At 45.7% G+C, this 72089-nt stretch overlaps 1 protein-coding gene across 1 annotated transcript; it reads right to left on the bottom strand.

Annotated features, from left to right (window-relative positions):
* Window positions 1–12376: 12376 nt before the first annotated feature.
* On the bottom strand, window positions 12377–71348 carry LOC115462545 (zinc finger protein 850-like). Its single transcript, XM_030192543.1, has 6 exons — window positions 71319–71348; window positions 45278–47774; window positions 44770–44939; window positions 39966–39973; window positions 38387–38642; window positions 12377–13559 (listed from the first exon to the last, which is right to left on the bottom strand). The coding sequence occupies exons 1-6, from the start codon at window positions 71326–71328 to the stop codon at window positions 12487–12489; spliced, it is 4014 nt and encodes a 1337-aa protein (XP_030048403.1). The 5' UTR covers window positions 71329–71348; the 3' UTR covers window positions 12377–12486.
* Between the last annotated feature and the right edge of the window lie 741 nt (window positions 71349–72089).

The raw sequence follows: 72089 nt of genomic DNA, 5'->3' as shown, positions 1-72089 counted from the left end.
CTAGCTTCTTCAGATCTTTTTCATGTTTTCCACTCCTTCCGGGGTGTCCACTCTGTTGCAAATCTTGGTGTCATCTGCAAAAAGGCAAACTTTACCTCGTAACCCTTCGGCAATGTCACTCACAAATATATTGAACAGAATCGGCCCCAGCACAGATCCCTGAGGCACTCCACTACTCACCTTTCCCTCCTCCGAGCAAACTCCATTCACCACCACCCTCTGGCGTCTGCACGTCAACCAGTTCCTAATCCAGTTCACCACTTCGGGTCCTATCTTCAGCCCATCTAGTTTATTCAAGAGCCTCCTGTGGGGAACCGTGTCGAAAGCTTTGCTGAAATCTAAATAGATTACGTCCATAGCACGTCCTTGATTTAATTCTCCTGTCACCCAGTCAAAGAATTCAATGAGATTCGTTTGGCACGATTTCCCTTTGGTGAAACCATGTTGTCTCGGATCTTGCAACTTATTTGCTTCCAGGAAATTCACTATCCTTTCCTTCAGCATCGCTTCCATTACTTTACCAATAACTGAAGTGAGGCTTACCGGCCTGTAGTTTCCAGCCTCTTCCCTATCACTTTTGTGAAGAGGGACCACCTCCGCCGTTCTCCAGTCCCTCGGAACCTCTCCAGTCTCCAAGGATTTATTAAACAAATCTTTAAGAGGACCCGCCAGAACCTCTCTGAGCTCCCTCAATATCCTGGGGTGGATCCCGTCCGGTCCCATGGCTTTGTCCACCTTTAGCTTTCCAAGTTGTTGATAAACACTCTCTTCCGTGAACGGTGCTCTATCTGCTCTATTCTCAGGTGTACTTTTGCCAGTCCCTAGCGGTCCTTCTCCAGGATTTTCTTCTGTGAAAACAGAGCAAAAGTATCTATTTAGCAAATTGGCTTTTTCTTCATCATTTTCTACATAGCGTTTTGTTGTATCTTTTAGTCTCACAATTCCGTTTTTAGTCTTTCTCCTTTCACTAATATACCTGAAGAAGTTTTTGTCTCCCCTTCTTACATTTCTAGCCATTTGTTCTTTCGCTTGCACCTTCGCCAGACGTACCTCTCTCTTGGCTTCTTTCAGTTTCATCCGGTATTCCTCCCCGTGTTCCTGTTCTTGAGATTTTCTATATTTCTGGAACGCCAACTCTTTAGCCTTTATTTTCTCAGCCACTTGCTTGGAGAACCATATCGGTTTCCTTTTTCTTTTGCTTTTAGTTACTCTCCTTACATAAAGGTCTGTGGCCCTGTTTATTACTTCTTTCAGCCTGGACCACTGTCCTTCCACTTCTCGTACGTCCTCCCAGCCCATCAGCTCCTTTCTCAGGTATTCGCCCATTTTACTAAAGTCAGCATGCTTGAAATCCAGGACTTTGAGTTTAGAGTGTCCGCCCTGCACTTCAGCCGTCATATCAAACCAAACCGTTTGATGGTCACTGCTTTTCAGGTGTGCACCCACTCTGACATTTGACACACTATTCCCATTTGTGAGCACCAGATCCAACGTTGCTCCCTCCCTCGTGGGTTCCGTCACCATTTGTCTGAGCAGAAGCACTTTGGAAAGCATCCACAATCTGTCTACTTCTTTCAGATTTGGCAGATGGAACCTTCCAATCTACATCTGGCAGATTAAAATCTCCCAACAACAGCACCTCTCTTTTCTTCGCCAACTTATGAATATCAGCGATCAGATCTTTATCTAGTTCCTCCAATTTTTTTCGGGGGTCTGTAGACAACGCCCACGTGGACAGAGGTTCCATCCTCTCTTTTTACGGTGATCCATATCGCTTCTTCCTTTCCCCAGTTCCCTGTCATTTCAGTCGCTGCGATATCATTTCTCACATACAGAGCTACTCCTCCACCTTTACACCCCTCTCTGTCCTTCCTAAAAAGATTATAGCCTGGTATGTTTACATCCCATTCATGGAAACCATTGAGCCATGTCTCTGTGAGTGCAACTATGTCCAAGTCTGCCTCCAACATCAGGGCTTGAAGGTCATGAATTTTATTGCTTAGACTATGAGCATTTGTGGTCATCGCTTTCCATCTACATTTCCTAGTACGTGTTTTGGTTTTAGTGATTTGGGGGTGTCTTTTCTCTTTGGGTACCTTCTTATCTTTTTGTTCCACCTTCCTTGGTTTTTGTTCTGCCTCAGTTTTATTTTCAGGAACATCGCAATGCTGTAGTGGAGCAAAAGAATTTTGTAGTGGCAACACTTGTGCTGGTGGATGCTTTTGTGTCACATGACGAAGTCTGCCTGAGCCTACTGTGAACCATCTGTTCTTATGTGGTTTTATTCTTTGAGGCAGTGGTGAGAAGTTTTTATTGTGTGCAGTCCTAGAAGCTGCTTTAATTGCATCCAATTCTTGCATTACTTTACTGAGCTCTTGTTTTAAAGTAGATAGCTGAAGACAGATAGGACAAGCTTAAAGTCTCCAGATGATTGGCCTTGAAACTAAAGCACCACAATTATTGCAGAGAATAAAAGTCATCCTGATTGTTTGAAATGGGTATGAACAGGTGTACTATGTTGGAGTTAACAGGCTGCAAGACTGCCTGTGTATGATTGAGGAGTAAAGTTAATGAGGTTTGGTTTGGCTATAAATGAGTGGAAAACCCTGGGGTGGGTGGGATTATAAGTCCTCAAGTGTCAGCTAACTGCTGTTTTATCAAGGGAATTCTCTAGCTGGGTGGGACCAGGACCAAAGAATTTCCAATTGAATTAACCTTTAAAATTGTCTAAGAATTATAACTTTTTAATCTAAATATTCCCAATAATTACAGCTGTGTAAAATGTTACTTTTGAGTCTCAAATGAATTCAATGCTGTGCCTCCAATCGGTTCAAAACTCTGCTGCCCGTCTCGTCTTCCGCCAGGGTCGCTTTACTCATACTACCCCTCTCCTCAAGTCGCTTCACTGGCTCCCTATCCGTTTTCGCATCCTGTTCAAACTTCTTCTACTAACCTATAAATGTATTCACTCTGCTGCTCCCCAGTACCTCTCCACACTCGTCCTTCCCTACACCCCTTCCCGTGCACTCCGCTCCATGGATAAATCCTTCTTATCTGTTCCCTTCTCCACTACTGTCAACTCCAGACTTCGCGCCTTCTGTCTCGCTGCACCCTACGCCTGGAATAAACTTCCTGAGCCCCTACGTCTTGCCCCATCCTTGGCCACCTTTAAATCTAGACTGAAAGCCCACCTCTTTAACATTGCTTTTGACTCGTAACCACTTGTAACCACTCGCCTCCACCTACCCTCCTCCTTCCTGTACACAATAATTGCTTTGATTTGCTTACTTTATTTTTTGTCTATTAGATTGTAAGCTCTTTGAGCAGGGACTGTCTTTCTTCTATGTTTGTGAAGCGCTGCGTATGCCTTGTAGCGCTATAGAAATGCTAAATAGTAGTAGTAGTGTTTACCTGTTAGACTACATCAAAATTCCCCTAAAACAGCTGGGGCTATAAACCATTTTCTAATGAAATCATATTTCGGTTCCCTAGCAAACTGCTTGCAATCTACATTTCACTTCCTTGTTAGCTACGTGTTGCAAGGTTCTTAAAAGAATCTGTCACATATGCCATTCCAGTAAATGTGTCATTGTAAGCACTTTGCTGTTTGTCCTTTTAACCTCTTGAGGCCTAGCTCAACACACAATCATACAGACTATTGTTCAGCCTGCGCTATGGTTCTATGGTCATGTCCAGCATGTCCCATATGTTCCATATTTACATGTCTGACATCAGGGAGAAGGGGCACAGGCATAGGACAAGAGCAGAGGAAGGAGGAACCGGAAGATCAATAGGAGAGAAGCAAGGGAAGCCAGGCAGAGGAAGAGCAGACCCAGGTGGGTAGAAGCAAAGCAATCAAGGAGCCTGGAAGCCAGGCAGAGAGAGAGCAGACCCAAGTGCATGGAAGCAAAGCAACCAAGGAGCCTGCAGCCAGAGACGAACTACACACACATGGCTCAGGGCTGTGCCAGTCAAGTGTGTGTGTCGACGGGAACTTGCGCAGCTCGAGGACGCCGCTTGCATTGAGGTAGGGGACATGACATGTGGATTGTGAATTCTGAAGAACCTTAGGAAACTGAAAGACTAGGCATCCAAATGGCAGATGAAATTTAATGTAGATAAACACAAAGTGATACACATTGCAAAGAATATCCTGTACCAGCTGCTCCATAAAGCAGTCCTTGATTTCATTAAGGAATTTTACATCCCTAGCGTCCCCGATCCTACATGTACCCAGTCAATATCGGGGTAATTGAAATCACCCATTATAATTGTGTTGCCCAGTTTGTTTGCGTCCCTAATTTCCTTTAACATTTCTGCATCTGTCTGTTCATCCTGGCCAGGCGGACAGTAGTACACTCCTATCACTATCCTTTTCCCCTTTACACATGGAAGTTCAATCCACAGTGATTCCAAGAAGCGTTTTGTTTCCTGCAGAATTTTCAATCTATTTGATTCAAGGCTCTCCTTAATATACAATGCTAATCCCCCCCACCAATTCGATCCACCCTATCACTACGATATAATTTGTACCCCAGTATGACAGTGTCCCACTGGTTAGCCTCCTTCCACCAGGTCTCAGAGATGCCTATTATATCTCATTTTTCATTTAGTGCAATATAGTCTAACTCGCCTATCTTATTTCTTAGGTTCCTGGCATTCACATATAGACATTTCAAACTATGTTTGTTGTTCCTATTTACATTATGCTCAGTACTTGACAGTATTAATTTGCAATATTTTGTCTGATTTTTATTTCAGGACACCTGATCTACTATGATCTCTTTTGCAACCTCACTATCAGGATACCTTATCTTCCCTGTTTTGGTGATATCTTTGAAAGATACCTTATCCAGAACCACGAGATTTTGAACGACTGTCGGCCTTCCCCGTTTCTAGTTTAAAAGCTGCTCTATCTCCTTTTTAAATGCCGATGCCAGCAGCCTGGTCCCACCCTGGTTAAGGTGGAGCCCATCCTTTCGGAATAGGCTCCCTCTCCCCCAGAATGTTGCCCAGTTCCTAACAAATCTAAAACCCTCCTCCCTCCACCATCTTCTCATCCACGCATTTAGACTCCGGAGCTCTGCCTGTCTCTTGGGCCCTGCGCATGGAACGGGTAGCATTTCAGAGAATGCTACCCTAGAGGTTCTGGATTTGAGCTTTCTACCTAAGAGCCGAAATTTGGCTTCCAGAACCTCTCTCATTTTCCTATGTCATTGGTACCCACATGTACCAAGACAGCTGGCTCCTCCCCAGCACTATCTAAAATCCTATCTAGGTGACGCGTGAGGTCCGCCACCTTCGCACCAGGCAGGCAAGTCACCAGGCGATCCTCACGTCCACCAGCCACCCAGCTATCTATATGCCTAATGATCGAATCACCAACTACAACAGCTGTCCTAACCTTTCCCTCCCGGGCAGCACTTGGAGACATATCCTTGGTGCGAGAGGATAGTACACATCTCATTGGGCAGGTCCTGGCTACAGGAGTACTTCCTACTTCACCAGGGTGATGTTCTCCTTCTAGGAGACCTCCCTCCTCCAAGGTAGCACAGGGGCTACCAGACTGGAGGTGGGACTTCTCTACAACATCCCTGTAGGTCTCCTCTATGTACCTCTCTGTCTCCCTCAGCTCCACCAAGTCTGCTACTCTAGCCTCAAGAAAACGGACACGTTCTCTGAGAGCTAGGAGCTCTTTGCATCGGGCACACACATATGACATCTCACCAACTGGGAGATAATCATACATGTGACACTCAATGCAAAAGACTGGATAGCACCCTTCTCGCTTTTGGACTACTGACTCCATCTAAGTGTTTTTGAGTTTATCAATAATTTAAAACTTGCTACAGTATTAAGGATATTAGTTTAATATAAAAGTGTCCTTTTTATATAGTATATTGTATGATTTATTTAATGTTTCCTTCTTAGATGGTAATGAAATGTATTTAAAACTCTGTAAGAGCACTCCTTGATTGTTACCCTAATTACAATAACTGACTATAAATGAAGAGTTGTCCTAGGGGTGCGCGGGTGTTGGCGAGGGTGGGTGGGAAGACTAAACTAGATCCTGCAGTGCCTGCTAGATTCTGTTAATGCTGTGGTACAAAGTTTTTAAAACTAAGAGGAAAAGACTATAGAGATTAGTTGAACAAATTTGCTTTTTGTATTTTTATTTTGCCTATCACTAACTTACAATTCCTCCATTAAACCCCAATCTTTAAGTTCCAAAAGCACAAAGCAAAATAGTGTTCACTTACCAGAGAAATGTCCTCATTTCGCAGAACTTCTCAGAGTGGAGAAATGCTGGACACGGATGGAGGGGAGGGAAGACAGAGGAAGTAGATGCACTTGGATGGAGGGGAGGGGAGGAGAGTAAGGAGAAATGCTGGACGCGGATGGAGGGCAGGGAAGACAGAGGAAGTAGATGCACTTGGATGGAGGGGAGGAGAGTAAGGAGAAATGCCGGATATGGATGGAGGGAAACTGCTGAAGGGGTGGATTGGGACATTGACGGCAGATGCTAAAACTGGAGGGACAGGGCTACAGATGGTAGACAGGACGCATAAGGACACAGAAGGATGGTGGACATGGTGAGAGAAAAAATATCAAATGGAAAGAAGACACTGGGACCAAAGCGAATAGAAAAACTAGACAACAAAGATAGAAAAAAGTATTTTATTCAGAATTTATTCCATCCCTCCTCTCCTCACCTCTCCCAATCTCTTTTCCTTTTGATTATCTTTTCCTTTGTTTGCCTCTACATGTTCAACTTTTTTATCCTGAAAACCCCACTTCACTGCTTATAATATTCTCCTTCAAGACTTTGTAATTGTAATTATATTTACTATGTAAGCCGCATTGAGCCTGCAATGTGTGGGAAAGTGCGGGGTACAAATGTAATAAATAATAATAATAATAATAATTTATTAATTGGAATATGTCAGCTTTTGGAAATGTGCATCTGTGATATTTTGCATGTAAGTTTCAATTTCTCTAGTATTGCTGCATGCCGAGTCTGACTTCTTGAGGTAACTTTCCAGTTCAGTATTTCGCCTTGATATTTTTTGATTTCTAGTTCCTTGTGTCATGTGTTTCTGTTGTGTCATGTGTTTTTCATGTGTGATCAAAGTGCAGCATTCTGCTAGCGTGTAGTATTTGCAGCCCTTTTTGTTTTGTTTTTTTCTTGTCACTAGTTAGTGTACTGGTGTTTTAGAGCCCAGTGTAATTACAGTGCTGCCTTTCCACGCATAAGGTTGCAGCTCGTCCTGTCCTTGGAATTAGTGCTGTTATGGTTTGGTAAGGTTATGAGTGTGTTTTTGCACAAGTTTGTGTATAGTGTTTTGCAGTGGAGAGATTGTGTGTTGGCCTTACTGAGGTGGCACCAAAACATGAGAAAGGGTTTCAGAGCCTACATCATGACACACTATCTCTTGAAGGATCTACATATACAGCCTATGCATTTCTAAGGTCAACACTGGCATGGTATGGGAAAGAGGGTAGGGAAATACTACTGGAGAGGAAGAGGTAGTGCTCGGTAAGGAGGAAAGAAGGGAGAAAGAGCTGGCTTTTTTGGGAATAACCATATTCCCAAAAAAGCCAGCTCTTTCTCCCTGCCTTCCTTCCTTCCTCCATATTAGCATATTCATTTGCATATATATATATATATTGTGATAAAGTCACCGCCAGGATAGTTGGGTTAAGGCAGTTTCAGTCTGAAATACAAGTCCCAGAAGGCATTGCAGGCAAGGAGCCAGAGGGGGAGACGAAGAACCCGGACTGGACTCTTAGCTGCAGTTGGGGAAGACATGGGTGTAAGTTAATAGGAGGTGTAGATTGGCTGCCACTAGGGGGAAAGAGATAGGAAACCCTGTGTGCAGGAGCTCCTCATTAGGCTCATGCTCAACTCAGCTGGTATGGGTGTGTAGAGAAGCTAATGAGTGGAGAATGATTGGTTGTGAAGGCAGAAACCAGGGATTGATTAGGCAGGGGGGAAGGAGTCTCGTCAGTTCAGTTCAGGAGAGAGAAGCAGTTGCAGGCTGAAAACCCTTGGGCAGGGAGGTCCCTAAAGTATTTGCAGGCTGAAAACCCTTGGGCAGGGAGGTCCCTAAAGTACTGAAGCAGGCTGAAATTCCTTGGGTGAGAGGAAGTCCCAAAAGTATTGAATTCACTGTGAAGCTGATGCAGGGGAAAACCCTTGGGTAGAAGGAGTCCCTAAAATATTGAACTCTCCTGAAGGTAAAGAGGATAGAAGGTAGAAAATGCTGCTTAGTGACTGGACTGTGATGATGAACTGAAAGAACTGCTTGTCTGGGGAACTGAATTACTGTTTACTGTGCACTGGATAAAGAGCCCAGACTGGAGCCTGTAAGCCTGTATTGAATCCTGGTATGTGCTATGCTGCTGTTGGAACTGTGTACTAGAAACCTGCATGGAATAAAAGTTCTTAAGATTGAAGTTACTGGTGGACATCTATTTCTTCATTGTACCGGGAGCCTGTGGCTGGAGGAGATTGTTCTATCCTTGGCTGCACAAGAGAGGCGCCTGGTTACAATATACACACACACACAAACAAATATGCTAATAAGCCCCGCCCCACCCTTTGCCCCCCCAAATGAAACAGTCAAACTACACCCATGGTGAGGCGAACATACGAGAAGTGGAAGGGCAGTGGTCCAGGCTAAAAGAAGCTATAAATATGGCCACAAACCTTTATGTAAGGAGAGTAAATTAAAGCAAGAGAAAAAGGAAACCGATATGGTTCTCCAAGAAAGTGGCTGAGAAAATAAATGCTAAAGAGTTGGCGTTCATGAAATACAGAAAAAGTCAAGAAGAGGAACACGGGAAGGAATACTGTATGAAACTGAAAGAAGCCAAGAGAGAGATACGTCTGGTGAAAGCGCAAGCGGAAGAACAAATGGCTAGAAAAGTAAGGAGGGGCGACATAAATTTCTTCAGGTATATTAGTGAAAGGAGGAAGACTAAAAATGGAATTGTGAGACTGAAAGATGATTCGAACTGCTATGTGGATAATGATCAAGAAAAAGCAAATTTGCTAAACAAATACTTTTGTTCTGTTTTCACTGAAGAAAATCCTGGAGAAGGACCACGATTGACTGGCAAAAGTACATATGAGAATGGAGTGGATAGAGCACCGTTCACGGAAGAGAGTGTGTATCAACAACTTGAAAATATAAAGGTGGACAACACCATGGCACCGGACGGCATCCACCCCAGGATATTGAGGGAGCTTAAAGAGGTTCTAGCGGATCTTCTTAAAGATTTAATAAACCCTTAGAGATGGGGGAGGTTCTGTGGGATTGGAGAAAAGCAGATGTGGTCCCTCTTCACAAAAGTGGTGTTAGGGAAGAAGCTGGAAACTACAGGCCGGTAAGCCTCACTTTGGTTATTGTAAAAGTAATGGAAGTGATGCTGAAAGAAAAGGATAGTAAATTTCCTGGAAGCCAATAAGTTTAAAGATCCAAGACAACATGGTTTTACCAAAGGTAAATCATGCCAAACGAATGAATCTCATTGAATTCTTTAACTGGGTGACCAGAGAATTGAATCAAGGACTTGCTACTTAGATTTCAGGAAAGCTTTTGACACGGTTCCTCATAGGAGGCTCTTGAATAAACTTGACAGGCTGAAGATAGGACCCGACGTGGTGAACTGTATTAGGAACTGGTTGACGGACAGACGCCAGAGGGTGGTGGTTAATGGAATTCATTCGGATGAGGGAAAAGTGAGTAGTGGAGTGCCTCAGGGATCGGTGCTGGGTCCAATTCTGTTCAATATATTTGTGAGTGACATTGCCAAAGGGTTAGAAGTTAAAGTTTGCCTTTTTGTGGATGATACCAAGATTTGTAACCGAGTGGACACCCCAGAGGGAGTGAAAAACAAAAAGGATCTGCAGAAGTTAGAAGAATGGTCTAATGTTTGGCAAATAAAATTCAATGCAAAGAAATGCAAAGTGATACACTTAGGGAGTAGAAATCCACGGGAGATGTACAGTGGGGGAAATAAGTATTTGATCCCTTGCTGATTTTGTAAGTTTGCCCACTGACAAAGACATGAGCAGCCCATAATTGAAGGGTAGGTTATTGGTAACAGTGAGAGATAGCACATCACAAATTAAATCCGGAAAATCACATTGTGGAAAGTATATGAATTTATTTGCATTCTGCAGAGGGAAATAAGTATTTAATCCCTCTGGCAAACAAGACCTAATACTTGGTGGCAAAACCCTTGTTGGCAAGCACAGCGGTCAGACGTCTTCTGTAGTTGATGATGAGGTTTGCACACATGTCAGGAGGAATTTTGGTCCACTCCTCTTTGCAGATCATCTCTAAATCATTAAGAGTTCTGGGCTGTCGCTTGGCAACTCGCAGCTTCAGCTCCCTCCATAAGTTTTCAATGGGATTAAGGTCTGGTGACTGGCTAGGCCACTCCATGACCCTAATGTGCTTCTTCCTGAGCCACTCATTTGTTGCCTTGGCTGTATGTTTTGGGTCATTGTCGTGCTGGAAGACCCAGCCACGACCCATTTTTAAGGCCCTGGCGGAGGGAAGGAGGTTGTCACTCAGAATTGTACGGTACATGGCCCCATCCATTCTCCCATTGATGCGGTGAAGTAGTCCTGTGCCCTTAGCAGAGAAACACCCCCAAAACATAACATTTCCACCTCCATGCTTGACAGTGGGGACGGTGTTCTTTGGGTCATAGGCAGCATTTCTCTTCCTCCAAACACGGCGAGTTGAGTTCATGCCAAAGAGCTCAATTTTTGTCTCATCTGACCACAGCACCTTCTCCCAATCACTCTCGGCATCATCCAGGTGTTCACTGGCAAACTTCAGACGGGCCGTCACATGTGCCTTCCGGAGCAGGGGGACCTTGCGGGCACTGCAGGATTGCAATCCGTTATGTCGTAATGTGTTACCAATGGTTTTCGTGGTGACAGTGGTCCCAGCTGCCTTGAGATCATTGACAAGTTCCCCCCTTGTAGTTGTAGGCTGATTTCTAACCTTCCTCATGATCAAGGATACCCCACGAGGTGAGATTTTGCGTGGAGCCCCAGATCTTTGTCGATTGACAGTCATTTTGTACTTCTTCCATTTTCTTACTATGGCACCAACAGTTGTCTCCTTCTCGCCCAGCGTCTTACTGATGGTTTTGTAGCCCATTCCAGCCTTGTGCAGGTGTATGATCTTGTCCCTGACATCCTTAGACAGCTCCTTGCTCTTGGCCATTTTGTAGAGGTTAGAGTCTGACTGATTCACTGAGTCTGTGGACAGGTGTCTTTCATACAGGTGACCATTGCCGACAGCTGTCTGTCATGCAGGTAACGAGTTGATTTGGAGCATCTACCTGGTCTGTAGGGGCCAGATCTCTTACTGGTTGGTGGGGGATCAAATACTTATTTCCCTCTGCAGAATGCAAATAAATTCATATACTTTCCACAATGTGATTTTCCGGATTTAATTTGTGATGTGCTATCTCTCACTGTTACCAATAACCTACCCTTCAATTATGGGCTGCTCATGTCTTTGTCAGTGGGCAAACTTACAAAATCAGCAAGGGATCAAATACTTATTTCCCCCACTGTATATGTTAGGCGGTAAGAGTCTGATATGTATGAACAGGGAGAGGGATCTTGGGGTGATAGTATCAGAGGATCTGAAGTCGAAACTGTGTGACAAGGCAATGGCCGTAGCCAGAATGATGCTAGGCTCTATAGAGAGGTGTGACCAGCAGAAGAAAGGTGGTGTTGATGCCCCTGTACAAGTCGTTGGTGAGGCCCCACCTGGAGTATTGTGTTCAGTTTTGGAGGCTTTATCTAGCTAAGGATGTAAAACTAATTGAAGCGGTGCAAAGAAAAGCTACAAAAATAGTTGGGATTTGCATTGCAAGACGTATGAGGAGAGACTTGCTGACCTGAACATGTATACCCTGGAGGAAAGGAGAAAAAGAGGAGATATGATACAGACGTTCAAATATTTGAACGGTATTAATCCGCAAACAAACTTTTTCCGGAGACGGAAAGGTGGTAGAACTAGAGGACATAAAATGAGTTTGAAGGGGGGCAGACTCAAGAATGTCAGGAAGTATTTTTTCTCAGAGAGAGTGGTGGATACTTGGAATGCCCTCCCACGGGAGGTGGTGGAGATGAAAACGGTAATGGAATTCAAAAAAGCGTGGGATAAACATAAAGGAATCCTGTTCAGAAGGAATGGCTCCTCAGAAGCGTAGCAGAGATTAGGTGGCAGCACCGGTGGTTGGGAGGCGAGGCTAGTGCTGGGCAGACTTCTACGGTCTGTGCCCTAAAAATGGCAGATACAAATCAAGGTCAGGTATACATATAAAGTAGTATATATGAGTTTATCGTGTTGGGCAGACTGGATGGACCGTTTCAGTCCGGTGTGGGTTTTCTGGTGTGTGGTCAGTGTTTGTTTCCTACTAAAGCTTTTGCAACTCACAAAATAGAAATCACTTCACTCCTATGTGGATTCTCTGGTGCTGGGTCAGTGCTCCCTTCGCAATAAAGCTTTTACCACACTCAGGACATGAAAATGGCTTTTCTCCTGTGTGGATTCTCTGATGTATGGTCAGTCTTCTCTTCTCAGTAAAGCTTTTACCACACTCACTACATGTAAACGGCTTCTCACCTGTATGGATTTTCTGATGTGTGATCAGTGTTCCCTTTTTATTAAAGCTTTTACCACACTCAGTACATGCAAATGGCTTCTCTCCTGAGTGAATTCTCTGGTGTATGGTCAGACTTCCCATTACGCTAAAGCTTTTACCACACTGATTACATATAAATGGCTTCTCTCCTGTGTGGATTCTCTGGTGTTTGGTCAGTGTTTTCTTCTCAGTAAAGCTTTTACCACACTCACTACATGTAAACAGATTCACCCCTGTGTGGATTCTCTGATGTATGGTCAGTGTTTCCTTTAAGCTAAAGCTTTTACCACACTCACTACATGTAAACGGCTTCTCACCTGTGTGTCTTCTCTGGTGTACGATCCAATTTCCCATTACACTAAAGCTTTTACCACACTGATTACATATAAATGGCTTCCCTCCTGTGTGGATTTTCTGGTGTGTGATCAGTGTTTCCTTTTTACTAAAGCTTTTACTACACTCAGTACATGTAAATGGCTTTTCTCCTGTGTGGATTCTCTGATGTATGGTCAGTGTATTCTTCTGAGTAAAGCTTTTACCACACTCAGTACATGTAAATGGCTTTTCTCCTGTGTGGATTCTCTGATGTATGGTCAGTATATTCTTCTGAGTAAAGCTTTTACCACAGTCAGTACATGTAAATGGCTTCTCTCCTGTGTGGATTCTCTGGTGTCTGATCAGTGTTCCCTTTTTATTAAAGCTTTTACCACACTCATTACATGTAAACAGATTCTCCCCTGTGTGGATTCTCTGGTGTATGATCAGACTTCCCATTACGCTAAAGCTTTTATCACACTGATTACATATAAATGGCTTCTCTCCTGTATGGATTTTCTGGTGTCTGGTCAGTGTTTTCTTCTCAGTAAAGCTTTTACCACACTCAATACATGTAAATGGCTTCTCTCCTCTGTGGATTTTCTGATGTTTGGTCAGTGTTTTCTTCTCAGTAAAGCTTTTACCACACTCAGTACATGTAAATGGCTTCTCTCCTGTATGGATTCTCTGGTGTATGGTAAGTGCTCCCTTGCTACTAAAGCTTTTACCACACTCAGTACATGTAAATGGCTTCTCTCCTACGTGGATTCTCTGGTGTACGGTCAGATTTCCATTCGCATTAAAGCTTTTACCACACTCAGTACATGTAAATGGCTTCTCTCCTGTGTGGATTCTCTGGTGTCTTATCAGTTTTCCCTTCGTACTTAAGCTTTTACCACACTCACTACCTGGAAATCGCTCAATGCTGTGGATTCTCTTGTGTTTTGTGAGGTGTTCTTTCTGACTAAAGCTTGTATTACAGTCAGTACAGGTAAATGGGTTCATTCCAGTGTCAGATTTCGGGTGGTCTCCGAGACTGTCTGTAGTGAAGCTTTTACCACACATAGTAAACGTAAATGGTTTCAATACTGAATGAAGTCTCTTGCGCATTTTGAGGTTTCCTTTCCAACAAGCACTTATACCACTGTCAGCAGAAGTATATAATCTCTCATTTTTCTTGATTTCCTGGTATTTTGAGAGTGTTGCCTTCCTGCAAAATATTTGTTCAGATTTAGTAGAAGTGTCTGGTTCCCCAGCAGTTTGAGCTTTTTGATGATCTATGACTGCTTCCTCTTGACTAAAGCTTTTCTGACATTCAGCACTTGAAACTGAGCTCTGTCCTTGGTGGAAATTTTCTTCCTTGTTGGAGCTTTTCTCACATCCAGGACATGAAGACATTCTCGCATCAGTGATGTTTTTTTTATGTTTTATAATGTCTGCTTTGTTCATAAAGCTTTTCCCATGTTCTGTACTTGTACACATTGTAGTTCCTTTATTAGTTTTCTTGGGTTGCATTAGCTCTTTCTTCCTACTGAAACCTTTCCCACATTCAGAACATGTAAAAGGTTTCTCTTTTATGACTGTTTTCTGTTGTCCCTGTAGTTCTGTCTTTTGACTGACGTTTTCCCCATTGTCCGTACATGTAGATGGTCTGTCTTCAGTATCAGATCTAAGAAGTGATTTTAGAACAAAATAATTGCTGAGGAATATCTCACAAATATCACAGGGACAGCTTTGATCTCTCATCTGGTTTCTCTCCTCTTCTCCTGTCTGTTTGAGATTACTGGTACTGTTTTCACACAGAGCTGAGCCTCCTGGTGAAGGTTTTTGTTTATTTTGATTCTTTTCCTTTTCTCCCCAGTCAGAACTGGAAGAAGTTTCCTCTTTCTCTCTTTCTGATAACATCTTTTCTTCTTCAGGCTTCTCACTGAGCTTCCAGTGATGTGTCTCTGAATTACTGTTTTTAGGATCCTCTTGTTCTAAATAAAAGAAAGAGAATTGAGTATTATTGTAGGACACAAAAAACAGGAGGTCGAAAATGCTGCCATCAAAATGTATCACAAGGAAAAAGCAGCAATGATGAGCCAGTAATTATGAAATCGTTAAATGGACAAACAATCCACCTAAAGCCACCTAGATAAACATTTTTAATATATTTTTAAGGGAGGGGTCTGTGGGGTGCTATGTGTTTTTTTATATAGTTTACAATATTTATAATCAAGTACAAACTCTTGAAGGAAAGTGATACGATTAAAGAAAAATCTCTCTATATAAAACGCACCTCCAACGTTCTAATGAAGCCTCTCTTAGCAAAGTGAAGGGGGTGAGATCGCATTGTGTCTGCCCCGCCCACGTGTCAAACGTCATGACGTCGAGGGCGGAGCAATGACACAACCAATCGCTCGGCAGCGAAGCGTCAGGGAAGGAGGTGGCGCTCTCGACGTCTAGCCTTCCCTTCGCTGTGTTCCGCCTTCTTCTGACGTCAAAGATGATGTCAAAAGAAGGCGGAACACAGCGAAGGGAAACCTAGACGTCGAGAGCGCCGCCTCCTTCCCTGACGCTTCGCTGCCGGAACCGCCACGGAGGTAAATTTTACAAGAAGAAAAAAAAAAAAAAACCGCATGTTGGGGGGACAGAAGAGGGTGGCCAGTAAAGTACAACAATGGGAGCGGGAGGGCAGGGGAGAAACGACAGCATGGATGCCAAGGGGGGGGGGGGGAAGAAGAGGGCGGGCCAGGCTGTGACATGGGAGAGAGAGGAGCATGGATGTGAGGGGGGGTCATGGAAGGGAGAGAGAGGACTTGCTGGAAAAGGATGAATGGAGGCGGCAGGGGACAGAGGAGCGTGGATGGCCATGGATTGGGAGGGGAGGGCTCAGGGAGAGAGGGGAATTGCTGGAAAGGGATGAATGGAGGGGGCAGGGGACAGAGGAGCATGGATGGGCATGGATTGGGAGGGCAGGGCTCAGGGAGAGAGGGGAATTGCTGGAAAGGGATGAATGGAGGGGGCAGGGGACAGAGGAGCATGGATGGGCATGGATTGGGAGGGCAGGGCTCAGGGAGAGAGGGGAATTGCTGGAAAGGGATGAATGGAGGGGGCAGGGGACAGAGGAGCATGGATGGGCATGGATTGGGAGGGCAGGGCTCAGGGAGAGAGGGGAATTGCTGGAAAGGGATGAATGGAGGGGACAGATGGGCATGGATGGATAAGGATTGCAGGGCAGGCCTCAAGGAGAGAGGGGAATTGCTGGATAGGGATGAATGGAGGGGCCAGGTGACAAAGGAGCATGGATGGGCATGGATTGGAAGGGCAGGACTCAGGAAGAGGGGAATTGCTGGATAGGGATGAATGGAGGGCACAGATGGGCATGGATGCATATGGATTGCAGGGCAGGCCTCAGGCAGAGAGGGGAATTGCTGGATAGGGATGAATGGAGGGGCCAGGTGACAGAGGAGCATGGATTGGAAGGGCAGGACTCAGGAAGAGGGGAATTGCTGGATAGGGATGAATGGAGGGCACAGATGGGCATGGATGCATATGAATTGCAGGGCAGGCCTCAGGCAGAGAGGGGAATTGCTGGATAGGGATGAATGGAGGGACCAGGTGACAGAGGAGCATGGATTGGAAGGGCAGGACTCAGGGAGAGAGGAATTGCTGGATAGGGATGAATGGAGGGGCCAGGTGACAGAGGAGCATGGATTGGACTCACACTTTCACTCTGACTCTCAAACAGTCACTCTCACATACACTCTCCCAAACATACACACTCCGAGGAAAAACTTGCTAGCGCCCGTTTCATTTGTGTCAGAAACGGGCCTTTTTTACTAGTCTTTACATAATTCCTAAATTATAGCAACAGCTATTTCAAATTTATCACTCAAGTCCAGAAATGGGATTCCTACATCAATAATAGAGGAGACTAAGCAAAAGAAAAATTTAAAGGAAATAGCTTTCGCGAAGGGATTGGTGATATAATATTCATGATAATCCAGTTGTCATCTTGGAAGCGATAAGTTTTGAAAGCTGAGATGGAACCATAAATACATATTTGACATGATCAATCCTTATTATGCACTTGCAGGGGTACCTCAAAAAGAAGGTACCTGCTGCTTGAATTACTGCCGGTTTCATTGTGAGAAATGGTTTCCTTTTCTTTTGAGTCTCTCTTGAGAAATCCGGAAATAAGGAAATTCAAAGACCAAGAAATGGTTTCTCCCTATGCTTAAAAAAACATCTGCAACAACCATTGTTTATCAGGAGCTAAGGCCACGGTTGCGACCAAAGTCGCCGCCGTGGCCTGTTGAGTATCCGATGTCTCAAGGAGAGCTGTTACATCCAAACTCTGTTGTAAAGGTTGTGCTGTCATTTTTTGAGGGAGGTCAAAAAACCTTTGAAAAAGGCAGTAAATTAGTCTCTGGTATACACAAATTTTCAAGCAGGTATCTTCTTAGCATGTCCCCAGGTTTTATCAACGGTATATAGGGAAAATTAACAAAACGCAGATTTTGATTCCTGATATAGTTCTCAAAATTCTCAGTCTTAATTCTTAAACTAGACACATCTTTAACAATAGACAGTTGTATATTTTCTACCCTTTTTATAGTTTGTTCCATTGTATCTAGCCTAGGAACCATTTTTTCAACTTCTATTCTTTGTTTTTCAATCCTCTGTTCCATCTCATTTGTTAGCTGAGTTTGTTTAGTTGCACAGGAAAGAAACGTTTGTCCCAGCTGGGACATAAGATCCCATAATGAATGTAAAGTTACCTCCTTCGGTTTGGTAGTCAAGCCAGCGGGAAATATAATTTCTTTTTCAGCTTACTTCTCACCAGTCGCTTCCATACCTCGCAATATCTCTCCAGGCAAACGAGTTTCTTCTAGAGGCATTTGCCTCTTTTCTCCCGCTGCTTCAAGCTGTACTTGGGTCCCCAGCGAGTCCGACGTCAAAGTACCCCTTCGGGAAGAAGCCGTCGCCCCCAAGAGCGGGGAACTCGTTACCGCTGGTTGCGGGGGCGGAATCCTCTCCTCGGGACTCAGAGTTGTTTCTGGCCCGAAAGACGCCGAAAGCTCCTCAACATCACCAGCGTCTAATTTCGGGCCGGTCCCGGGGTCGTTTCCACTAGCCCTCTGCAGCATCACGAACCGATCAATCGGTCCAGGTATCTGGGAAGGGGTCTGGGGGGGGCGCGGGCAGCTGCCCTTCCTCTTCTTTTAGGCATCAGGTAGGACAGTGCTGCAGCTAGTCGCGAAAGCCAGCAGCCATCTTCTGATTTTGGTTTTAGTTATGTCCATATGGTATTGTAAGAAGATTCTTATACCTCTTTATTTCTGTTTATCTTTAAGAGGATTGTTTGTTCATTTTACAATTTATAATTCTACCCCTGAATGCCGAAATATGTTGGGTTGACGAAATAATGGAAAAAGTATTTTCGACTTTATTTATTTATTTTATTTGTTGCATTTGTATCTCGCATTTTCCCACCTATTTGCAGGCTCAATGTGGCTTACATTATTCCATAATGGCGATCGCCATTTCCGGAATGAGAAATACAAAGACGTATTGCATTAAAGTTCATAAGTGAAGTGGTAGATTAAGCAGTCAAATATAGAGAATTCATATTCAGAATGAGAAATAGAGTGGTATTGCGTTAAAGTTCATTTGTGACAAAGTAGCTGAAGCAGTCAAGTATAGAGAGTTCAGTTTTGTCCAGTTCTGGTATAAGTTTCGTTGTCTGGTGTTTAGGATGCATCATTGTGGCATGCCTTATTGAATAGGTTGGTTTTTAGTGATTTTCGGAAGTTAGTTAGGTCGTGCGTTGTTTTTATGGCATTTAGTAATGCATTCCATAGTTGCGTGCTTATGTAGGAGAAGCTGGATGCATATGTTAATTTATATTTTAGTCCTTTGCAGCTGGGGTAGTGGAGATTCAGGAATGTGTGTGCTGACCTTTTTGTGTTCCTGGTTGGTAAGTCTATGAAGTCTGACGTAGACCGGGGCCTCGCCGTAAATGATTTTATGAACCATTGTGCAAATTTTGAACGTAATATGTTCTTTAAGTGGGAGCCAGTGTAGTTTTTCTCTTAGGGGTTTGGCGCTTTCCTATTTCGTTTTTCCAAATATGAGTCTGGCTGCTGTGTTTTGGGCAGTTTGGAGTTTCTTAATGATTTGTTCTTTGCATCCAGCATAGATTGCATTGCAGTAATCTAGGTGGCATAGCACCATTGATTGTACCAGGCTACGGAATATTTCCCTTGGGAAGAAAGGTGTAACACTCTGTACCATATCTTGTACCACACTTTGTGTTATCTCTATGTATCTTGCACCATAGCTTGTAAGCCGCACTGAGCCTGCTATCAAGCGGGAAAGAGCGGGGTATAAATGCTATAAATAAAATAAATACATAAAAATTTACTCTTTTGAGTTTCCACATTGAGTGGAACATTTTCTTTGTTGTATTTTTCGCTTGCCTTTCTAGTGTGAGGTTTTGGTCAATTGTGACTCCGAGAATTTTCAGGCTATCTGAAACAGGAAGGGTGTAGTTTGGGGTGTTTATAGTGGTGGGTTTGTTCATATTATATTGTGATGAGAGGATGAGACATTGTGTTTTTTCTGCGTTGAGTTTTAATTGAAATGCATCCGCCCATTAATTCATGATTTGGAGGCTGTGTTTGATTTCCTTTGTGATTTCCGTTAGAGTTTATTATTTATTTATTTTATTGCTTTTGTATCCCACATTTTCCCACCTATTTGCGGGCTCAGTGTGGCTTGCAATACATTGTAACGATGGAAGTACAATAAGTTATAACATGATTATAGTTACATTGTGAGGAGTAGAGTTAAAACAATGTCCAGGTATCGATAAGGGGGAGAGAACATGGAGAAGAGAAAAAGGCTGGGTGTAGTAGAATTACGGGGATAAAAGTATTACGAGAATGTGTTGATGCATTGCCAACTGTGTTTGTGGACTTCATGTGCTTTGATCCTTTTGATAGATTTTTTCAAAGAGATGAGTCTTTAGTAGTTTGCGGAATTTGGTTAGTTCGTAGGTCGTTCTTAAGTTTCGTGGTAGTTTATTCCAGAATTGCGTGCTCATATAGGAAAAGGTTGATGTGTGCATCACTTTGTATTTTATGCCTTTGCAATTTGGGAAGTGGAGGTTAAGGAAAGTTCGGGATGATCTTTTGGCATTTCTGGGGGGTAGGTCTATTAAGTCAGACATGTAGGCTGGGGCTTCACCATTAATGATTTTGTGGACTAGTGTGCATACTTTGAAAGTGATGCGTTCCTTGAGTGGGAGCCAGTGTAGCTTCTCTCGTAGTGGTTTCGCACTTTCGTATTTTGGTTTCCCGAAGATGAGTCTGGCTGCTGTGTTCTGGGCTGTTTGAAGTTTCTACTACTACTACTATTTAGCATTTCTATAGCGCTACAAGGCATATGCAGCGCTGCACAAACATAGAAGAAAGACAGTCCCTGCTCAAAGAGCTTACAATCTAATAGACAAAAAATAAATAAAGTAAGCAAATCAAATCAATTAATGTGAACGGGAAGGAAGAGAGGAGGGTAGGTGGAGGCGAGTGGTTACAAGTGGTTATGAGTCAAAAGCAATATTAAAGAGGTGGGCTTTCAGTCTAGATTTAAAGGTGGCCAAGGATGGGGCAAGACATAGGGGCTCAGGAAGTTTATTCCAGGCGTAGGGTGCAGCGAGACAGAAGGCGCGAAGTCTGGAGTTGGCAGTAGTGGAGAAGGGAACAGATAAGAAGGATTTATCCATGGAGCGGAGTGCACGGGAAGGGGTGTAGGGAAGGACGAGTGTGGAGAGATACTGGGGAGCAGCAGAGTGAATACATTTATAGGTTAGTAGAAAAAGTTTGAACAGGATGCGAAAACGGATAGGGAGCCAGTGAAGGGTCTTGAGAGGGGTAGTATGAGTAAAGCGACCCTGGCGGAAGATGAGACGGGCAGCAGAGTTTTGAACCGACTGGAGAGGGGAGAGGTGACTAAGTGGGAGGCCAGCAAGAAGCAGATTGCAGTAGTCTAAACGAGAGGTGACAAGGGTGTGGATGAGGGTTTTGGTAGAGTGCTCGGAAAGAAAGGGGCGGATTGTACGGATGTTGTAAAGAAAGAAATGATAGGTCTTGGCGATCTGCTGGATATGAGCAGAGAAGGAGAGAGAAGAGTCAAAGATAACCCCAAGGTTTCGAGATGAGGAGACAGGGAGAATGAGAGAGACATCAACAGAAATAGAAAATGGGGGGAGTGGGGAGGTGGGTTTGGGGGGAAAAATGAGAAGCTCGGTTTTGGTCATGTTTAATTTCAGGTGGCGTTGAGACATCCAGACAAGCAATGTCAGACAAGCACGCTGAAACTTTGGTTTGGATGCAAGGTGAGATATCAGGGGTAGAAATGTAGATTTGGGAGTCATCAGCATAGAGATGGTAGGAAAAGCCATGGGATAAGATTAATGAACCAAGGGAAGAAGTGTAGATAGAAAAGAGGAGGGGACCAAGAACAGAACCCTGAGGTACGCCGACAGGCAGAGGGATAGAAGTAGAAGAGGATCCACCAGAGTGAACACTGAAGGTGCGGAGGGAGAGGTAGGAAGAGAACCAGGAGGGGGGGGGGGTATTAAGTAGTAGTATTAGTATGGACCTGGGTCTGCCTGCCTGAAGTGCACTGCAGTTCCCACTAAAACTGCTCCAGGGACCTGCATACTGCTGTGATGGACCTGAGTATGACATCTGAGGCTGGCATAGAGGCTGGCACAAAATATTTTAAAAGGTGTTTTTTTGAGGGTGGGAGGGGGTTAGTGACCACTGGGGGAGTCAGAGGAGGTCATCCACGATTCCCTCCGGTGGTCATTTGGTCATTTCAGGCACCTTTTAGTGGCTAGGTCGTAAGAAAAACACGACCAGTAAAGTCGCCCAAGTGTTCGTCAAGGACGTCCTTGTTTTTTTCAATTGTGGGTCGAGGACGTCCAAGTGTTAGACACGCCCACGTCCAGCCTTCGCTACGCCTTTGACACACCCCCATGAATTTTGGTCGTTCCTGTGACAAAAAGCAGTTGGGGACGACCAAAATCGGCTTTCAATTATACCGATTTGGACGACCCTGTGTTAAGGACGTCCATCTTCCGATTTGTGACGAAAGATGGTCGTCCTTCTCTTTCAAAAATAAGCCTGATGATCTCCCTCAAGTTGATATTTAAAAGCTCCTTGTTGGTCTTTCCACATTGGTATAATAGACATCGGAGTCTTGATGTCATGGATTCAGGTAAGGTGAGCCCTTGGACCAAAGCTGGAGCTTTGGCAGACAAGTCACCTGGGCTGGCACAAGCAGGATTCAAAACAGACTGGGCTGAAGACAAAATCAAGAACAGGCAAGACTGGACTAGACAAGACAGGACTAGAATAAACAAGGAGACTCAACAAGGCAGGACAGAGGTAACAAGGCACAATGGACAAGACAAAGACTAGATCCAGGCAAGACAAGGAGAAAAAGGCAGAACTGGAACCCAGACAGGACAGGCAGACTCGGAACTGGATTAAAACTGGGACTGGCACCCAGGCAATACAAGGCAAGACACAGAACTAGATGAAAACTGGGTCCAGAAAAGGGCAAGACCAAGACAAGGCAAGGACTGGATCCGGACAGGACTAGACTGAATGAGACAAGGCAAGGCACAACAACACAGGCAAAGCAGGGCAGGAGCGAGGCAACAAGAACAAACAGAAGCAAGACTATAAACAAGGCAGGAACAGGATTCAGGAACAGACTTGGCTTGGCAACTGGAGTAGGATTCAGGAACAGAGCTTGGCTTTAGCAGAAGGCAGGAACACAGCTTGGCATAGCAGAAAGCAGAAACAGGGTTTAACTGTAACAAGACTCAAGAGCAGGGCTAGACTGAAAGCAGGAGGCAAGGAGTGAAACTGTTACAGACACCAAGAGCAGGGTGTGGCTGGAGGAAGTGACGTCACTGAATGAGATGGCTGCCTAGGCAGAGAGCTCCGGCTAGTCTTTGAGCAAAAACAAGCACCACCGCAGCTGTTGCACTCAATAAATAGCTGAACACAGAAGCGTAATAGAAACGCTCCTTAGTCGTAACCAGATGACTTCCCAGGCATCGAAGCCAGATTTGTCCGGGTTCGAATATGCGGGACTCACCGCATCAACCCATGTGGACGACAGAGAAGCGCGAGTGCCCAATCCGTAGGCGCAACGAGTTACCCAGAGTTCGCCACTGCTGTTCCTCTCTGGTGGATCCATAGATTCGGAGCCCCTACAAGAGATAAAGCAATGGCTGCAAGAGATAAAGACAGACCTGAAAGCGGCACACAATGACTTGGCCTATTAGGGGCAGATCTGAGAGGTGAGATCAGGGTGTTGGGGCGCCGATGGAGGAGGCAGAAGAGCGACTTGAAGAACATGCAGAGTTTCTTACCACGTTAACCCAGCAAAGCAAGGAGGCACAGGCTGAGACGCATCAAATATGGGATAAGATTGAAGACTTGGAGAACTGAAGCCGATGATGTAATATACGCTTTCAGGGCCTGGCCGACACACCATTATATTCTGACTGCGAGGCTTTGATACAAAAAATGGCAAGTGAATTGCTGGCAGAGGTACTGATAACACTAGACCCTGCAGAAATCCGCATAGAGCAAACACACAGGGGTCCCAAGATCCAATAAAATCTGGTTCATAAAATCATTCACGGCGAAGCCCCGTTCTACATTTCAGACCTTATAGATTTACCAACCAGGAACACAAAAAGGTCAGCATGCACATTCCTGAATCTCCACTACCCCAGCTGCAAAGGACTAAAATATAAATCAACATATGAATCCAGCTTGTCCTACATAAGCACGCAACTATGGAATACAATACCAAACGTCATAAAAACAATGCACGACCTAACAAACTTCGAAAAATCACTAAAACCAACCTGTTAAAAAAGGCTTACCACAATGATCCATCCTAAATACCAGACAACGAAATTTATACCAGAACTGAACAAAACCGAACTCTCTATACTTGACTGCTTATATACTTTGTCTCTAATGAACTTTAAAGCAATCCCACTTTATCTCTCATTCCGGTAATGAACTCTCTATACCGGACTGCTTAATTTACTCTATCACTTGTGAACTTTAATGCACTACCACTCTGTATTTCTCATTCCGGAAAAGGCGATCGCCATTACGGCATAATGTAAGCCACATTGAGCCTGCAAATAGGTGGGAAAATGTGGGATAAAAATGCAACAAATAAAAAATAAAAAAATTTAAAAAACCTCGTGACCTGATAGCCTGTTTTTCAGACTTCAAGATAAAAGAAAAAATCATGCAAGCCTCCCGTAATATTGCGGACTTTAAATGGGACAGTTATCAAATTGAAATATACCAAGATCTAGCGGTGTCCACGATGAGAAGGCGGGCAGAACTCAAACACTTCACACAGTTCCTACGCTCTCAGGAAATTCGATATAGATGGGGTTACCCATTTGCCCTGAGATTCTATAAAGAAGGGAAGATGCATCAGAGTCAGACGATTGCAGAGGCGGCAGGAATATTCCCAGAAGCAGCTGCTGGTAAAGAGAATGGTACAAACCGTTCCTCAACCCTACTAGGGTTACCATATGGCTCCAGAAAAAGGAGGACGGATTGAGCCAGCCGGGTTTTACTTCCATTGCTTTCAATGGAAGTAATTGAGCCCGCCGGGTTTTAATTCCATTGCTTTCAAGCAATGGAAGTAAAACCCGGCTGGCTCAATCCATCCTCCTTTTTCTGGAGCCATATGGTAACCCTAAACCCTACCAAAAGACGCTCTCCCACGTTGGCAGAGGGTCACAGCGGGAAAGGGCCGCTTACAGCCCCAGCAATCGGACTGTGCTCTAAAATCTGCAAGCTTTAAGGTGAAGGCATGAAAATAACTGTGATCATATTGGACATGATTTATTTGGACTGAGATCTACTAGAGGCTTAGGCCTCCTGGTGAAGTCTGGAAGATGCATTACTACTGGTCCCAGTGAGCTATGGACTGGGAGCTCTGACTGCCGCAGGTGGATTAAAAGTTTGAAGCTCTGATTGACAGGAAGGTGGGAGTCACTTCCTTCTAAGGTGCCATCATGTTTGGGAATGAGAGGTGCCAGATTAATGAAGGAGGGAATGCAGGAAGGGAGGGAAGGGGGTTATATTGCTCTACTGGAATGGCGACAACTCCTCAGATGTTTAGCATAATGTTGCAAGTTTTAGCAATACGCACTAACTTGGTTAATGTCAAAGATATGTCATGAATGATATTACCTTTCTTACATTTAATGTTAAGGGGTTAAATTCGCCAGTAAAGCATCAATTTCTATTTAAAGAGATCCGAAGCCTACATGCAGATGTGACTTTTGCACAAGAAACGCATTTACTCCCAATTCATGAGCACCTTTTAGTGGGTACCGCAGTGCACTTCAGCCAGGAGGACCCAAGCCCATCCCCCCCTACCTGTAACACTTGTGCTGGTAAATGGGCGGTCTCCAAAACCTACTGTACCCACATGTAGGTGCCCCCTTCACCCCTAAGAGCTATGGTAGTGTTGTACATTTGTGGGTAGTTGGTTTTGGGGGAGGGGGGTTGGGTGTTCAGCACCCTTGGTAAGGGAGCTATGCATGTGGGAGCTTTTCTGAAGTCCACTGCACTGACGTAGGGTGCCCAGTTGGTGTCCTGGCATATCAGGGGGGCGAGTGTACTACGAATTGTGGCACCTCCCACGACCAAATGGCTCGGATTAGTACGTTTTTGAGCTGTTTTTAGTTTCCATTATCACTAAAAAAAAACAAACACCCAGCTGAAAAACGTCCATTTTTTCGAAAATACGGTCTGTCCTGCCTCTTCACGTACCCGTTTTCGGATATAAACGCCCATGGAGATAGGCGTTCGCGTTCAATTATGCCCCTCATAGTCCGCGATAAGAGGGGGCACTATATTCTTGTGGGTTACAGGTGGGAATAGAGGTATTGTCCCTTCTAAATATATATGCCCCCAATGAGCGTCAAGGAGCCTTTTTTGAGGAAGTGGCGGGGCTCCTTTACAAGCACGGGGAGGGCACCTCGCTGATGGGAGGGGATTTCAATCTTACCCTACAGCCGCAGTTGGACAACTCCACAGGGGGTGTAATATATTCCCGACAGGATCGTCTTAAGCTTCATAGTTTTATGCGGAGATGGCACCTGTTAGACAATTAGCGCCGGCTGCACCCCCACACTCGCGATTACACATACTACTCTGCAGTCCATCGCTCTCACTCTCGTATCGACATGTGGTTGGTCCCACCTAACTTACTACTAAGCACGAAAGATATACAGATCCACCCTAAAACGTGGGCTGATCACGCTCCCCTTACTTTAGAGATGGAGCTCAATCTGTTATCCCCCCTGTGACCCCAGTGGCGGCCAAAAAAGAAAACAGGATGCTAGGAATTATTAGGGAAGAGATTCAAAGTAAGAGCAAGAATATTATAATGTCTCTAAATTGCTAAAAAAAAAATAGCGGAATTAGAAAAGGTTCAAAGAAGAGCGACCAGAATGATAAAGGAGATTGAACTCCTTTTATATGAGGAAAGGCTAAAGAGGTTAGGGCTCTTCAGCGTGGAAAAGAGAAGGATAAGGGGGGGGGGGGGGGGGGGGATACGATTGATGTCCTTAAAATTCAGAGTGGTGCAGAATGGCTAAAAGTGAATCGATTTTTCACTCTTTTAAAAAGTACAAAGACTAGAAGACACTCAATGCAGTTACACGGAAATACTTTTCAAACAAACAGGAGGAAATATTTTTTCACTCAAGGAATAGTTAAGCTCTGGAACTCGTAGCCAGGGGTGGTAACAGCCGTTAGCATATCTGGGTTTCTAATAAGGGTTGGAGGAAAAGTTTATAGTCTCTTAATGAGATGTTATGTTCATCACTGGACAGCTAATTAAACTCTGGAATGGATTGCCAGAAAATGTGGTAAAAGCATTTAGCTTAGCCCCTCCCCAGATCGAACATAAGAATAGCTATACTGGGCCAGACCAATGGTCCATCTAGCCCAGAATCCTGCTTCCAGCAGTGGCCAATCCAGGTCACAAGTACCTGGCAGAAACCCAAATCCTACTTCCGCAAGGGTGGCCCTTGGCAGAGAGAAGGTCCCAGTCAGCGGCAGACAGGATGTGCCAGAACCCTGTACAAAGAAAGGAACGTTTGAGATAAATGCGCTGGGGTCGGGGGGGGGGGGGGGGGGGGGTGTCAGAGAAGGAAAATGCCAGACAGGGGGTAAGAGAGAGGGAGTTCCAGACCTGAGGACAGAGAAGTGTGTGGAGGAAGTATTGCCCCCCCCCCCCCACTGCTCTGGGACCTCAGGCACTGCCCAGTTGCCCGAAAGGTCAATCCGCCCCTGCTGCTATGCTGCGAGAACATCGTATGGTATCTGTGCACTTTTTTACAATTATGTTTTTACTATATAATTTATATTTTCTGTGCTAATAGTTTTAATGCTCTATTTCTATCTATAGACCCTTGACATAGGCACTTTGCTGAAACACAGGCCATGTCGGATCCTTCAATAAACTTTGCTTCCTTCAGCCTAAGATTCTGCCTCTCAGTTCTATCCATGGCCCACTAGACTTCTGTTGTGTTGCCAATTCCCTCTTGCTTGCTTTCACTGCATATAGAGTGGGTCATCTCGCCATCCTTCATTATCAGTCACTCCAGCTTCCTGTACTAAGACTCAGCCACTGCCAGTCACTCCTTAATGTGCTTGAGAAGGGATTTTAACAGGGAGAATAACAGGAAATCCTTACCTAGAGACATCAGAGTCTCATAATTCTCCTTCATCACCTCCCTCCAAAGCTCCTTCTGCCCTTCATCTAAATACTCCCATTCCTCCTGGGAGAAAGAGACAGCAATGTCCTCAAACCTCATCATCACCTGAAACACAAAACCAGAAACAGTCAGGGGAGAGGGAGAGAGGAAAGAGAAGGCAAAGCAGAGTCTGGTAAAGCAGGAGCAGCTGCTGTGTGAGGAGAGGAGAATAAGGAAGAAGAGCCTGAGGGGCTGCAGGGAATGGATTGAGCAGTGTCAGGCTCATTTCTTCTTGTGTGTGTGTGGCATTGCCTGGCACTGCATCCCCTGCTGCCCACCTCCTGTCAGTGTGAGGGGAGAAGAATGAGGAAGAAGAGTCTCAGGGGCTACAGCAGAGAATAGATTGAGCAGTGCCAGGCTCATTTCTTCTTGTGTGTGTGTGGCATTGCCTGGCACTGCATCCCCTGCTGCCCACCTCCTGCCAGTGTGAGGGGAGGAGAATCAGGAAGAGTCTGGGGCTACTGCAGGGAATGGATTGAGCAGTGCCAGGCTCATTTCCTCTTGTGTGTGTGTGGCATTGCCTGGCACTGCATCCCCTGCTGCCCATCTTCTGCTGTGGCATTGCCTGGCACTGCATCCCCTGCTGCCCACCTCCTGCCAGTGTGAGGGGAGGAGAATTAGGAAGAAGAGCCTGAGGGGCTACAGCAGGGAATGGATAGAGCAGTGCCAGGGTCATTTCTTCTTGTGTGTGTGTGGCATTGCCTGGCACTGCATCCCCTGCTGCCCACCTCCTGCCAGTCTCCTACCTGCTCAGCACAAACCCCAAGAGCCATTCTCCTGCCCTTCTCCAGAGCGCGATCTCCAGTACTGGCCCCCTTGGTCCTCTCTACACTTCTGGGGCAGCTTTAGGCTTTGGTCAGTCGGAGCCAAGACTTGGCTTCTGTTTAAATGGTGGCAGACGGAGGAGTGAATTAGGGAAGGAGCAGAGAACTGATCATCACTGAAAGCTATGGGTGGTTTTAGTAATAATGTCTTTGTGTCACTTCCTGGAATAGTTTAGCAAATGTTAAGCACAGAGAGAGGAAACTCCAGCCACATCCTGACCCTGAAACAGGAACTACTCCCTCCAGTTTACAAATACTCAGATATTATGCAGAGAAAACAGCTTCTTCCTCTACTGGACATGAGTAGGATGTGTTTTGGTCTAACACAAACCAAATTCTATATATTTCAGGGAGGAAGCAAAATGTAAAGAGATTTCAGGAAGCAAAAAGTGAGTCTGGTAAAGTGGGAGGTGCAACTGCTGCATGAGAAGGAAATAAGGAAGAAAAGCTGCAGAGAATAAAGAGCCCCAGGAATGGATTGAGCAGTGTCAGACAGTCAGAGAGAGAATGTAAAGCAGGAGGAGAATCAGAAGAAGAGCCTGAGGGGCTGCAGCAGCTGTGTCAGAGGGGTGGGATCTTGTCCTCCACTCCCCCTGACTCACGAGTTCTGTGACCAATCAATGGAAGGGGCGTGGTCTCCCTCATGCTGTGTTCTCAATCTAACCTCCTTGTTCTCAATCTACCCTCCTTGTGAGTGACATCATAGAGTCTCTCTCATGCTGTGTTCTCAATCTAACCTCCTTGTCCTCAATCTAACCTCCTTGTGAGTGACATCATAGAATCTCTCTCATGCTGTGTTCTCAATCTAACCTCCTTGTGAGTGACATCACAGTCTCTCTCATGCTGTTCTCAATCTAACCTCCTTGTCCTCAATCTAACCTCCTTGTGAGTGACATCATAGAATCTCTCTCATGCTGTGTTCTCAATCTAACCTCCTTGTGAGTGACATCACAGTCTCTCTCATGCTGTTCTCAATCTAACCTCCTTGTCCTCAATCTAACCTCCTTGTGAGTGACATCATAGAATCTCTCTCATGCTGTGTTCTCAATCTAATCTCCTTGTGAGTGACATCATAGAGTCTCTCTCATGCTGTGTTCTCAATCTAACCTCCTTGTCCTCAATCTAACCTCCTTGTGAGTGACATCATAGAATCTCTCTCATGCTGTGTTCTCAATCTAACCTCCTTGTGAGTGACATCACAGTCTCTCTCATGCTGTTCTCAATCTAACCTCCTTGTCCTCAATCTAACCTCCTTGTGAGTGACATCATAGAATCTCTCTCATGCTGTGTTCTCAATCTAACCTCCTTGTGAGTGACATCACAGTCTCTCTCATGCTGTTCTCAATCTAACCTCCTTGTCCTCAATCTAATCTCCTTGTGAGTGACATCAGAGAGTCTTCCTGGGCTGTCAGTCTCCTACCTGCTCAGCACAAACCCCAAGAGCCATCCTCCTACCCTTCATCCCTGGGGGCAGATCTGGGAAATGGGAATCAGAGAGAAGCAGGAAGGAACCCCTGGACCATTAGGACCGCCCTAGGTGGAATCTGACAAATCACAGTGTCAGAGGGGCGGGATCTTAGCCTCCTCTCCCCTTGTGACAAATCAATGGAAGGGGCGTGGTCTCCCTCTCATGCTGTGTTCTCAATCTAACCTCCTTGTTCTCAATCTAACCTCCTTGTGAGTGACATCATAGAGTCTCTTCCTAGGCTGCACGTGCAGGGAGTGAGAGCAGAGAGAGGCAGCACCAAGTCCCTCTTTATCTTGAGACACATCAGCTGCTGCCACCTGTGGCTGGATGTTTCACTCAGATGCTGCAGAGAAAACAGCTTCCAGGACAGTAACAGAAATGAGTGTGTGTGTGTTTAGTCTGACATTGCATGTGTCTGTGTGAGTGTGCATATCTTATTCCCCTTGCATTGATTGGTCAAAAGACTCCTGAGGAAGGATAGTGGAGGACACTGTGAGTGTGAGTGTGCATATTGTAGTGTTTTTGCAAAGAATGATCCCCATCCTAAAGCTTGAAATTTCCTCCTGTCTTTTGCCTCCCCAGGTCCATCACTCACTCCAGCTGCAGTTCTCTCTCCCTCTAACTCCGAGTTCTGTCTAATGGCAAATCCATCTCTCCTATGCAGCACCACCACACCCCTCATTCTCCCTCCCTCCAGGAACAGACAAGGAGGTTTAATAAACAGGAGACCAAGGGGTCCTTTTATTAAGGTGCGCTGAAAAATGGCCTGCGGTAGTGTACACACGTGTTTTGGGCACACACCCATTTTGGGTCTGAGACCTCACCGCAAGCCATTGACTTAGCAGTAAGGTCTCATGCGGTAACCGGGCGGTAATGGTCTATGCGCATCCAATGCCACTTGACACGAGTAGCTGCCACGTGTCAGAAAATAAATATTTTTCAGACGTGCATAGCGGACACACACCAAAATTGAAATTAGCGCAAGGGACCTGCCACACGCGCTTTTTTTCACCGTTGATGCGGGCCGCTAGGCAGCCGTCTATATTGTGAGCTCTGCGCACAACTAACCCACAGCCTCTACGGCCTGCTAGCTAGACAGTTTCTACTACAAACTCTCAGCTATCAGCCTATCCTACCTTCCCAATCTGGGTCATGAGGCAGCCCTGACCGTCCCAGGCTGACTATCAGCCAATAGGGAAATCCCTGACTATGTAGGGAAGAGCATTTTCCATCTCACAGATAGGCTGCAGAGAATACCTTCTCCTGCTTTAGACTTAGCCTGGCCTCAGAATGACATCCTATAGTATATCTCCTATCAAACTGAGCTCTCTTTTTCATCAAGCACTGCCATTTCCTCCCCTCACCCTCCCCACTGACAGTTTGAACTTCGTGGGTGTGGCTTGGATCTCTTTCAGGGAGAGAAAACTAACAACTTATAGCAGCAGCTTCAGAGAGCATTTTCCATCTCACAGATAGGCTGCAGAGAATACCTTCTCCTGCTTCCACCCACCCTACCCCTCTACCCACCCACCCCTAGAGTGAGAATACCTTCTCCTGCTTCCACCCACCCTACCCCTCTACCCACCCACCCCTAGAGTGACATGTCTTATATAACCTCCCTATCAACCCACTCATTACTTTACCTCACCCATTTCTATTCTTCTATCACCTTCTCCCACTACTCCAACCAGAGTTACACCTAATCACACTGACCACCCTTCAACATCTTCTGTCCTTCTGTGACTGTTCTCTTGTGCTTGACTGCTTAAATATTTTAAATTTAAATGCTTTACTTTTTGTCTATTAGATTGTAAGCTCTTTGAGCAGGGACTGTCTTTCTTCTGTGTTTGTACAGCGCTGCGTACACTTTGTAGCGCTCTAGAAATGTTAAATAGTAGTAGTAGTAGTAGAACTGGTTTCTGGCTGAGGCTTCTTTAATTACCTGGGGAAAACTGGTCTCTGGCGGAAGCCTCACTTGTCTCTAGATTGTGCACCTGTCTTTTAGATTGTAAGCTCCTTGAGCTGGGACTGTCCTTCCATGTTAAATTGTACAGCGCTGCGTAACCCTAGTAGCGCTTTAGAAATGTTAAGTAGTAGTAGTAGGCTGAAGCCTCCTTACCAGATAGGAAGGAATATGAGGAATTTGACCTTTACTCTAACCTTACTGAGAATGCAGTTCAGGTTTTAGCAAAAAGTATGTCTTCTACTAATATTAGCTAAAATAATGTAATACATAGGAATACAAAGCTATACCTAGGCAGCTGCCTGGGCACCAGTTAAACTAGATTACTGGACTAATAACATTACAAACTAGGATACATGTGTATATCTGTATATGTACAGGTCAAAACCAGGTAATTTGGTATTACTTATGCGATTGCCTAACTTCCACATAGTTTGATTTTTTTTGCGGTTCGCATCAACCGTTTTCTGAGTTCTGCTTGTCATCTCTCCGCTTAAGGTTCGGATATATTTGTCCATGCAGGTTCTTACAGCTATAATGTTCAAAAGGAGTAGCCTAGTGGTTAGTGCAGTGGACTTTGATCCTGGGGAACTGAGTTCAATTCTCACTGCAGCTCCTTGTGACTCCGGGCAAGTCACTTAACCCTCCATTGCCCCAGGTACAAATAAGTACCTGAATATACTATGTAAACCGCTTTGAATGTAGTTGCAAAATACCACAGAAAGGCAGTATATCAAGTCCCATTTCCCTTATGACATCACAATATCAGAAGTGAGCCAAGTATCGGCCAATCAAGCCATTGTGACATCACTGATGAGGCTGGCTCTTATTGGTGGAATGAGTGGAGGAGTAGCCTAGTGGTTAGTGCAGTGGACTTTGATCCTGGGGAACTGTATAGGGCAATCAAGCCATTGTGACATCACTGATGAGGTTGGCTCTTATTGGTGGAATGAGTGGAGGACTTTGATCCTGGGGAACTGAGTTCGATTCCCACTGCAGGCACAGGCAGCTCCTTGTGACTCTGGGAAAGTCACTTAACCCTCCATTGCCCCTGGTACAAAATAAGTACCTGAATATATGTAAAACTGCTTTGAATGTAGTTGCAAAAACCTCAGAAAGATGGTACATCAAGTCCCATTTCCCTTTCCTTCTTCCCCCTTTCCCTTATGACATCACAATAGCAGAAGTGAGCCAAGTATCAGGCAATCAAGCCATTGTGACATCACTGATGAGGTTGGCTCTTATTGGTGGAATGAGTGGAGGAGTAGCCTAGTGGTTAGTGCAGTGGACTTTGATCCTGGGGAACTGTATAGGGCAATCAAGCCATTGTGACATCACTGATGAGGTTGGCTCTTATTGGTGGAATGAGTGGAGGACTTTGATCCTGGGGAACTGAGTTCGATTCCCACTGCAGGCACAGGCAGCTCCTTGTGACTCTGGGTAAGTCACTTAACCCTCCATTGCCCCTGGTACAAATAGTACCTGAATATAATATGTAAAGTGCTTTGAATGTAGTTACAAAAAACCACAGCAAAACATAGTAACATAGTAGATGACAGCAGAAAAAGACCTGCACGGTCCACCCAGTCTGCCCAACAAGATAAACTCACACGTGCCATTTTTTGTGTATATCTTACCTTGATTTGAACCTGTCTTTTTCAGGGCACAGACCGGTATATCAAGTCCCATTTCCCTTTCCACTCCCTTACTAGGTCTCAGTCAGCTTAATTCTTAAGTAAAGCGAACGGGGACCCTGGAGAGGTGAAACACATGTCTTCTTCCCCTCACTGCATCACGTGATCTTCACGATTAATCTTTAAATCGTTCACTAGCATCCATTGAGAGATACGATGAAAGATGCCATCAATTCGGCAGTCTCTTGAAAAGTATATTATCACAAGAAATATCAAAGTAGCTTCAACAGCATTGCCAAAGTTGGCATGCCTTTGTCTAAATGACATCTCAGGTCTGTCAATAATGCTAATAGCACTGTTTCTGGCTAAAGCCAGGGCGGAAACCCGCCTGTCTGCTGTCTAATAGATGATGCTGGTGTAAATAATCCTGTAACTGTATCCCAACTACTGTCTCAGGTCTATAATTTAAACATTGTTTTGAATCTAATGTTGGTCCCTTTAACAAAGGGATTAACACAATATAACCTAATTGAACAGGCATGTTCCCTTCCTTTAAAAGTTGATTCACTAAGACCCCCCTTTTATCAAGCCGCGGTAATGCCGACAAAGCCCATTCACTTTAAAAGGTCTCCGTCAGCATTGCTGCGTGGCAGCCGCTAGAGTGACTTGATAAAAGGGGGCCTAAATTAGTCAGAAAAATCAAAGAAAATGAGGCCATATGTTTAAACACGTAGGTTGGACATGGTTTGAGTCTACAAGCTCTTTTAGCAAACTTAAGGGGTCTTTTACTATGGGCATCTCTAGCATTTAGCACGTTCTAATCATTAGCGTGTGCTAAAAACGCTACTGCGGCTTAGTAAAACACCCCCTTAGAGAAGAGCTTCTCAATAACAGTTTGATCAACCATTGAGAAAGTGCTCCAATAGCGATCTACTGGAATCTCATCTGATTGTGGTCCCCTTAAATTAATTGTCAGAGAGTTCCTTTCATTATCCCCCAAACTGTTATTATTATTTGTTGCTTTTGTATCCCACATTTCCCCACCTATTTGCAGGCTCAATGTGCCTTACATATTACCATTAGCGACGTTAGCCAATTCCGGTCTGAACAAACACATGGTATGAATGAATACAAAGTGATAATGTGGTGGAATGAGGTACAAGTAGTGTTCATTGCGGTCTTTGGTTACATTGTGTCGCAAGTGTCCAGGTTTTTTATGTTGGGTTACTCAATTCCACATGGATTTTACTATTTCTTTCTTGAAAAAGGAGGCAAAATCATCTTGAGAAACACCCAAATTAAGATTCTGCTGCTCAGATGGAGAAGAAGCACTTCTAACATTAAAACGTTCTTTAGAGGAGTTACCTGATTCTAGTAATGAAACTGACTCCTAAGCTACAGTGTATGGACTGCAATCTCAGTCTCTTGAATTTACTCCTAACACCCACCTAACTACGTCCATTGTACCAGACATGTATAGGCAACTTATCAAGGTGTGTTTGAACGTTTCTTGCAATCAAAGTGATGGGAAATATTTCCATAGCTTATTGCCTTCTTCTGATGTATTTCCTGTTTCCGCGAGGGCGGGACACTGAGAGGGAAGGGAAAGGCTAGAGGCGAGTCCGTTGTGCTGTTTTCAGTGCAGTCAATGCGACTTAAAATAAAAAGTTTAAACGCAGGGCGTCAGGAACAGAGAGGACGGCTGTCGGGGAGCTGAGGGCGGGCAGGTGGGGCTGGGTTGGAACTCGAACTCGGGGACTGAAAAGGGGGAGCTGGGGCAAGCCACTGGACATGGATGGGAGGGGAGAATAGGGGGCAAAAGAGAATCATTGGATATGGATAGGACAGTAGGGCAGAGGAGAATCGCTGGACATAGATGGGAGGGGAGGGCAGGGGCGAGAGAAATCACTGGACGTGGAGGGGAGGGGCAGAGGAGAATCGCTGGACATGGAGGGGAGGGCAGGGGCAAGGAGAATCAACGCACTATATTTTAACCCCTTTTTTTGGCTTCGGGGACCCTCTTCATAATTGAGGCAGGGCAGTACCATTTCCCCTTGCGTTTCTCGGTGCCCCTCCCTCGTCCTCCGATGAGGAGGGGGACGGTGACATACCGGAGCTGCTAACACTACTCGAGCCGCCCCTATGGCTCCTCCTCCTCTTTCTTTTACGCTTCCTTTTCTTTTTCCTGCCCTGCCCCCCCCAATATGTTTCATGTTGTCTCTTGTGGCATCCTGAGACTCCCCTTTTCATTTAACATCCCCGTGTGCGAGCCCTGTTCCCCTTGATCTATGTAACAGGTCACGGGTACACACGTGTGTCCCAATGCCTTCACCTGACGTCCGTCATCGAGACTCCTCGGTACCGGTGAGGAAGATGTGGAATCCACATGCTTCCTTGGGGCCAGGTCCGATAGAGGTCAGTCCAGGGGGGTCTTAAAAGCAGGAGGCGCCGAGGCGGGTGGAGACCCACTCAATGCATCACTGCTCCCAGCATGCATTGGTCTCTTGGCAGCCTATACCTGGTCTCCCGATGCCAACATTGCCCTCGAAGTCGGCGGTACCGATGTCGACGCCGACGTACCGGACCTGAAAAGCTTTTCTCTTTGGGCCTCGAGAAAGTTGAGTGCACTTTTTCATTTTCAGGCACAACTTACAACTTTCCTGAAGATGGTCAAGCCCAAGGCAATGAAGGCACCATGAGTGCGGATCAGTGCCAGAGATGGTCCGGTTGCAGCGGGCGCATGGCTTGAAGCCGCTGGGCGTCTTCGATGTCATTGCGGGAAAAATCGCTTCCGCAAAATCAAAGGATGCGATTGTGTCAGAAAAAAAGAGACACACAAAAAAAGGGGAAAAAATACCCGGTCAAGCGACCTAAGAATGGTCGCACAAAAAAAGAAAGGAAACTTAGAAAAAGAACTACGAAAGTAAAGGTGTTTTTTTTTTTTAGAACACCCGAAAGGGTAAAACGAACCCGTTTGAAGAGAACTTCAACTCTGAAGGCCTGGGAAAAAAACACGAAGCGCTGACAGAACTCCATGTCTCCTCAGATGTGGAAAAGAACTGAGCGTGTCCGCGCTACAAGCGGGAAAACGTGCGCGCGCATGCGTGACAGAACGCTCTTGAAGAGACTTTTAAGATTTTGCTAGAAAATCCTCCGGGCCGACGTGACATCACCAACATGTGAGAATATCAGCCTGCTTGTCCTCGGAGAAATGGCTTTTCTCCTGTGTGGATTCTCTGGTGTTTAGTCAGTGTTTTCTTCTCACTAAAGCTTTTACCACACTCAGTACATGTAAATGGCTTTTCTCCTGTGTGGATTCTCTGGTGTATGGTCAGTGTTTTCTTCTCACTAAAGCTGTTACCACAGTCAGTACATGTAAATGGCTTCTCTTCTGTGTGGATTCTCTGGTGTTTGGTCAGTCTTCTGTTTTCAGTAAAGCTTTTATCACACTCACATGTAAACAGATTCACCCCTGTGTGGATTCTCTGGTGTACGGTCAGTGTTCTCTTGTCAACAAAGTTTTTTTACCACAATCAGTACATGTAAATGGCTTCTCTTCTGTGTGGATTCTCTGGTGTCTGGTCAGTGTATTCTTCTCAGTAAAGCTTTTACCACACTCAGTACATGTAAAGGGCTTCTCACCTGTGTGGATTCTCTGGTGTATGGTCAGTGTTTTCTTTCTACTAAAGCTTTTACCACACTCTGTACATGTAAATGGCTTTTCTCCTGTGTGGATACTCTGGTGTACGGTCAGTGCTTCCTTTTTATTAAAGCTTTTACCACACTCAGTGCATGTAAATGGCTTTTCTCCTGTGTGGATTCTCTGGTGTATGGTCAGTCTTCTGTTCTCAGTAAAGCTTTTACCACACTCACTACATGTAAACAAATTCACCCGTGTGGATTCTCTGGTGTACGGTCAGTGTTCTCTTGTTAATAAAGTTTACACTACACTCAGTACATGTAAATGGCTTTTCTCCTGTGTGGATTCTCTGGTGTATGGTCGATGTTCTCTTCTCAGTAAAGCTTTTACCACACTCACCACATGTAAACGGCTTCTCACCTGTATGGATTTTCTGGTGTCTGATCAGTATTCCCTTTTTATTAAAGCTTTTACCACACTCAGTACATGTAAATGGCTTTTCTCCTGTGTGGATTCTCTGGTGTATGGTCAGTCTTCTGTTCTCAGTAAAGCTTTTACAACACTCACTACATGTAAACAGATTCACCCCTGTGTGGATTCTCTGGTGTATGGTCAAGTGTTTCCTTTTTATTAAAGCTTTTACCACACTCAGTACATGTAAACAGATTCACCCCTGTGTGGATTCTCTGGTGTACGGTCAGTGTTCCTTTTTTACTAAAGCTCTTACCACACTCAGTACATGTAAATGGCTTCTCACCTGTGTGAATTCTCTGGTGTTTGGTCAGTGTATTCTTCTCAGTAAAGCTTTTACCACACTCACTACATGTAAATGGCTTTTCTCCTGTGTGGATTCTCTGGTGTCTGGTCAGTGTATTATTCTCAGTAAAACTTACCACACTCACTACATGTAAATGGCTTCTCACGTGTATGTCTTCTCTGGTGTACAATCAGAGGTCCCATTATCCTAAAGCTTTTACCACACTGATTATATATAAATGGCTTCTCTCCAGTATGGATTTTCTGATGTCTGGTCAGTGTTTTCTTCTCAGTAAAGCTTTTAGCACACTCAGTACATGAAAATGGCTTTTCTCCTGTGTGGATTCTCTGGTATATGATCAGACTTCCCCTTACTCTACAGCTTTTACCACACTCACTACAAACAAACAGATTCACCCCTGTGTGGATTCTCTGGTGTATGGTCAGTGTATTCTTCTCAGTAAAGCTTTTAGCACACTCACTACAGGTAAGGTAAAATTATGTATCATACCTGATAATTTTCTTTCCCTTAATCATAGCTGATCAATCCATAGACTGGTGGGTTGTGTCCATCTACCAGCAGGTGGAGATAGAGAGCAATCTTTTGCCTCCCTATATGTGGTCATGTGCTGCCGGAAATTCCCCAGTATGTCGATATCAAAGCTCCATCCGCAGGACTCAGCACTGAGAGAATTACACCCACAAAGGGACACTCTGCCCAGCTCACCACCGCCAAAGCGGGGGAGGGGAAATATTCCAGCGCACCACCACCGGGGCGGTGGGCGGGAAACCACACCCGCCGACGCGGGGGGAACTGGCTTATCCTGCTACCGCAACCGCGGGAGGAGCTGGCTTACCCTAACACCGCTGAAGCGGGAGGGATACAAAGCTACCCTACAGCCGCACGAAGCGGGAAGGAGCGCCGGCATAATTTAGTTATCAATCCAGCCACCGCCGAAATGGGGGGAGAGGAAGCAGCAGCTCACTGTAACACAAAATCGTCTCAACTCGAAGAAACTTCAATTGGAAGAAGTTGAACACGAAGTCCTCGTGAACACGAACTGAAGACTGAACTTGAACCTGAAATATAACCAGAACATAAACAATACAGATATCTGGGAGGGGCTATGGATTGATCGGCTATGATTAAGGGAAAGAAAATTATCAGGTATGATACATAATTTTACCTTCCCTATCATCAAGCCGATCAATCCATAGACTGGTGGGATGTATCGAAGCAGTACTCACCCAGGGCGGGACATGGAAATCCCTGAACACAACACTGAAGCCCCAAACTGGGCCTCGGCCCGAGCAGCCACATCCAAGCGGTAATGTCGTGAGAAGGTATGAGCCGACGACCAAGTAGCCGCTCTGCAAATCTCTTCCAAGGAGACAGATCTGGACTCCACCATCGAGGCCACTTGTGCTCTAGTAGAGTGTGCCTTCAGCTGAATAGGTGGAATCTTCCCTGCCACCACATAAGCTGCCGCGATCGTCTCCTTGACCCAACGTGCCACCATAAGCTTAGATGCCTGCAGGCCCTTACGAGGGCCTGTGAACAGCACGAACAGGTGATCCGACTTCCGGAAATCATTGGTCACTTCCAAGTATCTGATGATGACCCGTCTAACATCCAGGTATTTGACCGCAGGGTACTCCTCTGGGTAATCCTCCCTACGAAAGGAGGGTAGGCAAAGCTGCTGATTCACATGGAATCAAGAAACAATCTTGGGCAGGAAGGAAGGCACTGGGCGAATCGACACTCCTGCCTCAGTGATTCACAAGAACGGCTCTCTACACGAGAGCGCCTGGAGCTCGGAAACTCTTCTGGCTGAGGTGATAGCCACCAGGAAGACCGCTTTCAACGTCAGGTCCTTCAGCGATGCCCTTGGCGGGCTCGAAGGGCGGCTTCTGCAAGGCCCTTAGCACCAGATTGAGATTCCACGTAGGCACTATCGAGTGCAGAGGAGGGCGCAGGTGATTAACTCCTTTGAGAAAGCGCACCACATCTGGCTGCGAAGCCAGGGAAGCACCCTTCAGACGGCTCCTGAAGCAAGCTAGAGCCACCACCTGGACTTTCAGCAAACTGAGCGACAGGCCTTTCTCCAGCCCCTCTTGCAGGAACGCCAACACTGAAGATATTGGAGCAGTGAAGGGCGATACAGAGTCTGCCTCGCACCACGACGCAAAGGTACGCCAAACCCTGGCGTAAGTGGTAGAAGTAGAGCGCTTCCTCGCTCTCAGCATAGTGGCGATGACCTTGTCTGAGAAGCCCTTCTTCCTCAGCCGCTTCCGCTCAAGAGCCAGGCCGTAAGACCAAAGGGGGAGGGATCCTTCATCACCACAGGACCCTGATGCAAGAGGCCCCGCTCCGCTGGCAGCCGCAGAGGGCCGTCCACTGAGAGTCTGATTAAGTCCACATACCAGGGACGTCTGGGCCAATCCGGACCCACCAGGATCACCCGGGCCAGATGCTTTTCCACCCGGCCTAGCACCCTGCCCATCATGGGCCAGGGCGGGAACACATAGAGAAGCTCCTGTGCCGGCCACTGCTGGAGAAGAGCATCGACTCCCAGAGATCGAGGGTCCCGTCCTCTGCTAAAAAACGCGGCACTTGGCAACTGGCCAAGGACGCCATCAGATCCAGGCTCGGCCGGCCCCAGCGCTTCGTGATGTCCAAGAACGCCCGAGCAGACAGTTGCCACTCTCAGGGATCCAAAGTATGGTGACTGAGAAAGTCCGCCTTGACATTCATGACTCCCGCAATGTGGGCCGCCGACAGCTGTTCCAGATTCGCTTCCGCCCACAGGCATAGCTTCATGGCCTCCTTGGCTAGAGGGGCACTCCTGGTACCTCCCTGGCGATTGACATAGGCCACAGCCATGGCATTGTCCGACAGGACCCGCACAGGCCTCAGCACCAGTACCGGGAGAAACTCTAGAAGCGCCAACCGAATGGCTCGGAGTTCCAGGAGGTTGATGGACCATTTTGTCTCTGCAGGAGACCAGAGCCCCTGCGCTGTCCGTCCCATCAGTGGGCTCCCCAGCCTGTCAAGCAGGCGTCCGTCGTGATGACAACCCACTCCGGGGTCATAAGAGGCATTCCTGTGGACAGCTTGCCTGGCCTCAGCCACCAACTCAGCGCCTTTCGCACCACTGGATCCAAAGGAAAGCGTACAGCGTAATCCTCCGAAACTGGAGTCCACCACCGCAGGAGAGAGTGCTGTAGTGGTCTCATATGAGCCCTGGCCCAGGGCACTATCTCCATTGTGGCTGTCATGGAGCCCAACAGCTGCACATAGCCCCAAGCCCGAAGAGTAGAGGAGGCTAGGAACTGGTCCAGCTGGGTCCGAAGCTTGACGCTCCGGTTGTCCGGCAGGAACACTCTGCCCACTTGGGTGTCGAATCGAACGCCCAGATACTCCAGGGACTGAGTCGGGCGCAGCTGGCTTTTCTCCCAGTTGATGATCCATCCCAGGGAGCTCAGAAGAGCAATGACCCTGTCTGTAGCTCTCCCGCACTCCGCATAGGAAGGTGCTCGGATCAGCCAGTCGTCCAGATAGGGATGGACTTGCACTCCCTCCTTGCGGAGGTAAGCCGCGATGATCACCATTACTTTGGAGAAGGTCCGCGGAGCCGTAGCCAACCCGAACGGGAGGGCTCTGAACTGGAAGTGTCGGCCCAGTACTGCAAAGCGCAGAAAGCGCTGATGAGGCGGCCAGATGGGAATATGTAGGTAAGCTTCCTTGATGTCCAGGGATGCCAGGAATTCTCCCTTTTTCACCGCAGCTATTACGGAGCGGAGAGTCTCCATCCGGAAGTGCTGTATCTTTAAGGCCCGATTGACTCCTTTGAGGTCGAGGATAGGCCTCACAGCATCTCCCTTCTTTGGCACCACGAAGTAAATGGAATAACGTCCCTTGCCAAGTTGATCTACTGGCACTGGGACCACCGCGCCCAGGCAGAGCAGGTTGTCCAAAGTCTGCTGTACTGCCACCGCTTTGACTGGAGACTTGCAGGGAGAGTTTACAAACCTGTCTCTTAGGGGCCGGCAGAAGTTACCTTGGTCCACTCGCCCAGAAACAAGGATAGCCGTCCTCCGATCTGCTCTGGGGCATGGACCAGGGCCCCGTCATTGGGTACAAGATCCTGGGGGAGGGCCGGAGGAAGAACCTCTGGGATGGCGGTCCCTGCGAAAGGAATGCTGCTTGGGGGAGAAGTTCTGCTTGAAAGAAGAGGAGGAAGAGGAGGCCGACTTGCCCGGGCGAAACCGATGGGCTTCCTGAAATCGGCCCTTGGAGGGACCAGGGCGAGCACTGCTGGCCCGAGTCCTGACCTCTGGCAACCTCTTACCCTTAGATGTGCCGAGCTCGGTCACGATCTTGTCCAGCTCGTTCCCAAAGAGCAGCTTGCCTTTAAAAGGCAACTTGGCTAGGCGAGATTTTGAGGCATGGTCAGCCGACCAGCGCTTAAGCCTCAGCCACCGCCGGGCAGAAACTATCTGAGCCATACCTTTAGCCGAGGCTCTCAAGACATCATACAGCAAGTCCGCCAAGTAGGCCAGGCCCGACTCCAGGACCGGCCAGTCCGCCCTCAAGGAAGAATCCGAGGGGGAAGCCCGTTGCAAAACGGTCAGGCATGCCCTGGCCACATAGGAGCCGCAAACCGAGGCTTGCAAACTCAGGGCGGCCGCCTCAAAGGCCGACCTTAAGGACGCCTCCAATCTCCTGTCCTGAGCGTCCTTCAGGGCAGTGCCACCTTCCACCGGCAGAGCCGCCTTCTTAGTCACCGCAGTGATTAAAGAGTCTACTGTAGGCCAGAGAAAGGCCTCCCGTTCACCCTCAGGCAGAGGGTACAGACGGGACATGGCTCTGGCTACCTTAAGGCTCACTTCATGGGCATCCCATTGAGCCGAAATTAAAGTCTGCATGGCTTCATGAACGTGGAAGGTTCTGGGCAGGCGCTTAGTTCCCAGCATAATGGCAGAGCCAGCTGAGGCTGAGAGAGGGCCTTCCTCCGGAGAGGAAATTTTCAGAATGCTCATGGCCTGCACTAACAGGTTGGTCAAATCCTCTGAGCGAAAAAGCCGCGCTGCAGAGGGGTCATCCGCTCCATCCGAGCGGGGATTGGTCTCCTCCACAGAATCACCTGAGGACCTTTGGGAGAACTCAGATACGCTGCCCTCATCCACATCAGAGGAGACCGAGTCCCCTAGGGCCTGGAGATCCACCCGAGGGCGCTTGATCATGGAAGCCTCATCACCCTTATCAGGCAGAGGAGCAGGGGCAGCGTTTTGCATAAGGAAAGCCTGATGCAGCAGTAAAATAAACTCAGGGGAGAAACCCCCCAGTCTGTGCACTTCTGCCGCCTGGGCCACGGCCCTAGAAGCACTCTCAACCTGCGCTCCCAAGAGAGGGAGAGAGGCGCGCTGCGCATCTAAAATGGTGTCCGCCACAACACTCCGTGAAGAAGCCGCGTGGGAAGAATGGCGCTTTAATTTAGCTGACTTTATACCGTCGCCCGAGTCAAGGGCGACCATACCATTAACGTCTCCCACCTCAAGGGCGACCCAAGAAGGAGCCGACTGAGCAGCGTGGCCGGCCACAACCGGGAGGGCGGCCAGCTGGGGATGGGCGCCTAAGGCGGGAAAAACCGCCGCACTGGAGGAAAACGATTCCGAAAAGTCGCCCAAGAAAGGCGTCTCTGATTTGGAACCCCCCCCCCGCTTCCCCGCTAGACGTGCGCACGCGGTCTGGGGAGCGTCTTTTCGCGCCCTTGCCATCCGACACCATAGCCACGTGGAGACCGTTCGGGGAACCCCCTGCCTGCTAGGAAAAGGTAAAATTACCTGCTTCTCGCTCCGAGCTGCAACGATTTGGAGTCCCAATGAGTAGCTGCAACCAAGGACATCTTTCTCTCAAGGACATCTATTTCTCTGTTTTTTTTTTTTTTTTAAAACGGAGCCAGCAAGAGGGGGGAGAAAAGGAGGGACCTGGCACCACCAGGTTTGCACTTGCTCACGAAGAGCCCTCAACCCCAGGTACTCAACAAAACCTAAACAATTAGGCTTGGAGACCTAGCCAGAGCTGCTGCTGTGCGACCACACACCTGCTAGATAGAGAAGTGCAGAAGTGGCCTAGTGGTTAGGGTGGTGGACTTTGGTCCTGAGGAACTGAGTTCAATTCCCAGCACAGGCAGCTCCTTGTGACTCTGGGCAAGTCACTTAACCCTCCATTGCCCCATGTAAGCCGCATTGAGCCTGCCATGAGTGGGATAGCGCGGGGTACAAATGTAACAAAAAAAAAACATACTGGGGAATTTCCGGCAGCACATGACCACATACATGGAGGCAAAAGATTGCTCTCTATCTCCACCTGCTGGTAGATCGACACAACCCACCAGTCTATGGATTGATCGGCTTGATGATAGGGAAATGGTTTCTCTCCTGTGTGGTTTTTCCTCTGTGTTTCCCTTTAAGCTAAAACTTTTACCACACTCACTACATGTAAACAGGCTTTTCACCTGTTGGATTTTCTGGTGTCTGTGGATTCTCTGGTGTCTGGTCAGTGTTCTCTTCTCAGTAAAGCTTTTACCACACTCAGTACATGTAAACGGCTTCTCTCCTGTGTGGATTCTATGGTGTCTGGTCAGTGTTTTCTTCTCACTAAAGCTTTTACCACACTCACTACATGTAAATGGCTTCTCTCCTGTGTGGATTCTCTGGTGTCTGGTGACTTTTTTCTTCTCAGCAAAGCTTTTGCCACACTCAGTACATGTAAATGGATTCTCTGGTGTATGGTCAGTGTTTCCTTTTTACTAAAGCTTTTACCACACTCAGTACATGTAAATGGATTCTCACCTGTGTGAATTCTCTGATGTATGGTCAGTGTTTTCTTCTCAGTAAAGCTTTTAGCACACTCACTACAGGTAAATGGTTTCTCTCCTGTGTGGTTTTTCTCTGTGTTTGGTCAGTTTTCCCTTTAAGCTAAAACTTTTACCACACTCACTACATGTAAACGGCTTTTCACTTGTTGGATTTTCTGGTGTCTGTGGATTCTCTGATGTCTGGTCAGTGTTCTCTTCTCACTAAAGCTTTTACCACACTCACTACATGTAAATGGCTTTTCACCTGTGTGGATTCTCTGGTGTATGGTCAGTGCTTCCTTTTTAATAAAGCTTCTACCACACTCAGTACATGTAAATGGCTTCTCACCTGTGTGGATTCTCTGGTGTACAGTTAGTGCTTCCTTTTTACTAACGCTTTTACCACACTCAGTACATGTAAATGGCTTCTCACCTGTGTGGATTCTCTGGTGTACGGTTAGTGTTTCCTTTTTACTAAAGCTTTTACCACACTCAGTACATGTAAATGGCTTCTCACCTGTGTGGATTCTCTGGTGTACGATTAGTGTTTCCTGTTTACTAAAGCTTTTACCACACTCAGTACATGTAAATGGCTTCTCACCTGTGTGGACTCTCTGGTGTCTGGTCAGTGCATTCTTCTCAGTAAAGCTTTTACCACACTCAGTACATGTAAATGGCTTCTCACCTATGTGGATTTTCTGATGTCTGGTGACTTTTTTCTTCTCAGCAAAGCTTTTACCACACTCAGTACATGTAAATGGCTTCTCACCTGTGTGAATTCTCTGATGTATGGTCAGTGTTTTCGTTTCAGTAAAGCTTTTACCACACTCAGTACATGTAAATTGATTCTCTCCTGTGTGGATTCTCTGGTGTATGGTAAGTGTATTCTTCTCAGTAAAGCTTTTACCACACTCAGTACATGTAAATGGCTTTTCTCCTGTGTGGATTCTCTGGTGTCTGGTCACTGTTTTCTTATCAGTAAAGCTTTTACCACACTCAGTACATGTAAATGGCTTTTCTCCTGTGTGGATTCTCTGGTGTATGGTCAGTGGTTTCTTCTCAGTAAAGCTTTTACCACACTCAGTACATGTAAATGGATTCTCTAATGTGTGGATTCTCTGGTGTCTGGTCAGTGTTTTCTTCTCACTAAAGCTTTTACCACACTCACTACATGTAAATGGCTTTTCACCTGTATGGATTCTCTGGTGTATGGTCAGTGCTTCCTTTTTAATAAAGCTTCTACCACAATCAGTACATGTAAATGGCTTCTCACCTGTGTGGATTCTCTGGTGTGCGGTTAGTGCTTCCTTTTTACTAACGCTTTTACCACACTCAGTACATGTAAATGGCTTCTCACCTGTGTGGACTCTCTGGTGTCTGGTCAGTGTATTCTTCTCAGTAAAGCTTTTACCACACTCAGTACATGTAAATGGCTTCTCACCTGTGTGGATTCTCTGGTGTCTGGTCACTGTTTTCTTATCAGTAAAGCTTTTACCACATTCACTACATGGAAACAGATTCACCCCTGTGTGGATTCTCTGGTGTCTGGTCAGTGTTTTCTTCTCACTAAAGCTTTTACCACACTCAGTACATGTAAATGGCTTCTCACCTGTGTGGACTCTGTGGTGTCTGGTCAGTGTATTCTTCTCAGTAAAGCTTTTACCACACTCACTACGTGTAAATGGCTCAATGCTGTGGATTCTCTCGTGTGTTGTGAGGTGTTCTTTCTGACTGAAGCTTTTATTACAGTCAGTACAGGTAAATGGGTTCATTCCAGTGTCAGTTTTCAGGTGGTCTCGGAGACTGTCTGAAGTGAAGCTTTTACCACACATAGTAAACGTAAATGGTTTCACTACTGAATTAAGCCTCTTGGGCATTGTGAGGTTTCCTTTCCAACAAGCACTTATACCACTGTCAGCAGAAGTATATAATCTCTCATTTTTCTCGATTTCCTCATATTTTGAGAGTGTTGCCTTCCTGCAAAATATTTGTTCAGATTTAGTAGAAGTGTCCGATTCCCCAGCAGTTTGAGCTTTTTGATGATCTATGACTGCTTCCTCTTGACTAAAGCTTTTCGGACATTCAGTACTTGAAACTGATCTCTGTCCTTGGTGGAAATTTTCTTCCTTGTTGGAGCTTTTCTCACATCCAGGACATGAAGATAATCTCTCATCAGTGATGTTTTTCTTATGTTTTATAATGTCTGCTTTGTTCGTAAAGCTATTCCCATATTCTGTAAATGTACACATTGTAGTTTCTTTATTAGTTTTCTTGGGTTGCATTAGCTCTTTCTTCCTACTGAAACCTTTCCCACATTCAGAACCTGTAAAATATTTCTCTTTTATGACTGTTTTCTGTTGTCCCTGTAGTTCTCTCTTTAGACTGAAGTTTCCCCCCTTGTCCGTACATGTAGATGGTCTCTCTTCAGTATCATATCTGTGATGTGATTTTAGAACGAGATGATTGCTAAGGAATATCTGACAAATATCACAGGAACAGCTTTGATCTCTCATCTGGTTTCTCTCCTCTTCCCCTGTCTGTTTGAGATTACTGGCACTGTTTTCACACAGAGCTGAGCCTCCTGGTGAAGGTTTTTGTTTATTTTGATTCTTTTCCTTTTCTCCCCAGTCAGGACAGGAAGAAGTTTCCTCTTTGTCTCTTTCTGATAACATCTTTTCTTCTTCAGGCTTCTCACTGAGCTTCCAGTGATGTGTCTCTGAATTACTGGTTTTAGGATTCTCTTGTTCTAAATAAAAGAAAGAGAATTGAGTATTTTTGTAGGACACAAAAAACAGGAGGTCGAAAATGCTGCCATCAAAACGTATCACAAGGAAAAAGCAGCAATGATGAGCCAGTAATTATGAAATCGTAAAATGGACAAACAATCCACCTAAAGCCGCCTGGGGGGGGGGGGGGGGGGGGGGGGGGGGTTGTGGAGGGTATGTCTTTTTTTGTCTTAGTTCTCTGCATAGGGTATTGTAAGAAGATTCTTTTACCCCTTTATTTCTGTTTATCTTTCAGGGGATTCTTTGTCCATTTTACAATGTATAATTCTACCCCTGAATGCCGAAACATGTTGGGCTGACGAACTAATGGGAAAAGTACTTTAGACTTAGATTTTCCACTACTTATAAGGCTGTTTTGATTCATTAAAGGATTTTAAGAAATAATTACTGGCTCCTGATTGCTGCTTTGTTATTGTAGAAGAATAATTTAACAAGTTTCAGGGCCTTAGGGTTGCCATGTTGGAAATCAGCACTACCGCCCGGCATACCCAGGGGTAGTTCTGAGTTTGCCGTGTGCCATTTTCCACGTCAGAAAACATTTTTTCTATTTTGTAACGTGGGACCGTGGTGTAGGCGCTTCCAGCGGTAATTGCGCACTGACCAGTTACTGCTGCATTAAAATGTGAACATTCTCATGCATTAAATGGCTGCACGCAGATTTCTGTTTTAGCAGACGGCTATTTATGCCTTCACTTAAAACATAGGCAATTCCAGACGCCCACTCTACCGAGCACCACTCATATTTGTAAAATGCCAGAGATGCAAATAAAATACATGATCTCCCTCAAGTTGATATATAAAAGCTTCTTATTGGTCTTTACACATTGGTATAATAACCATTGGGGTCTTGATGTCATTGATTCAGGTAAGGTGAGCCCTTGGACCAAAACTGGAGCTTTGGCAGACAAGTCACCTAGGCTGGCACAGGCAGGATTCAAAACAGACTTGGCTGAAGACAAAATCAAGAACAGGCAAGACAGGACTAGAATAAACCAGGAGACTCAACAAGGCAGGACAGAGGTAACAAGGCACAATGGACAAGACAAGGACTGGATCCAGGCGAGACAAGGAGAAAAAGGCAAAGGGGCAGAACTGGAATCCAGACAGGACAGGCAGACTCGAAACTGGATTAAAACTGGGACTGGGACCCAGGCAATACAAGGCAAGACACAGAACTGGATTAAAACTAGTTCCAGAAAAGGGCAAGAGCAGGACAAGGTAAGGACTGGATCCGGACAGGACTAGACTGAATGAGACAAGACAAGGCACAACAAGACAGGCAAAGCAGGGCAGGAGCGAGGCAACAAGAACAAACAGAAGCAAGACTATAAACAAGGCAGGAACAGGATTCAGGAACGGATTTGGCTTGGCAACTGGAACAGCATTCAGGGACGGAGTTGGCTTGGCAACTGGAACAGCTTGGCAGCTGGAACAGGATCCAGGAACAGACTTGGTTTGGCAACTGAAACAGCATTCAGGGTCGGCCTTGGCTTCGCAATGCACCTACCTTATTCGACTTCAACATAACCTTGTATTTGTTTTCAACCAGACCTGGCGAACATTGAGCCTGCAAATAGGTGGGAAAATATGGGGTACAAATGTAACAAATAAATAAATAAACTGGAACAGCATTGAGGGACAGACTTAGCTTGGCAACTGGAACAGGATTCAGGAACTGAGTTTGGCTTTAGCAGAAGGCAGAAACAGAACTTGACTTTAACAGAAAGTAGGAACAGAGCTTCGCTTAGCAGAAAGCAGAAACAAGGTTTAACTAAGAGTCAAGAGCAGGGCTAGACTGAAAGCAGGAGGCAAGGAGTCAAACTGTTACAGACACCAAGAGCAGAGTGTGGCTGTAGAGCCAGGCTTTCAGGAACAAGATTCAAAAGCAAGACACACAGAAACAAAGAATTCAAGTACAAGACTCATAGAAACATAGAACAGACCTTCAAGGACAAGACTCACAGGAACACAGCCAGGCTGGAATCAAAGCATGCAGGAAGAAAGCCAAGCAGGGCTTGGATCTAAACAGGGAACACAAAGACAAGATTAAGAGACCTCTTGCAAAGGCAAAGGCATGAGAGTTCCAAGGTGCTTAAAAGGACTTTACTGATGATGTCACAACTTGGAATGAGGCTTGGATTGCAGGAACACCAGGCAGCAGATGCATCAATGCAGGGACAAGACAGTCCAGAGAAGCCACAGAGCCAGATCACTGGAAAAAGGTGAGTCTGGACACCGGAGCACAGTCACAACCGTGACACTTGATCCTATCTCCAATAGTGGCCAGTCTGGTCACAAGTGCCTGGCAGATCCCAAAAAGTAGATCTAATTCTCATGGTTCATTTTCCAGAGAAGAGCAATGGCTCTCCCAAGTCTACCTGACTAATAATATTTTTATGGACTTTTCCTCCAGAAACATCTTCAAACCTCTTTTGAGCCCCTCTATCATAGTTCCTTCGACCACATCCTCTGGTACTGTCCACAGCTTAATTATGCGCTGCAGGTAAGACAACCTTTCTACTGTATAAAAATGCTACAGCTATGAGCCTTGGTCCCCTGCCTAGACTTTGGTTCAGGCTCTAAAATGAGGGAAAAGCTTACAGGCCTGTGTGGCTCTTGCTTGAACTCCCAGTGTTGGAGCTCTAAAGAGAACAACAGGAAACACAAAGGTGGGGGTCCAAAGGACAGAGTGACATTGTGGTCAGCCATGGTGTGAGAAAGGAAAGGTGTAGCTGGATGCAGGGTCTTGCTTAAGATTTGTGGTCAAGCGAGCTAAAGACAAAACCATGTTAGCAAGATAGAAGCTACTCATTAGCATGAGCCAATCAGTGACAACCATGACATTAGCATAGATCCACTCAGGTATATCTACTGTCATATTATCCATATCCTGAGGGCACCTATAAAAATCAGGGTATTTCCTGGTTTAAGTTAGAGAGAAGGGTTGCCACTCTCTCTCTCCAAGGGAAACCAATGTGTCCAGCAGAATTGACAAGTTACCTAATTGCTTTCCCTTGTAAAACCTTTAATTGGTAAAAGAAATTATAAAAGATTAGGAACTAATTAACACCTGTTTGCAGCTGGATTATTATATTCCTATAAATTAATTGATTGTATGTGCCTGTTGTCAATCACTGATTTGACTTGAACCTTGGTAAATAAACTCCTCATCCCAAATGATGTTCTGTGGACTTCACTTTATAATCAGAGGCTGTAAGTATAAATGCTTTTGCTGTATCAGGCTATCTTTCGCTGCATTGTATAACTTGTAATCTAAATCCAGTTTGTCATAAGGCTGGTATCTTTTCCTTAGACCTAACATCTCTCTTAGTGGCAATTCCTTTTAGAACTTCACAACTTCTTGATTACCCCAGTACTAGTGCTATTTAGAGATGGAGTCAGATTTGAGGTCTCTGAACCCTACATTAAAACACTATGTTCTCTTAGGCTTCTGTGGCGGGCGTCATGTTGTGGTTGTCCGAGTCTTGCGGTGGAGATAGCCAGTGTATATTCCTTCCTATACTAGGCCTGTAATATGGCTCTGATGGCCCTCAGTATTCCTTGCTTTGCTGTTGTCAGCATATTTTGAGTTTCTTCCTGCAGCTGCATGTAAGCAAGAGTGCTTTCTCAGTAACTGGAAAGTACATGTTACATGTCAAGGTGACACTTAGGAGGAACTGAGGCTAAGCGACCCATATATGGCAGATACACATGGATATAACCTTGGTGGTGATGAGAGACTGAGGACTCTGCAGACTCCAAGATGTTCCAACAGAAATACAGTGGGGGAAATAAGTATTTGATCCCTTGCTGATTTTGTAAGTTTGCCCACTGACAAAGACATGAGCAGCCCATAATTGAAGGGTAGGTTATGTTGGAATGTAATTGTATTTTACATGCATTGCCTGTCACCTATTATTTCTCTGTGATTACTCTGTGACCTCTGATGTGAATTACTTAGAGAGGTCACACAGCTATGCAACTTCCTGTGGGGGTTAGATGCAGCACATGCAGCACATGGAGCACATGGAGCTCATGATCTCTCCTAACCTGAGAGGATCTATGGTGGTGTGAGCATCCATTACCATCTAAGCACATGGAAGGAGCTGATAATACAAATGTATAGTAATATGTATATATAAGCCTGTCTGATTATAATCTAACTACAAACTGTGAGTAAACAGATGTTTTGTTACTTCAACTTTAAAGTGACTCAGCAGTGAATTATTCAGGGGTGAATGAGAGAGAGATGAAGAAAGAAATTAACATTTCTAAAGCTGAAGCTGTGTGTACTAAAATCTGCTAATTATTTACTACAAATAATCCAACAAAAGGGTTATGGGCCCAGGGCTCAGGAATTGAAAAAAGAAGAGAAATATTACCAGGCAGAAAAAAGGCCACATTTTTCTCTTAAGTTTTAAAGGAAAGATTCAGTCTGTCTCTCTCTCCCCCACACAGCAGACAGAAGGCTAAGAAAATGGCTGAGGGAAGAAATTCACCATTGTTCTATTCTCTCAAGGTGCCTAAATTAACTGAGTTTAATTATCGGCAGTGGGAATTAAGATTCATATGTCTCCTTCGAGCAAAAAGATTAAATATATGCTTAGACCAAGACAGAACAGCTGAAAATATGGCTGAATGGGACAATGCAAACTATTATGTGAAGTGCATGCTTTTGGAAGCTCTCTCAGAGAAACAAGCCATATTAGTGGAGGGAAAAAGATACACCAAAGGACATTTTATGTAAACTGAGAACTATGTATGCAACTACATATGCAAAGCAGCAACCAATTTGGTTGGCAGAGTTGAATGAAACCAAATTAAGGGATAAAAGTAAATGTAATGATCACATTATGCATCTTATGTCTTCATTTCAAAAGCTAGAACTTTCTGGAATTCCCATGTGTGATGCATTGAAAAGAGCATTTCTTTTTACCTCACTATCAAAGAAGTTTGATGTTTTTAGGTCTGTAAATGAGGCCATTGAAGGGCAATCTTTTGAACAGGCAACATCAAAACTAAGGCAGGAATGCATAATAAATGATTCTGAGGAGATGTGTTCTCAAAGCAAGTCAGAGAGAAATGAAACAAATTTCTTGGCAAAGAACAGAGGAAGGCGGAGCTATGGGAAAACTCCACCCAAGGGCAAGCTGATTTGCTACTCATGTGGAAAGGAGGGACATGTATCTAAATGGTGTAAGGAAACACAAAACACTCCCTCTAGCTCACCTAAGCCAATGGAACTAAAGAATTTTCAAACCAGGAAATGTATGAAGGACAAAGATAAACACAAGGGCTTTCTAATGGCAGAAAAATCTTTGACTATGGTAAATAATAATTCAAATGAAAGTACTTGGATTTTGGATTCAGGGAGCACATGCCATTTAACCAATTGTAAGGATTTCTTTCAGGAAATGTGTCCAGAAGAAGGAATTCTTAAAACTGCAAACGCAGGGACTGCTAAGATCCAAGCAAAAGGTATTGGATTCTTAAAATGCAAAGTGTCTAATGAAGTTAAAGAAATTCCTGTAAGTGATGTCTTGTATATTCCCCAAGCAGTTTGCAATATGCTTAGTGTATCTACATTAGATAAGAAGGGATTTGTGATTCATTTTGAAAACAGTAAGTGCACAATCTCTAAAAATGATGAAGTGTATGCTGAAGCTTTTATGCATAATGATGTTTATAAACTGAGCATTTCAGGTGAAGCCTCACATATGGCGCAAGTAAGGAAGAATGATGGTAAATGTAGTCTGGAAATCTGGCACCGCCGCCTGGGACATCGTGATTGTAAGGTGATCCAGGATCTTTACAGTAAGCAACTGGCCACCGGCATTCAGATAAGTGCAGATGCTGGTAAAATGGAGAAATGCATAGACTGTGTTACTCAAAAAGGTGTAAGACCCTCATTTCCTGCATACACAGGAAATAGGAGTAATAAAGTGCTGGACTTAATACACAGTGACTTATGTGGACCGTTTAATATCCCATCATTGGGAAATAACAGATTTGTGCTAATATTCTTGGATGATTTCTCTAGATATTGTGTGGCCTATTTGCTGAAAGAGAAAAGTCAAGTCACAGACATGCTGAAGAAATACGTAGCCATGGTGAGCAATAAATTTGAAAGAAAACCAAAGGTTCTTCAGACCGACAATGGTGGTGAGTTCACTTCACAAAGCGTGCGCACATTTCTAGAACAAGAAGGCATTCAACATATCACAACAGTAGCTTATACACCAGAGCAAAATTCTGTTGCAGAGAGAAAATTTAGGTCACTTGTGGAAATGACCAGATGTATGCTGTCAGATAGCAATCTCCCTAAAAGACTATGGGGGGAAGCCATTCGCACAGCAGTGTACCTACAAAACAGAATGCCAACTAAAGGCGCTGAGCGCACACCACATGAGACATGGCATGGTAGGAAGCCAAACCTGTCACACATAAGAACATTTGGAAGTACAGCATATGCTCATGTACCAAAGCAAAGAAGGCATAAGCTGGATTCCACAACAGAAAGGGGCATTTTAGTTGGCTATACTCCAGGACACAAAGGATATAGAATTTTGAATCTGAAAACTGGCATTGTTGGCATAAGACATGTTACATATTTTGATGAAAACAAAAGGGTTGATAAAGGCTGGATTATCCCAGATGAGCCTTATCATCCAGAATATGAAACTAGAACCATAATAGACATGCCAGTGTATATAAATGCCATACCAAGGCAGATGTCTGAAAGCAACTCATCTGTATCTAACGAGGAACAGGCAGAGGAAGCAGACACAGAAAGAATCATTGAAGAAGACAGTACAGTTGGAGAAGGGGAATCAATTGGAGAAGGACTCTCAGATTTAGAGGATGCGGAAAGGTCAGACCAACCTGTAGTCAGACGCTCATCCAGGGAAAACAAAGGTGTTCCACCCCCAAGACTGTCTTACCTAACAAAGTCAGCAGAAGCTCAAGAGCCCTTAACATGGGATGAGATTGAGAAAATGCCAGCAGAAGAAGCTGCTGAATGGCATAAAGCTGCACAAGAAGAAATTGATGCATTGGATAAAAATAATACTTGGATTCTTACAAAATTACCTCCTGGCAAGAAAGCTATAGGATGCAAATGGGTATTCAAGTTAAAAAGGAATGCACAAGGAAAAGTGGAAAGGTATAAAGCAAGATTAGTCGCAAAGGGATATCTTCAAAAATATGGAGAAGATTTTGATGAAGTGTTTGCACCTGTAGTGAAACACACGACAATCAGAACACTTCTGAGCATTGCAGTCTCAAAAGGCATGCAAGTCAACCACATTGATGTGAAAACAGCGTTTCTTCACGGAGATATAACTGAAGACTTGTACATGGAACAACCAACAGGTTTCATAAATACAAAACAAAGACAGCTAGTGTGTAAATTAAACAAAGGTCTTTATGGATTAAGCAAAGTGCAGAATGTTGGAATGAAAAATTGCATGAAATATTGACAAATTTAGGATTTAAGCAAGGTGAAGCAGATAAATGTTTGTACACTAGGTGCACAAATGGACAATATGCATACATTTTAGCTTTTGTTGATGATCTGCTCATTGCAAGCAAAAGTGAGCAAGAGTACAAGGACATTGTAAAGTGTTTAAACCACAATGTTGAGATAAAAGAACTTGGTAATGTGTCATACTATCTTGGTATAGAAATTGAGAAACAAAATGATGGTTCTTATCTTCTAAGCCAGAAGCAGAAAATAAATGAGCTTATGAAAGTTTAGGTATGCAAGATGCCCAAGTTGTAAGCACTCCCATGATCACTGATTTTCTGAAGGATGAAACAGTAAGAGAACCTTTACCAGATAACATCCAATATAGATCAGCCATAGGTAAGCTTTTATATCTAGCTACCACATACAGGGCTGATATAGCAAATGCAGTAGGAATTTTGAGCAGAAGGGTCAGCTCACCTACCAAATCAGATTGGACTGCAGTTAAAAGGATGGTAAGGTATTTAAAGGGTACCATTGATTGTAAATTAAAGATTTCAGCCAATAGTAATCCAAAACTAATATGTTACTGTGATTCAGATTGGGCAGGGGATCATTCTGATTATAAATCCACAAGTGGATATGTGTTTATGTATGGAAATGTACACATTTCATGGGCCAGTCATAAACAAAGTATTGTGAGTTTGTCTTCTACAGAAGCTGAATATGTGGCTGTATCGGAAGCGTGCAGAGAACTGATGTGGATTGAAAACTTTTGCTGGATTTCGGAATAGCTGAACAGAGACCAATCCAGATAATGGAAGATAATCAGAGCTGCATCCGACTGTCACAGAATGACAAGGTTCAGTCACGCACCAAGCACATCGCAACGAAATACCACAACGTGCGAGAGTTGGCGAAAGAAGGGGTCATCAGTCTACACTATTGTCACACCAGTGAGATGACAGCTGACATCATGACCAAACCGTTACCCAGAGAACATTTTGTGAATCTGCGTATAAAGCTTGGACTTTGTATGAATAAATAATTGCATGACAGTTATGCATGAGAAGGGGTTTGTTGGAATGTAATTGTATTTTACATGCATTGCCTGTCACCTATTATTTCTCTGTGATTACTCTGTGACCTCTGATGTGAATTACTTAGAGAGGTCACACAGCTATGCAACTTCCTGTGGGGGTTAGATGCAGCACATGCAGCACATGGAGCACATGGAGCTCATGATCTCTCCTAACCTGAGAGGATCTATGGTGGTGTGAGCATCCATTACCATCTAAGCACATGGAAGGAGCTGATAATACAAATGTATAGTAATATGTATATATAAGCCTGTCTGATTATAATCTAACTACAAACTGTGAGTAAACAGATGTTTTGTTACTTCAACTTTAAAGTGACTCAGCAGTGAATTATTCAGGGGTGAATGAGAGAGAGATGAAGAAAGAAATTAACATTTCTAAAGCTGAAGCTGTGTGTACTAAAATCTGCTAATTATTTACTACAAATAATCCAACAGGTTATTGGTAACAGTGAGAGATAGCACATCACAAATTAAATCCGGAAAATCACATTGTGGAAAGTATATGAATTTATTTGCATTCTGCAGAGGGAAATAAGTATTTAATCCCTCTGGCAAACAAGACCTAATACTTGGTGGCAAAACCCTTGTTGGCAAGCACAGCGGTCAGACGTCTTCTGTAGTTGATGATGAGGTTTGCACACATGTCAGGAGGAATTTTGGTCCACTCCTCTTTGCAGATCATCTCTAAATCATTAAGAGTTCTGGGCTGTCGCTTGGCAACTCGCAGCTTCAGCTCCCTCCATAAGTTTTCAATGGGATTAAGGTCTGGTGACTGGCTAGGCCACTCCATGACCCTAATGTGCTTCTTCCTGAGCCACTCCTTTGTTGCCTTGGCTGTATGTTTTGGGTCATTGTCGTGCTGGAAGACCCAGCCACGACCCATTTTTAAGGCCCTGGCGGAGGGAAGGAGGTTGTCACTCAGAATTGTACGGTACATGGCCCCATCCATTCTCCCATTGATGCGGTGAAGTAGTCCTGTGCCCTTAGCAGAGAAACACCCCCAAAACATAACATTTCCACCTCCATGCTTGACAGTGGGGACGGTGTTCTTTGGGTCATAGGCAGCATTTCTCTTCCTCCAAACACGGCGAGTTGAGTTCATGCCAAAGAGCTCAATTTTTGTCTCATCTGACCACAGCACCTTCTCCCAATCACTCTCGGCATCATCCAGGTGTTCACTGGCAAACTTCAGACGGGCCGTCACATGTGCCTTCCGGAGCAGGGGGACCTTGCGGGCACTGCAGGATTGCAATCCGTTATGTCGTAATGTGTTACCAATGGTTTTCGTGGTGACAGTGGTCCCAGCTGCCTTGAGATCATTGACAAGTTCCCCCCTTGTAGTTGTAGGCTGATTTCTAACCTTCCTCATGATCAAGGATACCCCACGAGGTGAGATTTTGCGTGGAGCCCCAGATCTTTGTTGATTGACAGTCATTTTGTACTTCTTCCATTTTCTTACTATGGCACCAACAGTTGTCTCCTTCTCGCCCAGCGTCTTACTGATGGTTTTGTAGCCCATTCCAGCCTTGTGCAGGTGTATGATCTTGTCCCTGACATCCTTAGACAGCTCCTTGCTCTTGGCCATTTTGTAGAGGTTAGAGTCTGACTGATTCACTGAGTCTGTGGACAGGTGTCTTTCATACAGGTGACCATTGCCGACAGCTGTCTGTCATGCAGGTAACGAATTGATTTGGAGCATCTACCTGGTCTGTAGGGGCCAGATCTCTTACTGGTTGGTGGGGGATCAAATACTTATTTCCCTCTGCAGAATGCAAATAAATTCATATACTTTCCACAATGTGATTTTCCGGATTTAATTTGTGATGTGCTATCTCTCACTGTTACCAATAACCTACCCTTCAATTATGGGCTGCTCATGTCTTTGTCAGTGGGCAAACTTACAAAATCAGCAAGGGATCAAATACTTATTTCCCCCACTGTATGTGTTCAGAGAGGAAGGACACCAGGTGTTTCATACTGCTTATTTGTTAGCTGGTTTTCCACGCTGTGATCACGCTTTACTGATAAGGAATTAGCCAATTACCACAAAGTGTGCATGTGAACACAAGAGGAGAGGATGGTACAATGTAGGAAACTGACATTTATATATACACTAGTAACAAAGGCCCGTTTCGGAGAAAAATGAAACGGGCGCTAGCAAGGTTTTCCTGGGTGTGTGCGCCGTCCACCCCCCCCCCACCCCCGAGGTCACACCAGCCAGTGATGCACCGTGGCCCCCCCCCCAAGGTGGCAGCAGCCAGTGCACCACCGTCCACCCTCCCCCAAACAGGTCACCAGCTCTTCCACCCCCCCCCCGTGTCCTACATCAGCTGAGTGCTGCTTCCCACCCCCCCCCCCCCCGTCTCCGTCAAATAGAGAAACACAATTTAAAAGTTAACCTGCGAAAATGGTTTAACGAAGGAATCGGAGCCCCGCAGCCAGCCATGGGTTGAGCTGTGCATCTGCTCCTCCTCTCAGCGTTGACGTCAGTGCCCCTGGACTGGTGGAGGTGTACCCCGTAGCGACGTGAGAGGAGGACTCCTCCTCTCACGTCGCTACGGGGTACACCTCCAGTCCAGGGGCAGTGACGTCAACGCTGAGAGGAGGAGCAGATGCACAGTTCACAACGCATGGCTGGCTGCGGGTCCCCAATTGGTGCGTAAAAACGTTTTGGCAGCTTAAGTTTTTTAATTTGGTTTTTCTATCTGATGGAGAGGGGGGTGTAGCGGCACTCAGCTGATGTAGGACAGAGGGTGGGGGTGCTTGCGCGGCGGCGACCTGTTTTGGGGGGGAGGGTGGAGCAGTGGGTGTTGCAACGTTGGGGGGGTGGAGGGTGGAGCAGTGGGTGTTTTGACCTGGGGGGGTGGAGGTGTTGAGCAGTGGCAACATGTTAGGGGGGGTGTAGGGTGGTGGTGGTGGGAACTTGGGGGGGGTTAAGGATGAGGGGCGATGATTGGGGGGCCGTGGCGACGTACTGTTGGGAAGTTGGTAGGAGTGAGGGGTGGGGACTTTGGGGGTGTGTGGGTGTCTGGCTCGCTGATTCCTTCATTCCATCCCTCCCTCCCTCGGACATTCTGGCTGGCTGCCTGCTTGCTTGCCTGCCTGTTTGGTCGAGTGTATGTGCTCCGCCCTCGATGTCACCACGTTTGACGCGAGGGCGGGGCACAGACATGGTGAGTTGGATGGCTTCACCACCATGAACTTACGAACCGGTGTGTGATTGCCTGCAGTGACGTCAGTGTCCTCAGAACATTGAGGGAGCGTTTTATTATAGTAGATATAAAAAATAACAGAATATTACAGGAAAATCCATATATGATCCCAAGTTAGTTTAGGAGAAATCACATGATTTAGGAGAAATGAAATTTACAACAGTATATATGTGATGGCTAGGAAGGTTTTTGCTGTGCAGTTTTGTTATTCAGTCTGTGCGTCTGGCTACTGGGTGACAACCTGCTCCAGAGAGAACAATTATTTTGTACTGGCTTAGTGAGATACCAATAAAGATTTTTACTGGTTGCTCCTATATCTAAGTCTGATTGTCTCTCTTATTCCAGCCTCTAGGGCTGAAGTGTTTTCCCCTCCCCAGGGGCAAGGGACAGGATTACACACCAGGTGGACCCAAAGGAAGGGAGGGAGAGCTCAGCTGCCTGACTGCTGGGACAGGGAGCAGCAGCACATGGAGCCTGAGGAAGCAAAAAAACACCTGGCTGGCTAGTATTGTTGGGGAGGGCTGAGCCCTTGAGCTCCCCCCGTAGCTACGCCACTGGAACACGCCACAGGAGAGGAGGGGGAGGTGGAGGACAACGATGCCGAGAAGGGACCTGAGCCCAAATTTTGGAAGCTGGTTGTTAAAGTTTAACAACCGGCTCCCAAAATTCTTAAAAAATTAACAAACAGCTCATGCGAGCCGGCTCCAGCACACCACTGCATGGCTGAATAAGGTAGAGGGAGGGAGGATGGTAAAGAAGATTACATCAATTATAGAGAAATCTTATTCGACATAAGGATGAGAGTGGTATTGCATTAAGGTGCATACAAACATGGTAAAGAAGAGTACGTTATGTTATTGTCTATAGGTTCCTGAGTAATAGATTGGATTGTAACATATGTTAGGTCATCAGTTATAGAGAGATCATTTTCGTCATAGGATTAAAGTGGTAGTGCTTGTTCGTTAATATCAGTGAGGTAGGCCAGTCAAGTGATAAAAGTTCGGTGTTGTCTGGTTCATGATCAGTTTTATTATTTAGTAATTAGGATGGTTGTTTGTGGTATGCCTTTTTGAAAAGGTCAGTTTTCAGTAATCTTCGGAAGATAGTTAGGTCTTGCATTGTTTTTATGGCCTTCGGTAGTGCGTGCCATAGTTGCGTGCAAATATAGGAGAAGCTGGTTGCGTATGTCGATTTATATTTTAGTCCTTTACAGCTGGGGTAGTGGAGATTGTAACCTATTAAAATTGTCTGTAGTACATGAAGATTGGAGGGTAGCCACTGTAATGACGATTTTGAAAAAGGGATCCAGGGGTGATCCAGGAAATTACAGACTGGTAAGCCTGACTTCAGTGCTGGGCAAAATAGTGGAAACTATTATAAAGAATAAAATTATGGAACACTAGGAAAAAATGCCCGTTTCTGAGCGGAATGAAATGGGCGCTAGCAAGGGGCCCCCTCCCTCCGTCCCTCGAAGCTACTTGCCTTGTTCGCTGTGGGCCGTTTCGGCCCTCGAGTGTCAATAGCTCCGCCCTCGACGTCATGACGTTTTGACGCGTCATGACGTTTTGACGCGAGGGCAGTGCAGACACTCCAGGGCACACCGGATATCTCGGGCGCCTCAACTTCCGTGGAGGCTTCAGAACGTTGGGGTTGCCTTTTAGGCTTCAGAACGTTGGGGTTGCCTTTTATATATATAGATATAGGTAAACATGGTTTAACGGGACAGAGTCAGCAAGGGTTCAGCCAAGGGAAGTCTTGCCTCAACAATTTGCTTCATTTCTTTGAAGGCATGGATAATGATGAGCCGGTTGATGTAGTGTACCTAGATTTTCAGAAAGCTTTTGACAAAGTTCCTGATGAGAGACTCCTAAGAAAATTAAAGAGTCATTGCATAGCAGGCAATGTCCTTCTGTGGATTAGGAATTGGCCACTGGACAGAAAACAGAGGGTAGGGTTAAATGGTCAGGTCATTTCTCTCAATGGAGGAGGGTGAATAGTGGAGTGCCACAGGGATCTGTACTGGGACAGTTGCTATTTAACATATTTATAAATAATCTGGAAATCGAAACAAGTGAGGTAATTAAATTTGCAGATGACACAAAACTATTCAAAGTTGTCAAAACACATGTGGTGTCAGACCTGTGAGTTCTTGTACCAAGTAGAGTGCTGCCGAGCCCGGTACTTAGATCAGGTTCTGCTTGGCGGCCGGACAACCCGGGTTTCACCTGCGCTGACCGCCGTTCCCCAGAGGTTGAGCCCCTAAGTGCGGGCGGCCTGCAGGGCTTATGAGATGGAGCAGGAAGCGGGGTGATGTACCTCTCTGGATTACGAGGAGGGATGAACTTTGTTATAAAGGGTATATTGGGTCATTTTTATGGACGGGGCGAAGGGCCAGAATTGGATATATAAAGCTCACGCAGTCTAGAGCAAGGGGGGGGGGGGGGGGTTTAAACTTGCCGGATCTTCGGTTATATAACGTGGCATCCTTGCTCAGATGGATACATGAAATGTATATGGGAGCTGCGAGGTTTGCGCCAAAATCTGTATGGGAGGCAGGATCTTTGCCATTAGCAGCTCTTAATCTTTTACAGAGTGGGACGGGGGGGAGAGAGAGTTTGTATCCTTTGCTTCGGCCGCTGCGACGGGCTTGGGAATGGTGGAGGAGAGGTATAGGGGGCGCAAGGGGCTCATCTCCTTTCCTAGCGGCAGTAGACAACCCTCAGTTTCCAGCGGGGCAGGGTGCGACTTGTTTCAAAGCCTGGGCGAGGAGGGGCTATCGTTACGTCGGGCAATTTACGGGGCTTGGAGGAGGACATCTACCCACTTTTGAACAGGTGCAGGAGGCTTGGAATTTGGTGCGTGCAGACTTTATGCCATTTTTGCAGTGGAGGCACTATTGTGCTACATTAGCTTCTGGGGGTGAGGGGGGACCGGTTTTCACCCAGCTGGATAAGATTTTTTGTCAAGTACCCAAAGAGGCGGATAAGCTAGCGGTCTGGTATGCTATAGGGAGGGAGCAAAGGCAAGTGTCCTCACTCGATAGCCTGGCCAAGTGGTGGGGGGAGCGAGATCACAGGGAAAACGCTCTCAGCATATTTTACGGGCGCGTTCAAGGCAACACTCAGTGCCAATCTGCAGGAGATGCAATTTAGGCTGCTGCATGCTGCTTTTATAACAAGGGCTAAGGGGAAGAAAATGGGGCTCTGGGAGGATAGCAATTGTGTTCGATGCAAGCAGAAGGAGGGCACTCTTGTGCATACTTTCTTGGAATGTTTGGCTTTGCGAGAATATTGGACGAATGTGTTGGGTGCTGTGGAGAAGATGATGGATGCTACTCTTGAATGGTCCTACAGGGTACTGCTTCTGGGAGATGAAAAGGATTTGGGGACACAGGGGTTGTCACCGTCCCAGGTGCGGTTTGTCTGTGTGGCGTTGATGATAGCAAGGAAAGTCATATTAGTGAATTGGATAGCAGAAGCACCACCAACAGTGCGCCAATGGTTGGTAAAGATGAAGCAGGTGGCTGGTTGGGAAAAAAAAAGGGAAAAAAACCTCTGGGCAAAGGGCTGGACAGGGGTATAGTTCCCTGTGGAAGCTTTTTGACGCATTACATAAAGAATCTCAATAGACTCCAGGAGTGGGGGGAAGGGATGGGGTAGGGGGGAAGGAATGTTGGGAGGGATAAAACAAAAAAGAAGGTACAAAGGAGTGCACCCAAGAAGATGTTGACGGATATGTTCGTACAGAATGATGCAATATATTGGGATGTCATCAAAAGAGCGTGTACAGATGTTGTTTGCTTGTTTGATATATGTTGGAAGTTTTGCATTTCTGAAGCAAGGAATGGTTTAAATTTGTCAAGTTATATTCTTATCTGACTGTATCCCGTGGCTTATTTACAAGTTGGATTGTTTTTTTAAGATGTACTGTGCAGCTTCTGTACTTCAATAAAAATATGTTTAAAAAAAAATAAGCAGGGTGATGAACGTGACGGCCAGACACGCAGCAGGCAAGAGAGTGATCCAGGTACAGGCAGAGTCAGTAGGCAGGCAGCAGACATGAGAGTAATCCAGGTACAGGCAGAGTCAGTAGGCAGGCGGCAGACACGAGAGTAATCCAGGTACAGGCAGAGTCAGTAGGCAGGCGGCAGACACGAGAGTAATCCAGGTACAGGCAGAGTCAGTAGGCAGGCGGCAGACACGAGAGTAATCCATCTTCAAATCATTGCTCAAAGCCCACCTCTTCAATGTCGCCTTCGGCACCTACAGTGGGGGAAATAAGTATTTGATCCCTTGCTGATTTTGTAAGTTTGCCCACTGACAAAGACATGAGCAGCCCATAATTGAAGGGTAGGTTATTGGTAACAGTGAGAGATAGCACATCACAAATTAAATCCGGAAAATCACATTGTGGAAAGTATATGAATTTATTTGCATTCTGCAGAGGGAAATAAGTATTTGATCCCCCACCAACCAGTAAGAGATCTGGCCCCTACAGACCAGGTAGATGCTCCAAATCAACTCGTTACCTGCATGACAGACAGCTGTCGGCAATGGTCACCTGTATGAAAGACACCTGTCCACAGACTCAGTGAATCAGTCAGACTCTAACCTCTACAAAATGGCCAAGAGCAAGGAGCTGTCTAAGGATGTCAGGGACAAGATCATACACCTGCACAAGGCTGGAATGGGCTACAAAACCATCAGTAAGACGCTGGGCGAGAAGGAGACAACTGTTGGTGCCATAGTAAGAAAATGGAAGAAGTACAAAATGACTGTCAATCGACAAAGATCTGGGGCTCCACGCAAAATCTCACCTCGTGGGGTATCCTTGATCATGAGGAAGGTTAGAAATCAGCCTACAACTACAAGGGGGGAACTTGTCAATGATCTCAAGGCAGCTGGGACCACTGTCACCACGAAAACCATTGGTAACACATTACGACATAACGGATTGCAATCCTGCAGTGCCCGCAAGGTCCCCCTGCTCCGGAAGGCACATGTGACGGCCCGTCTGAAGTTTGCCAGTGAACACCTGGATGATGCCGAGAGTGATTGGGAGAAGGTGCTGTGGTCAGATGAGACAAAAATTGAGCTCTTTGGCATGAACTCAACTCGCCGTGTTTGGAGGAAGAGAAATGCTGCCTATGACCCAAAGAACACCGTCCCCACTGTCAAGCATGGAGGTGGAAATGTTATGTTTTAGGGGTGTTTCTCTGCTAAGGGCACAGGACTACTTCACCGCATCAATGGGAGAATGGATGGGGCCATGTACCGTACAATTCTGAGTGACAACCTCCTTCCCTCCGCCAGGGCCTTAAAAATGGGTCGTGGCTGGGTCTTCCAGCACGACAATGACCCAAAACATACAGCCAAGGCAACAAAGGAGTGGCTCAGGAAGAAGCACATTAGGGTCATGGAGTGGCCTAGCCAGTCACCAGACCTTAATCCCATTGAAAACTTATGGAGGGAGCTGAAGATGCGAGTTGCCAAGCGACAGCCCAGAACTCTTAATGATTTAGAGATGATCTGCAAAGAGGAGTGGATCAAAATTCCTCCTGACATGTGTGCAAACCTCATCATCAACTACAGAAGACGTCTGACCGCTGTGCTTGCCAACAAGGGTTTTGCCACCAAGTATTAGGTCTTGTTTGCCAGAGGGATTAAATACTTATTTCCCTCTGCAGAATGCAAATAAATTCATATACTTTCCACAATGTGATTTTCCGGATTTAATTTGTGATGTGCTATCTCTCACTGTTACCAATAACCTACCCTTCAATTATGGGCTGCTCATGTCTTTGTCAGTGGGCAAACTTACAAAATCAGCAAGGGATCAAATACTTATTTCCCCCACTGTAATCACTTCATCTCTTCTCAGGAAATCTCATCTACCCCAACTTGACATTTCGTCCTTTAGATTGTAAGCTCTTCAGAGCAGGGACCGTCCTTATTCGTTAATTTGTACAGCGCTGCGTAACCCTAGTAGCGCTCTAGAAATGTTAAGTAGTAGTAGTAGTAATCCAGGTACAGGCAGAGTCAGTAGGCAGGCAGCAGAAAGAGGCATCCACTTCTAAAATGAATGTTTTTTTTAATATCCGGGCTTCGAAGCACAGGAGCCGAGAGAAAGGCTTGCTTTAAGGTGGCAAAAGTCTCCTGGGCCTCCAGTGTCCAGTTCCTCACATCGGAACAATATATACTCCCCCTCCTTAAAGTCTAACAGTCCAACCGTGCTACCCAAAATGAAAATAAAAATAATACTCGGTGCTCAATAATACATCAAAACTTATCTTTTAAGATGATTCATAGGCCAGCTCCCTCTCTCAGCGTGTTGATTTGTATAAATTGTTTGTCCGCTTTTTTTCAAAAAAAATGGTGGAGCGCCCCGATGTTCCTCAACTGCCAATAACAAAAGTCCAATAGAATTCCCGTAGTTGCGCCCATGAATCATCTTAAAAGATAAGTTTTGATTTATTATTGAGCACCGAGTATTATTTTTATTTTCATTTTGGGTAGCACGGTTGGACTGTTACAATAGCACATATATGCACATATTAGAAACTGCCCAATGAAGGAGATGTTATCCCACCAAGCAATAAAAAAATACATGATATTGCTTTGAAAGTGGTGGTGAAAACTGAGGGCTTTTTCAAACACTGATTGGTGACATTAACATGAAGTTACCACTTACAAATGTGCTGGGAGTAAGGAGAGTTTACAGTCTGGCAGTATCAGTTATAAGTCTTTTGTTCAGTTCCTCACATCAGTGCGGTAAGAGGGGCAGTGATAAGGGAGTATTGATGGATGAACTGCCGGTAGTAGTTAGCAATCCCCAAAAAACGTTGCAAGGCCCGGAGACCCTGGGGCATGGGCCAATCCCGGATGGCTCGGAGTTTGGTGGGGTCCATTTGGAGCCCCTCTGAAGAGACGATATATCCCAAGGATGGAATAGACTGTTGATGAAACAAACACTTCTCTAGTTTGGTGAAGAGACGGTGGAGAACGGTGCGGACATGACGAGGGTGGTCTTGAACAGAAGCAGAAAAAAACAAAATATCATTCAGGTAAACTATGACCGAGGAGTACAGGAGATCTTGAAAAATGAAGTTAATGAATTCCTGAAAGACCGCAGGTGCATCACAAAGGCCAAATGGCATGACTAGATATTCGAAATGTCCTTCATGGGTATTAACGACGGACTTCCATTCGTCCCCATGGCGGATTCAGACCAGATTGTAGGTGCCTCGGAGATCCAGCTTGGTAAAGATAGATGCTCCGTACAGACGGTTGAATAGTTCTGGAATCAGAGGGAGCAGATACCGGCTCTTAATGGTTATTTCATTAAGACCCCGGTAATCTATACAAGGTTGCAGAGAGCTGTCCTTCTTGGTTACAAAGAAGAAACCTGCCCCTGCCGGAGAGGAGGAGGGTCTGATGAAGCCCTTTTGGAGGTTTCCTTGAATGTATTCCCGCATGACTTTAGATTCCTCCCAGGAGAGGGTTGACAGCCGACCCTGAGGTGGTGTCTTGCCCGGAAGTAACATAGTAGATGACGGCAGAAAAAGACCTGCACAGTCCATCCAGTCTGCCCAAGAAATGTGCCACTTTTTTGTGTATACCTTACCTTGATTTGTACCTGTCTTTTTCAGGGCACAGACCGTACAAGTCTGCCCAGCACTATCCCCACCTCCCACCATCGGCTCTGGCACAGACCGTATAAGTCTGCCCAGCACTATCCCCGCCTCCCAACCACCAGCCCCGCCTCCCACCACCGGCTCTGGCACAGACCGTATAAGTCTGCCCAGCACTATCCCCGCCTCCCAACCACCAGTCCCACCTCCCACTACCGGCTCTGTTATCCAAGTAATTCGATAGGGCAGTCAAAAGGACAATGCGGAGGAAGGGAATCAGCCTCCTGGGCATTGAAAACATCTTGGAAATCTCGATATTCCACAGGAAGGGAAGCAGGCCCCCGGGGGAGGCAGAAATAGTCCTCGAAGGAGGAACACTGGCGTGAGACAGGAAGCAATACATTGCGAACCCCAACTATTGATATTGCTAGTGGTCCAGTTGATACTTGGTGTGTGTTGTCATAACCAAGGCAGGCCTAAAATAACAGGATGGATGGCCCAGGGAAGAACCAGAAGCTGAATCTCTTCCTTATGTAAAATTCCTATTTGCATCTGCAACGACTGAATGACATGGGTAATGTAGAGTCAGTCCCTGAATGGAGGTCACTTGTAACGTAGGTTTACAGGCCATTGAGGGAGTTCCAAGCTAGACTAGGAGACTGGCGTCAATAAAATTCCCTCCGGCCCCTGAATCGATAAAAGCCAAGGTGCTAATACAACGTTCCTTCCAGCGCAGGAAAATAGGGATGGAGACAAGATTATCCGGAAGAGGTGAGAATTGACCCAGGGCCACCCCCTTCGAAAGCATACGGCATATGCCCCTACAGAGCAATTGCCTTGTTGAATCCGTAGAACCTCTCCGGCTACCGAGGAGAAACGTCCAGGCACGTCGAAAACTAACCTAAAGTGGCGAAGAAATTCCCCAAGATCAGTAAATAGAGAATCCCGCTGTTCCCAGAGAGGAGAGGCCAAAGCCAGGGCTGGTCCAGAGAGCAGGGAGATTATATAAGTGATCTTGAGTTTATCGGAGGAAAAGACTCCGGGTTGCATTTAAAAAAACATAAGACATTGGTTAAGGAACCCTCGACAAGCAGAAGGGGTACCGTCAAACTGGGGAGGCTCAGGGACCCTTAATCTAGGAGTGGGTAAAACTGGTCTGGACAGTGCAGCAGGAACTTGCTGTTGGGACTGAAGAGTAGACAACTGGGAACAAATGTCCTGCAGGACTCCGGACAGACAATTCAGCTGGGCCTGTTGTTGCTGAAGAACCTGGGCCAAGTCGGGTTTGTCCGGCGAACTCATGGCTTTGGCTTATCGTCAGACCTGTGAGTTCTTATACCAAGCAGAGTGCTGCCGAACCCGGTACTCGGACCATGTTCTGCTTGTCGGCCAGACAACCCCAGGTTTCACCTGCGCTGACCACCGTTTCCCAGAGGTTGAGCCCCTAGGTGCGGACGGCCTGCAGGGCTTACGAGATGGAGCAGGAAGCGGGGTGATGAACGTGATGGCCAGACAGGTAGCAGGCAAGAGAGTGATCCAGGTACAGGCAAAGTCAGTAGGCAGGCAGCAGACATGAGCGTAATCCAGGTACAGTCAGTAGGCAGGCAGCAGACACAAGAGTAATCCAGGTACAGGCAGAGTCAGTAGGCAGGCAGCAGACACAAGAGTAATCCAGGTACAGGCAGAGTCAGTAGGCAGGCAGCAGACACGAGAGTAATCCAGGTACAGGCTGAGTCAGTAAGCAGGCAGCAGACACGAGAGTAATCCAGGTACAGCCACATTGAGCCTGCCATGAGTTGGAAAGCACGGGGTACAAATGTAACAAAAAAAAAAAAAAGATGCTGTGAACCGCTATGTAGAAAATGATGAAGAAAAAGCAAATTTGCTAAACAGATACTTTTGTTCTGTTTTCACAGAAGAAAATCCTAGAGAAGGACCACGACTGACTGACAAAAGTACATATGAGAATGGAGTGGATATACCACCGTTCACGGAAGACAGTGTGTATGAACAACTTAAAAATCTACAGGTGGACAAAGCCGTGGGACCGGACGGGATCCACCCCAGGATATTGAGGGAGCTCAGAAAGGTTCTGGCAGGTCCTATTAAAGATTTGTTTAATAAATCCTTGGAGACGGGAGAGGTTCCATGGGATTGGAGAACAGCGGATGTAGTCCCTCTTCACAAAAGTGGTGATAGGGAAGAAGCTGGAAACTACAGGTCGGTAAGCCTCACTTCGGTTATTGGAAAAGTAATGGAAGCGATGCTGAAGGAAAGGATAGTAAATTTCCTGGAAGCCAATAAGTTGCAAGATCCGAGACAACATGGTTTTACCAAAGGTAAATCGTGCCAAATGAATCTCATTGAATTCTTTGACTGGGTGATCGGAGAATTGAATCGTGGATGTGCTATGGACGTAATCTACCTAGATTTCAGCAAAGCTTTTGACACACTTCCCCACAGGAGGCTCCTGAATAAACTGATGGGCTGAAAATAGGACCCAATGTGGTAAACTGGATTAGGAACTGGTTGACAGAAAGACGCCAGAGAGTGGTGGTAAATGGAATTCGCTCGGATGAGGGAAAAGTGAGTAGTGGAGTGCCTCAGGGATCGGAGTTGGGGCTGATTCTATTCAATATATTTGTGAGTGACATTGCCGAAGGGTTAGAAGGTAAAGTTTGCCTTTTTGCGGATAATACTAAGATTTGTATCCAGAGTGGACACCCCGGAGGGAGTGAAAAACATGAAAAGGTTCTGTAGAAGTTAGAAGAATGGTCTAATGTTTGGCAAACATGAAAAAGGATCTGCGGAAGCTAGAAGAATGGTCTAAGGTTTGGCAATTAAAATTCAATGCGAAGAAATGCAAAGTGATGCACTTAGGGAATAGAAATCCACAGGAGACGTATGTGTTAGGCGGGGAGAGTCTGATATGTACAGACGGGAAGAGGGATCTTGGGGTGATAGTATCTGAGGATCTGAAGGCGACAAAACAGTGTGACAAGGCGGTGGGCGTAAGTAGAAGGTTGTTAGGCTGTATAGAGAGAGGTGTGACCAGCAGAAGAAAGGGGGTGTTGATGCCCCTGTATAAGTCGTTGGTGAGGCCACACCTGGAGTATTGTGTTCAGTTTTGGAGGCCGTATCTTGCTAAGGATGTAAAAAGAATTGAAGCAGTGCAAAGAAAAGCTACAAGAATGGTATGGGATTTGCATTACAAGATCTATGAGGAGAGACTTGCTGACCTGAACATGTATACCCTGGAGGAGAGGAGAAACAGGGGTGATATGATACAGATGTTCAAATATTTGAAAGGTATTAATCCGCAAACAAACCTTTTCCGGAGATGGGAAGGCGGTACAACTAGAGGACATGAAATGAGATTGAAGGGAGGCAGACTCAAGAAAAATGTCAGGAAGTATTTTTTCACGGCGAGAGTGGTGGATACTTGGAATGCCCTCCCACAGGAGGTGGTGGAGATGAAAACTGTAACAGAATTCAAAAAAGCGTGGGATAAACATAAAGGAATCCTGTTCGGAAGGAATGGATCCTCAGAAGCTTAGCGGAGATTGGGTGGCAGAGCCGGAGGGGGGGAGGCGGGGCCGGTGGTTGGGAGGTGGGCCTAGTGCTGGGCAGACTTGTACGGTCTGTGCCCTGAAAATGGCAGAAACAAATCAAGGTCAGGTATACACATAAAGTAGCACATATGAGTTTATCTTGTTGGGCAGACTGGATGGACCGTACAGGTCTTTTTCTGCCATCATCTAATATATTACTATGTTACTACGTAATATTTTTAATGCTTTATTTGTACGTATAGACCCCAGATGCAGGCAATTTGCTGAAACACAGACGGTGTCGGATCCTCCAATAAACTCCGCTTCCTTCAGTCTAAGACTTCGCCTCCCAGGTCCATCCATGGTTCACTAGACTTCTTCATTGGCGTTGTTCGGTTTCCGTTGCTGATTCCCACTTGGGTCATCTCGCCATCGCTCATTATCAGTCACATCGGCTTCCTGCACTGAGACTCACCTACTGCCAGTCACTCCTTAATGTGCTTGAGAAGGGATTTGAACAGGGGGAATAACAGGAAATCCTTACCTAGAGACATCAGAGTCTCATAATTCTCCTTCATCACCTCCCTCCAAAGCTCCTCCTGCCCTTCATCTAAATACTCCCACTCCTCCTGGGAGAAAGAGACAGCGACGTCCTCAAAAGTCACCCGCATCTGAAACACAAACCAGAAACACACTCAGGGACACGGGGAGATACTCAGAATGCATTAGATTTCAGCTCCTGACATGTTACCTCCCTCAGGCCTTTGTTTTGCATGCATTAAAAAAAACATTTCTGCTTTATCTATATTGCGTTTTGTGTAGAATTCTCCCGGCATAAACACCCGGCTCTTCTGTGCTCCAGGGCTGATTCCACCTAAGCTGTCTCCCAGCTCAGGCTTGATTCCCCCCCCCCCCCCCCCCACATTCTCAGTTTCCAACTGGTATGAACCCCTCCCTAAGGATAAACCCCCCAGCTTTATTTCTCTTTTCCCTCATTCCATCATCCCCACCTCCTCTGCAGGTCTTTCGCCACTCCGCCCAGTGCGCACACATCCCATGACTCTCTGTCAATCTGTGTCTCCCCCCCCCCCCCCCACACACACAGTAAAGATGCCCAGAGCTCTCTCTCATATCTGCCCCATTGCATATATACACTAGTTCTCCTTCTGAAATCCCTCTTGCCCCCAGCAAACATAGTTCCACAGTTATCTCAGAATACTCCACACACCACACAACCCCCAGCTCTCAACCTCCCCCGCACTCACAGCATCACAGTCTCCCCGCAGCTCTTTCTGAACGCCGATAATACATCTCT

This window comes from Microcaecilia unicolor, chromosome 1 (assembly GCF_901765095.1).
Source record: "Microcaecilia unicolor chromosome 1, aMicUni1.1, whole genome shotgun sequence".
Lineage (NCBI taxonomy): Eukaryota > Metazoa > Chordata > Amphibia > Gymnophiona > Siphonopidae > Microcaecilia > Microcaecilia unicolor.
This window is presented reverse-complemented; position numbering and strand designations above follow the sequence as displayed.

What these genes read in the sequence shown, in the direction of transcription:
- LOC115462545 (XM_030192543.1), bottom strand. An exon ending in ACAGGTGAAAAGCCATTTAC is followed by an intron (nt 44,940 to 45,277) that starts ATGTAGTGAGTG and finishes GAATCCATTTAC; the next exon opens with ATGTACTGAGTGTGGCAAAA. An exon ending in ATTTATATATAATCAGTGTG is followed by an intron (nt 13,560 to 38,386) that starts GTAAAAGCTTTA and finishes GTATTGAGTGTG; the next exon opens with GTAAAAGCTTTACTGAGAAG.